The sequence below is a fragment of the Diabrotica undecimpunctata genome, chromosome 5 (genome assembly GCF_040954645.1).
Source record: "Diabrotica undecimpunctata isolate CICGRU chromosome 5, icDiaUnde3, whole genome shotgun sequence".
NCBI classification, from domain to species: Eukaryota; Metazoa; Arthropoda; class Insecta; order Coleoptera; family Chrysomelidae; genus Diabrotica; species Diabrotica undecimpunctata.
The window spans coordinates 124,161,483-124,233,571 of NC_092807.1; the positions used below are offsets into that span (position 1 = coordinate 124,161,483).

A 72,089-nucleotide genomic window follows, 5' to 3' on the forward strand; every position below is an offset into this window, starting at 1 on the left:
AGCATTATAATAAATTAATAAAAAATTTGTAATTTTTTATTTTGTTTAACCGTTTTTGTTGTTTTTTTGTTCCATTTTGTACCTTGGAATATGGAGAATTGTATTACTTTTGTTTAATCGTTTATGTACTTCTAATGTATTTTATAAATTTTTTTATATATATCAAATAAACGTATTTTTCACTAAAATCTATTTTGAGTTTGGTTATTTAGTTTACAATAATTGTCTGTTTTGTACATTAAAGTAAGTTTTCGATATAAAATAGCGGTAAAATTAGAATGATGTCGTATCCAACGTCACGGTACTAGATATGTCCCAATCATCACCGTGTGGTTCTAGGGTTAAAAAAGAAAAGTTTATTAAATACTGCTTATACTTGATTGTAAAGGACATTGTAGTAGCGCAAAAAGCATTAATGGGAACAAATAAAATAAAACAAAAATATAAAAATTAAATAATTATATTACAATGAACACAGCGGTTTACACATTATATAACAAATGATTTTTACAAAATTAGAACAAATTCTCAGAATTTATATGTTATAAATATAAAAATTTTCTCTCTTATTTACAATAAAGCTTTCCCGGAATCTAATACAATCCCATTTTTAAGACAATTCCAAAGACTGCGTATGCATGACAAATAGTCATTAAAAAATAATTTTAATGAGCTAAGTTTAATAATCAAGTAGATTAGAATATTTTGAACTACAAGAAAAGTGACAAAGCCAGACATCTATTTTTTTTTAATTGTGTACACCCTCTGAAATTGCCTTTGTATTATTTACATCACAGACTTACGCTGTCATAAAATACTTTTGTAAGTATACTTTTACAAATAATAATAAAACTCTTATTATTTAGTACTGGTTAATTTTGCAGGCATTACTACTTTAAAAATAAGTAGCCCTTCAATGTTATTGCTGTCTGTCTATTTATTATTATTATCTTCAATCATCATTCACATCGATAAAGAAATTATTACGTAGGAAATTATTTTTATAATGCTCTATTATTGTCATAATCTCAACGTTTTTTTCAACGTAGTAATTTTCAACCAAGTAGTTTTCAACGGTTCATTGAAAAGAATACATCAATATGAAATGAAAATTAGGTCAAAAGAAATATAAAACAACTAAAGAGTACAAGAATGATTAGAATACCGCAAAAGAAAACTATCGCTGATTCGATGGCTTAGTGGCTTGGCAGACATACTTGAGTAATGAGATGGGTAGTTAACCACCTTATTGGTTGAAATCCTACGGTATCAAGAAATATATTTAAACCTATCATTATAACATCCAAATGAATTGATGTTTGGACTGTTAGTCTCTGGTAAAATCGAGTTGGCCGATAGATGAGTAGTACGACAAAAGATAAAGTATCACGGCTTGGTGAATCTTAATTTATTGGTCACTACTGGAAGACGTTCAGATTCTAGAGAACCGAAATAGAGTAGCACAAAGATTGCCACAAAATATGAGCACCACTGTTTAACATATTTTGCTTTATCTGTGTGTAATAAATAATTATGTCAAAAAATTCATACAAACAACTGAAGAAATTGAAAAGAATGCAAAGCATTCAAACTAGTACTGCTTTAAAACAATAAAAATAAAGTGGAATAAGAACAGGTACATAAAGGTATATAGGGATGCACACACTACCTAACAAAATATATTTGTAGCCTAAATTCACGTTAATCAAAGATCTATCATATGATTTTTTATACATATTGCGGCTTCTTTGTGAACAAAAGAACAAAAATTGACATTTAAAATCATAAAAAAATGGCGTAACATTGATTAAACTGCATTCCAGCTAAAAATGAGAACAACGAAACCCAAAAGGGTATCAAGACATACGGAAAGAACTATTTTAACTATAGCGCTTCGGATCTATAAGGATAGACCAGCGAGTAATGTTTTCAACATATTTAATGTCTTTGATTAATTTGATTGATATGTGTGATAATAAAAAATAATGAAATAATAATAAATAGACAGTTTTTGTTAAACATATGCTATTTTGGTAGAACAGTAAAGTACGTATTGATTGCAGAAATACTAATAAATAAATGGAAAATCATAAACTGGCTTGTGATTTATACATATCACTAATTATCCTTACAATCGGAATATTGCCAATGGTTTTCCTAAAGAAAAGTTCTTCTATTGTTTCACCAGGAACTTTTTTGAGAGTTGGAAGAAGAAGTAAGAGCTTTCCGAATCTTAAAGGTTGTCCAGGATGAGTTGTACTTATATATTTATTTAACGTAAGTTGTGTTTCATCTTGAATAGCCGCTATTTTTGCAGGATTGCTAAGTACTTTTTCATGTTGAGTAGATGCCGGCAAACTGGCTTTATCAAAATTTGTTTTAAAAAGAATAGTCGCCCTCAAACACGAATATTCATGAGGATCAACGTGAAATTGTCTAATATTAACTAAGATATCTTGAAATTCTTGTACACTTTGTAAGAAGGTGCTACTTGTTTCTAAGGAACTGCAATTTGGAATTAAATGCGGCAAATACGTTAACGGTAGAAATTGAGCTGCTCCAAGTACAAAGAGTTCCCTCCAGCTCTCTTCTAGAAGAAGTAGTTGATCAGAAAATGAAAGCGAGGTAAAGGCAGGAAGAGTTCTAGTCCATTGAACGTTCATAAATAACAATCTTGCCGCTGCCTCACACACAACTGCTGGATTTGGTATTGGTGGAGGTGATATTGGTTGTAGCGGTAACGGAAACTGTAACAAAAAAATATAAAATTATTTACTGCTAGTGCTGCTCAATAATGATTAATAATATTACTTATTATACAATATATTTTTTGTATTATGGTTTATAACATAAAATTAAAATTTTTACTAGCATGGTTTAATAAGAGAGGTTTTAATGGGGTAGTGATGCGTTTCAAATAGCCCCTTTAACTCTAAAGTCAACGTCACCTTCACTTTGGTGAACCCTGTTATCACAAAATGAGACTGCAATGACCTAATATCAGCGGAATAACTGTAACACCTCGAATTAAGGAAATGTAATTCCATTAAAAGTGAGTGGTGTCGACTCGTCTTTCCGAGGGGTGTTGGCTTAACTGAGTAGGCCGCTTAATCTTGATTGTAATGGTCGATACTACACGTTCTTCTACCCCACCAACCAATCTAGACAGCATGGTGAGATATGGCCAAAACCTCTAAAAGCAAAAAAAGGTCCCAGGTAAGTAGGAATTTTATTTTACAATCTCACAACAAAGATTCTAGGGGGGAGGTGCAAAACGATATTACAGAAAAAGAGGAACAACAAACAACTCCACATAACAACATACGTTCTATGACAAAAGATGAAAAACTCTACGAAATGGAAGAGAAATTGGGGAATGTAAATCGGGACATAATGGGGCCATCAGAAAATAAAAAGGGGTTAAGAGCATGTGGATATTATTTAGGCAAAGCCTACTACAATGGCAAGGTCGACAAAGAAGACTATATATATGGTAGAGTAGGTTTCTTAATCAACAAAAAGAGAAAATCACAAATTCCAATATTTCATAGCGTTTTGGACAGGGTTACATACATACATACATAGTTCAAGATTATGCGGGTTTATTCTCCAATTTAAAAAGCAACTAATGACAAAATTATTACTTTTTATGAAGACAACAACAAAAAATCTAAAATAATAATAATGGGAGGTTTTAACGCCAAATTTGGAAAAAATACTGAAGACTCTGAAAACAAGATTGAAAATTTCGGATTGAAATCAAGCAAGACAGTAACAATTTCTATACTAACAAAGCTATTTAATTTATGGCTTCATAAGAACAAAATCCCTAAATATTGGAATGAGAGTCTAGTAATACTCTTACACAAAAAAGGATACAAATGTGACTTAAGAGTTTATAGTTGTACATCGTTGCTCAGTTAAGTATACAGACTATTTAGGGTTGACTTACAACATGGATTATTACCAACCAGTTGAACAGGCTGGCTCTCGTGAAGGATAAAGTACATCAAACCATCTGCTGACAACGAGAGCACTGATAAAGAAGGCAAATGAGTATGAAACTATCCGTATTTGTTGTGTTTAGAGAATATGAAAAGGTATTTAATAGTATCGAGATAAGGGCCATAGAAAAAGCTATTAGTAATTTATTGTAGAATAGATTTGAGATATAGGCAACTAAGTAATACATAATATACTTGTATGAAAACGCAACTATGATAGTACAAATAGATAAAAATACAAATTCATTCCCCATTAAGAGAGGAGTAAGACAATGCGATGTAATATCTGATAAGCTTTTTAATCTAACTATAGAAGACGTCTTCATAACTACAAATTGGTCTACATATGGCATTAAAGTTAATGGCAACAAGTTAAACCACCTTAGATTCTCTGACGACTGCGTGATTATAGGGCGCATATGAAGAATTGATACAGACATCTCCCAGCACGTTGGCCTAAAAATGAATATGACAAAAACAAAAACAATGACAAGCATAAACGATCCCATACGTATAACTATAAATGGCAGTGAGATAGAACAGGTCCAGAAATATATTTATCTAGGCCAAATTGTGAGAGGCCTACTAATATGAGAACCTTGCTAAGCAACAGCAGCCTTAACTTAACGCTTCGATATCGCTTTGTAAAATGTTACATTTACTCCATACTGCTATATGGTGTAGAAACCTGGACCATAAAGGCCAATGTGATGAACCGATTGAAGGCCTTTGAAATGTGAGTATTTAGAAGACTACTTAAAATTTCCTGGACAGATCACACAACAAATGTCGAAGTATTAAATCGAATGGGCAGAGAACGAGAATTCCTGCCAATAATAAAAATAAGAAAAACTGCTACTACTTATATGGGTCATATATTTTGAAATTCCAAGTACCAGTTCTTTAAGCTGATTATGGAAAGAAAGATAGAAGGAAAACAAGGCATCGGAAGAAAGAAATACTCATGGCTTAAAAACATAAGGGATTGGACAAACCTCGATGCCCATGCACTCTTTAAAGCCACACAAGATTCAGAGGAGTATGCCAAAATTGTCACCAACATCCACTAATTGGATAAGGCACCATAAAAATAAGGTCAAATTCTAAAACTTGACAAAGGGAACCAAAAGCAGAAATCACTAGAAGAGCAAGATTGGCGTAGGCAGAATTTGGTAATCTCTGTTGGATACTTAAAAACCGCAAAATACCTCCATACTTGAGGAGCAAAGTGTACAAACAGTGCATTTGTCTTATTATGACATATGGATGTCAAACTTAGACCCTAACCAAAGCAAATCAAATATAAATAAGTTATCCACAACAAACAGGGCAACGAAACGAGCAATGGTAGGTATACCACTGTCAGATAAAAACAGAAAGGACTGGGTAAGATCAAAAATAAAAGTCGAGAATATAACAACAAAAATTGCCAAACTCAAACAAAGCTTTGCGGTTCACACTGCTAGACAAAAGACCAACTTTGGAACGTCACGACATAAAAAAAATAGCCCGAATAAATTGAAAGTATCTTGCTTAGAGTAAAGATCGATAAAAGAAGTTAGGAGAGGCCTATTTTTAAAAATGGATGATAGAAGGCTAAGAAGTTTAATAAGAACCACTTCGGTATGGTGGAGGATCCGTCAGGTTGGTATTCGCTCGAAGCGCCTCAGTCGTTCGAACTTAATATGGATTATTTGTAAAAGCGATAAAACTGGCTTTACATGATAATAAGAAATTTACATGATAATAAGATATTGTGGAAGGTATTTTGGTATTTTGATTAACGGAAATAGCATTAATAATATTAGATATGCGGACGATACGGTCATATTTACAAGTGACATGGAAAATCTACAGTACATAATCATTGATTTCGTTTTCTTGAGATTCATTTGCAGTCCGTATACAACATGTATACAATGCATGTAAAAGGTACGGGCTGCAAATGAATCTCAAGAAAACGAAATCAATGATATTCTCAAAAAAACCACAAAATGTAGATAACCTGATCATCAGTAATACAACAATCGAAAGAGTAACAACATATAAATATTTAGGAACGTGGCTAACCGAAGATGGAGATCAAACAAAAGAAATCAGATCTAGAATAGAAATGGCAAGAAATACGTTCATAAAATTGAAGAACTTACTTTGCAACCGTAACCTTATTCTAGAGATCCGCACAAGAATGCTACGTTGTTACGTTTTTTTCTACTTTACTATACGGCATGGAAACGTGGACAATAAAACAGTCTAAAATCAAAAAATTAAACTCCTTTGACATGTGGTGCTACAGGAGAATCCACAGAATATCCTGGACTGAAAAAGTAACTAATATAGAAGTGTTACAAAGAATGAAGAAAGAATGTGAAGTCATAAAAACTGTTAAAATTAGAAAGATTCAATATCTGGGTCATATAATGAGGGGCGAGAAGTACGTATTACTTAGATTAATTATGCAAGGGAAGATACAAGGGAAGACAAACCCAGGACGACGCAAAATATCCTGGCTAAGAAATTTGAGAGAGTGGTTCGGTTGCAGCTTATTAGAATTATTCAGAAGCGCCAATAAAATTAAAATAGCGATGATGATTTCCAACCTCCGATAGGAGAAGGAACCTGAAGAAAAAGAAGAAATTTACTCACCACACATTACACAAAAGATACAAAAAATTAAAAATAAAAAAGATGCATTAAAAATGCAAACAAAAGAAGCAGACGATAATTTAATAAAATACAAGTATTTAATAAATTATTATTTATACAAGACTAGCTGTTCAACTTTTAAAAATTTGATATAAACTTTATTAAAATAAAATACGTACAAATCGTACAAATACCCTGTAGCATGTACCACAGAAGATAGTGATCAAACAAAAAAAATAAGATGCCGCATTGAAATTTTACGGTCAACTTTTAACAGAATGGAAAATTTTTCTGTAATCTCAATATCAATATAACGCACCGGATAAAAATGCTTTGATATTATATTTTCTCCACCCTTTTGTATGGGATTTAGGCATGGACATTGAAACTATTCAACATTATGTAAACACCTGGAAGCATTCGAAATGTGGCATTACCGACGTATTCTAAAAATATCCAGGATGGATCGCAAAATCAGGAAGTTGAAATACTTGGGGCACAGGATGAGAGGTAAAAAATACGAACTATTAAGAATGATGCCAAAATGATTTCCAATCTCCGATAGGAGCGGAACATGAAGAAGAATATTAAAACCAAAAAGAAACAAAAACGAGAAGCTTGGTTCGTGAACAAAAGTGAAAAAGAAAAGAGTCAAATAATAACTTTTTTATAGACACAGGTTTACTAGACGTTACGCCTTTTCGGTAGGGATCTATGGAGGAGTATCAAAAAACCGTAAGCCATTATGTCTTGCCGTACCTCTCCCCTATACGCCGATAAGACACCAGCCTATTCTAGTCTAAACGTAGCGAATTAATTTAAAGTTTTAAATTACTATATTAGCCTTTTTGTTTTTCTATTCAAGCTAAGATCCGAACAAACTTCCGCTAAAGCATTTCGATAGTGAGACGAATGCGAGTCGACCGCCTGCCTCGCTTGGCTATTTGACCGAGTAAGATAAAAATATGAAAAAGAAATTAAATAGTAAATTCTAATTGTTTTAAAAAATACGTACCCGAGGAAAATTCAGTATTGAATTGCATAAAAATCCAGCAGCGGCTGGTCCCACAAATCCGAAAGGACCTTCTATAACAGGCGATGACGTCGGTTTTGGCATGGCCAGATTCAATGCCCCGACAGGTGGTGACGCCATCATCCTCTCCCTAGCCTCACTGAAGAAATTTGACATTTGTTGTCTTCGCAAAGTCGAGTTCCTTGGTCCCCTCTCGTGCTGAACGGCTGTAACAACAAAATTAAATTCAGTAAAAGGTCCTTTAAGGATAATAGAGAGACGAAAACAAATCGTGGCATCTGTGCTACGCTTAAAAAGAGGGCTACTAGGAAAAGATGAGTTTAAAAATATTATTGTTGGGTTTAAATATTCTTTCAGATAATATTTATAACGATTTTGGACAGTACATCTTATTATATAAAGTTTTGAAGTTTAAAGAGTACATGAAAATTTAAATATTGTAATTAATGTGTGCAAATAAAATGGTAATTTTCTTAAAATATTTCTCGTAAAATATAATTAACTCTGGACCTATCTAAATTGTCTGTTAATTTGTTAATTAAACCTACACTTACTTAGAATAACAACCATTTGATATCAATCTTATACAAGTAAATCAAAATGATTTCAAATGTGTCTCAGATCAATTTAATTTAAATTCCTAAGAACTTCGACTTTAAAATAAAAAAAAAATTAAGTTTTCTTTCTTTAACAGCTGTAGAATGTTTAAATTGGCTATGAGTTTATTGCAGGGGAGCGACATTTAATAATTTTAAACAATTCAGTGAGTTACTGAATGGGCAAAATAAAGATGAGTATGAAAATTCCCTTACAGAGGATGATGGCATAATAATACCACTGCTTAGTGACTGAGAGATTAAAAGTATAATCAATGGCCTTCATCATCATTGTCATCAATCAGCCCCGAGTTGTCCATTGTTGAACATAGGCCTCCTCTAGACTTTTCCATCTGCTTCTGTTCTGCTCCTCTGCTATCCAATTGGTCAAGATTCTTTTGAGGTCGTCGGTCCATCGCGTTGGGGGTCTTCCTTGGCTTCGCTTGTCAGTCCGTGGTCTCCACTCAAGCAATTTTCTGTCCAACTGTCGTCTTTCATTCTTGCAACATGTCCTGCCCATCTCCATTTTTGCCTTGTAATATGTTCGATAATGTCTTCCACTCCGGTTCGTCTACGAATTTCCTCGTTTCTTATTCTATTTCTTAAGCTTATTCCAAGCATTGATCTCTCCATCTTTCATTGTTTCCTTCTCAATTTTTCGGCTGATGTTTTTTGGGAGAGTTAAGGTTTCTGCTCCGTATGTGAGGACTGGTAGAACGCACTGGTTAAAAGCTTCTCTTTTTAAATGGATCGGTATATTTGTTTTAAATACGTCTCTCATTTTCCGAATGCAGCCCAACCCAGACTTATTCTTCTGAGTAGCTCGCATGTTTAATTATCTCGCGTTAACCTTATTTCGTGACCCAAATACACATATTTTTCCACAAGTTCTATAGGCGACTTTTCGATTTCTATTAGCTCATTGGGGACGAGATTGGTCATCATTTTTGTTTTTCCATAGTTTATTTTTAAACCAACTTTCTGGGTTACGAAGGAACAAAATATAAATAACAAAGTTAAACACCTACAGATTATACAAAATGTTTATGGATCTGAGATAATTCACTATATTGTCACAGGAACAGTTTTGACCTAGAGCCTGTGGTAGAGCGTTTGGGATCTTGTAGCGCTGTCTTTCTTGGTCATATTTACTACAAATTGTTAAAAAGTGTTAGACTGTTAATCGGACGTTACACTGATCACATATAGGTGGATTTTTCTTTGTGAAAAGGTAGGAGTGCGTTAATCTGGTATGTCCTAGACGTAAACGCGAAACCGCAATTTGTTCTCGTCTATTGCGCGACGATGGAAACCACTGAGACACATTATTTTTGATTTTATTTAAATTGGAATTAGTTTGAGACCACTCATTTCGCCACAAACACAACACTTTATTTTTAAAATAAGCTTTTAAGTCACTGGAAACACACTTGTCTATCGGCTCCGACAAATCACTTAAAATTGCCTCTCGTGCAATCCTGTCAGATTCTTCATTTCCTGTTATTCCGACGTATGAGGGAACCCATAAAAATTGGACGCTTCTTCAATGTTCATGATCTTGGGAAAGCTGGTATTTTAGCAACTTTTCAAAAGAATGTTTCGGAAAAATGTGTTTTAATGAATATAGAGAGCTAAGGGAATCTGTTATGATTAGGGCTTTTGTGAGTGTAAGCTCGTTAAGAAGTTTCACAGCACGGTATATGGCATAGAGTTCAGCTGAATATGTGCTGCATGCTGGGGGTAAAAGGAAAAGAAGATTGTTTTCTGAAGAAACGATTGATGCCCCCACTCCGTCTTTCGGATTTAGATGCATCTGTGTAGATTTTATGGTAGTCGGGGTACTTATTTATAAGGGCCTCAAACTTGGACCGAATTAGAGAATGATGTGTATTAGATTTATCTAAATACTCTAGAGATGCCTTCTCCTAAGTTGTCTGTTATGAGAACAATATCATCGGCATATCTAAGATGATTGAATATCTTTCCGTCGATGCTTATACCCTTTGATTCCCGCTCTAGCCGTTTAAATGCGTACTCCATAACTGTTATAAATAGTTTTGGCGACAAGGTATCTCCCTGCCGCACCCCTCTGCCAATTTTTATCTTCTCAGTCATGCAATGGAGGTTAACGGTTGTTGTCGCATTTTCGTATATATTTCGTATATATATATATATATATATATATATATATATATATATATATATATATATATATATATATATATCAATGGCCTTAAAAATAGCAAAAGACATGGAGAAAACGAAAAAGCTGAGGAAATGCTAAATAATCAAGGGGAAGAACTGCAAAAAACGATGTATTGCCTTGCCAAGATGATATAGGAAGAGAAAAATATACCCAAAGATTGGACCAAAGCTGTATTATGTCTCATATATAAAAAGGGGATGGATTGTGACGAGACAATTACAGAGGTAAATTAATATAAGGTTGAATGCTCGATTAAATGAACTTTGATAAAATAAAGGCAGATATCGAGCACAGTTTTATTAATTAAATCTTGCCCAAGTATTTTCGCTTCCTAGAGCATGTTCAGGGGCCTATCGTCATTTTTGGGCTATCCAACTATCGCAGAATGTCATAAATACATGTCATAAACATCAATTTTTACATTCTGCGATTGTTGGATAGCTCAAAATTGACGAAATGTCCCTGAAGATGCTCTAGGAAGCGAAAGTACCTGGGCAAGATTTAATTACATATTAACACTGTGTTCGATATCTGCCTTTATTTTACCAAAGTTAATTACAGAGGTGTTGGTTGCTCCGTCAGATACTTGTTACAAGGTATTGGCCAGGATGCTAAAAGAGAGACTCAGAGAACAGATTGGCTGAAGATAAATTTGGTGTATATCACGCTTGTTTTAGACTTAGTAGATCACTGACAGATCAGATTTTTATACTTAAAAAATCCAGACTTCCTGCTATGAACATAAGGTAACCACTCATGTATTGTTCATAGATTTTAAACAAGCGTATGGTAGGTTATGAAGAAATAAAATGTATAAAGTACTGAGCTTCTTGCGCATAATAGTAAAACTGGTTCGATAAATAAGAATGACTCTGAATAGCACACAAAATCATGTTGTAAGGAGAGGTTTCTCATCGGATAAATTTTTAAGGTAAACAAAGGTCATAAACAAGATTCGTTATCCTTACTGGTTTTTAATTTGGTATTGGAAATAATAATCAGAAAAAGCCGAGTTAAAATGGCCGGGTCCATCTTCTATAATGAACATCAATGTCTGGACTTCGCTGATGATCTTACGCATTTTGCCGATTTGTAGCTTCTATAGCACATCAGCATGCTATCGGGGGATGGAGGATGGTCTGGAGCATTGGAGCGAAGTGGAGTGGTTCCTGATCTGCTAGGATCAATCACCCTCACCCCAATGAATTATAACACCTACATGTCATTTTCTAAAGGGTAAGCATGCCTCATACGCCGGGTTTGATTCTATTGCTTGCAGAAAAAGTAGTTTGTTGTGTGATAAAAAGATTTTAAGGAAACTATGAGAAAATTTTAATAAAACTACAATAAAAGCAGTTGTGATGTACGGAACTGCATGTTGGGCAGCTTTATTAATTGTCTGTCAAAGGAATTGCTGACTTAAGCAACTTACGGGAAATTTAGATGGAAGTTACTTAAACAAGATATGTTTTATTTTTATCTTTAAAAAATTCCCAGACTAAAATAGATAATAGAATACATTTTTAGAGGAAAAAAGACTACAATAGCAATGGCAAGAATTAAAAAGTTGAGAAAATGTATTCATGATTAATATTAATTCAGTTTTAAACCTAACGGTATAAGTTTATTTTTGTAATTTAATTTTTGGCATTTTATTATGCACCCTTCAAAAGCTACAGTACATTTTGTCAATAGCAGAGTTAAGAATTGGCTACAACGTTTTAATTTTACTTTCATACCTTCGTGCAGTCTTTGTTTCTGTTTTTACCCTAATAAGAAATTGTTACTCCTTAAGACGTCTACTTTCGCAAGGACATATGAGTGCCACTTAATTTTGAAGTCATTTAAATTCAAGTAGTGGAAAATCGTTAAAATAAACAAGGGGTATAAGAGATTCTTGTGTGTCGAAGGGTTTGATTGTATGACGAAGTCACTAGCAGTTACGATTAACTTATTTGGAAAGGTAGTGGAATGACGTCACTGGCTTGATGCATTAATAATTGCTGACTATGTTCCAACGTAGTAGCGAATATTGATTTGTGTGAACAGTATTGAAAGGGTTCTTCATTTTAGGCAATATATACGAAATATTTTTATTTGTTTTATTAAAAATAAACGAATACTGGAAATTGAATAGTACAAAACGTTCTGGTGAAAGATTGTATAAAAGAATTAAATTATACAAAAATTAAATGACCAGCTACATAAAGCGTAAAATATGAACAAAAAAAATCTTACCATCCTTATTCATGCCAGCCTCTTGGCATTTCTGCAACCGACAGGCTCTGCATTGATTTCGATGTGTTTTGTCTATAATACAGCTTCCTTCTTCTTTTGCTTTGCATACATATTGTCTGTTTCTTCTTATCGATCGCTTAAAGAATCCTGCACAACCGTCACAGGCGAATATGTTATAATGTTTACCCGAGGAGAAATCACCACATACCTTACAAGGAATGTCCAAAATCCTACCTGTAACAAGAAACATGTTTTTAAGTCTTAGAGAATTATACGAAGTATAAGATTTTTATATAATATGACTCAATAATTATGAAAATTATGCCATGGCTAATGCGTTTATGATTAAGAAAAAATATGAATAAAATTCTTTAAAGATGATGTATGAATGCAAATTATAAATTTAAACTATAATAGTAGAGTTGCGGGGATGTTGGCGACCAAAGTTAAGTGGAAAAAAAAGTAGGCGGTATAGTAGAGTAGCGCAAAGCTTCATACCATGTTTTTTTTATATTTTTAAAACTTAAATAGTATTTTTAAAATTAAATAAAATAATTTGATTATTTATTTACTATTTTTATTTAAAACAATTACATTATATTAAAATAATTCAATAAATTATTATGTTTCTTCTAACTTTATCTGCTAAGGTATTAACAGAGCATACGTTGTTAACTTTTGACATATCTGTCAAATTTGGACGAAAGAATAAATTATTATTAAAATATAAATAAATATCATCTGACAGTAAATTAAATTATTATATTATAAACTCAAGAAGACGTTTACATAGATTTAAAAGAAATTAAAGCAGAAGTCCCTCAAGGACTTAGGACAAGTGTATTAGGTCCGGTCCTCTACCTGTTATACATATGCGAACATGCGACATACCTGAACTAAAAAATGATGCTATAGCTACCTTTGCAGAGGATACTGCCATTCTAGCAGTAGGTGATACCAGTGAAGAAGCAGAAGAAAAATTACAGTTGTCAATAGATAAAATCCATAACTGGACAAAAAAATGGAAAATCAAAGTAAACAAGTCTAAATCAATTCACGTTAATTTTACAAACGAAAAAATCGAAAACATTCCAATTAGAATAAATGATGCCCAAATACCGCACGCATCTACTGCAAAATTCAATAAACAACTGATATACAAGCAAATACTGAGACCAGTATGGATGTATGGTTCAGATCATCCAGAGATTTAAGAATAAAGTACTAAGGAACATCGTTGATGCTCCTTGGTACATCAGAAATGTCGACCTCCACAAGGACCTTGAGATGGAAGATGTAAATAAAATTATCAAGAAGATGGCAGGTAGTCACGAACAACGGCTCCATAAACACGTAAACATCGAGACCATCCAGCTCCTCGATAATACTGGGTTAGAAAGAAGACCCAACCGAACAAAACCATTTGAGTTAGTGTAAAGTGTAATAAGTGTAAAAGGAGAGGATAGTGCTGTGTTGTGAAATTGCATGTTAGGTATTAGTGCATAGCTGTTAGATAAAATAAGATGACGCCATAGGATAAGCTCTTAGAATGCATCCTTTAGTAAATTAGGACAGATAAAAATTGATAATTGGTCAGCGTTGACCAGATTCCAATGGTATAAACACAGTAGGTGTTTAATAAAAAAATATTATAAACTAAATAAGATATTTAAAAATAATAATTGTAGTATTAGTATTAATCTGCAGGTTTTCAATTAGTTATATGCGTTTTACTTGAAAGGACAATATTTTTAATTAATAAATACGATAATCCTAAAATGTGTTCTGCTAAGTTAGCCTTTTCTCAATGGGTGTCCTATATAATTTACGTTGATAATAAAAGAATCAGGGGAATGCGTTGAGTGCCATTGTGAAGCATAATAGCAAAACGGAAGTTGATAGTGTTAAAAGAATTAGGAACTGCCTACTTATTTGTAAGAGCAACCAAAAGTGCAATTTCCTGTTGCTTGTATATTAATATCACTGACATAATACTGGTTAGTATATACAATACAAGTACGTACTTGTTTCTGGGCTTTTGATTTGAATGATTAAAATACTCTACAATCAATACCAGAAATGATGATTGAAAGTTAGCTACAGAAAAATAGAATCCTTTTGATAATAAACAGTTACTCTAAATTTTATATAGAAATTTGTGATCTTATATTAGTTGCCCAGGTAAACGAATTTTTAGCTGTAATAGAGTCAAGACCGAAACAGAAGAAAACAATAAAACACGGGATTCAAAAAGTCACAAACATTGTATTTTTTTAATTAAAGGCAAATATCGAGCACAATTTTAGTAATCAAATCTTGCCCGGGCATTTATTCAAACATTCAACCTTATATCAATTGTATTTTTTATCTGAACTATATTATACTTGAGTTGCATACAAAGCATTTCAAATCTTAAAACCTTCGTATTGAGCATATCTTCTTTTTCTTCAATTGCCCTCTCCGCTATGGAGTTTAGCAATCATGATTGCTATTCGTATCTTTGAAGCTGTTGCTCAAATTAGCAACAGTTTAAAGGAAACAATTAATGTAGATTAGGGGACTTAGGTCATTGGACCATCTTTTACGAATTGCCGTAAAAATATACCATTATACTCCACAAGGTCGCAAGAAGCGAGGTACACGGAGTCAATCTTAAAACAAGAGTATCAGATGTGCAATGCAGAACATAAACCTTCGAGGGAAAATGACAGATGACAGAGTGGTATAGAGACGAGAATTAGGAAGACAAAGTTAAATTCAACTTTACTGCTACGGTTTTAACACCTAAATATTAAAACGCAAAAGGCATAAGATAACAGAAACAATTAAGTTTTGTATATGTTTAATATAACATCTATTCACCTCACCTAAACTTGAACTCATAAGTAGAATAAATATTATTCTGAAGCTATTGTCTTGTGGCATTTTAAAGTAATTACTATTTAAATGGGAATACGCCACAATTAAAGGTTAAAGTACGTTTATTGACGTTTCAATTTCCACTTCGGAAATCGTTCTCAAAATACAAACGTTACTAATATTTGTATAAACATTACTTAATATTTTACAGATTATCTTAGGCTTTATATTTTTACTTCATGCATTTTTTTAAAAACAAAAAACGTGTAATTTTATTTACAATTCATTCATTCATTAATTGTGAATTGTGATTTATTTTTAAATGTATAAAATGTAGAACATGCCTACCACAAAAAATAGGTTCAGAATGAGGCAGTTACGGCAATAAACCGACAAAAACAAACACTGAAACAAACAAGTTTTACGCATTTATTTTATCAAAACATAGGCGTAGTGTTAATATTTATTCAAAAGATATTTATATGTATTAAATTGTCGAAATTAGCTTTCAGCAAAGTAATGTGGAATGCGGCACAATGTTTCTTTCCACAAGAAAGCGCCATAACAAAAAGTTGCGTCACGAAGAACACGTATCTACTTAAATCCTTTTATTTTGTGTTTTTACTTTCATTTTATCAAAAATATGTCTTGAAAATATTCGACCTATTGCATTATCGACTTTAGTGATTATTTTTCAGAAAAAAACCAATGTTGAAAGAATGGGGTTCGATTAAATCACTAGTATTCATCTACTATTTAATATTTAACTATTTATGTAGGTTAAATCTTAATTTTATATCTTTATGTTGAAAATACATTATTGACATTAACTACATGACACGAAAATATTAATGACATTAACTACATAACTATATTGACATTAATAAATTAATTATATAACATTAATTAAATTAAGATCTAATCAGCTGATTAAACCCATAAGTATTTATTTTTTTAAATTTCTGCTTATTCACTAGAAGGGAAATCAACCTTCAAAGTTCAAAGAGCAAAACATAATATGAGTAATTACCTGTATTACAATGATTTACCAGTACTGATACTAGTAAAAATAAGCATAGAAACTAAACAAAAGAATAAGATATTTAAAAAAAAAGTGTATAAAATAAATCTTACCAATCAAATAGGCACAAAACAAGTAGCCTCTCTGATGTCTATTATTTTTACTCCGATTGCGAGTGAATCACAACCAAAGTTCTTCTATCCCCTTCTTTTTCTGCATAGACATAGTTTTTGGATATTACTCGAAATATTTTTCATTTTCAAAGATTATTTGACAATATGATGGTTTACTATTCTGCTTTCTGTCATGCGATACAAGTGTTAGTTACATTTTTTTACGTGGTTTATTTCTTAATTAGCTAAATTTTGCATGTGTGTTTTGAATCTTCATTTTATACCGTATTCTTTAATATATTGGTAATTATTCTGCAAGGAGAATATACTAGTTTGCTCCAGCAGATTTTAATACCTTACAGAAAAGGGTGAAAGGTAAATTCGCTCTGGCCATATATTTCTTAAAAAAGATAGTTTAAGAATGCCTTAAGTAGGTACACAATGAATAATAATAACTAGTCAGGGTCAGCGTAAATTGAGAATGTTACCTTCATAAAGCAGGTATTTTGATACATTTTATTATTACAATTTTTAATAAGTATTTCGTAAACTAAATACAAAATTACGTCCGTCTTGCTTACAATTTTATAACGATAATATCACTATAAAGTATTATGATATTAGAGCTCATATTCCTTTGTTTAATATTATTTAATTGTGGTTTTCCGTATCAAAAATTGCTAGTGATATATTTTTAGAAAATATTTGTAATTAGTATTCTACCTGAAATAAGTGAAGTTTTAGCGAAAAGGGCAAGTATATGCTAGTTATTGACAATTACATGTATTACTTCCATAAAATGCTTGCTAATAATATCAAACGTTGGCATTATGTAGAAAGAAGTTACAAAGCATTTGTTAAAATTCTGAATGTTTGCAACAGTGTAGTTGAATGTAGTGATAATTACAATAATGAAACTTTATCAAAAACATTGTTAAACCGGCAAAAATTAAGTAATGGTGTTAAGCGGAAGGCAATGGACGATTTGTGTAAGAAACCATTGAAGTTGATACACAGCGAAATTAAACGAACTGGCACTGAAAGCGGTTAATGTATATAAGATGTATTTGTAATTAGAAAAATATTTAGATATAATGGCAGAAAAAATGTTATTCCTAAAATTTCGAAGTTCGAGCAGGAAGTACATGATTATTTCTGATTTTCCAATAGCCTTTGTGTTACGTTTGTATCCGGTTATTTATATTCTAGTTTTTACTACTATTGATAAAAACTTCTTGCTCCTTCTTCTGTAAGTTCCATCTTTTTTCGAAAGTTGGAAACCATCGTGGTTATTCGAACCTTGTTGATCGCCGCTCTAAATAGTTCTGCACTAATGAACTCAAACCGTTTCCTTAGATTCTTATGCCAGGATATTCTTCGTCTTCATAATAAGTAGTGCCTTGCATAATAAGTTGTATAATTAATATTTTTGCCCTCTCATTATATATCTTATCAGGGTTTCCTCTTTTGATAGTTAATATTATTTTCATTTCAATTACTATTCTTGTAGGTACTTCTACGTTTGACACTCTTTGAATACAAGATATTCGTAGTACTCTTCTGTAAGACTAATATTCAAAGGCGGTCGACGTATTTAAATGCACTTGATTGAGTGTCCACGCCTCCAAGCTATAAAGAAGAGTAGAGAACACGTAACGCTAAAGAATCCTTAGGCGTAGCTCTAACTTCTGACAATATATCCTGACAACATAGAAATTTTTTAACTTTAAATAAAATGCTATTTCAATACGTGTCATTTCTTTGGTTTGGTCTACATTTAATGTTATACAGATTTCCAAGTATTTGTAGTTATCCACGTTTTCAATTACAGTATCTTTAATAATAAATTGGATTATTTATTTAGTTTTCACGCATTTAGTTTTCTTCAAATTTATATTCAGACTGTATTCATATCAGCTTACGTTAAAATTTCTCGATTGATAGATAAACTCTCTATTAAATATCAGAGTGCTTCTTTAATTTAGATAGACAGACAGCACATTACCTTGACGGGCTCCTCTCTGTATATTGATAGCTCGGTTGTTGCTTGTCAGCTCTTACTTTGACAGTTTTACTCCAGTATAGATTAGATATAATTTCCATATCACTACAATTTTTTTGCTTTTTAATAAATCTACAAGGTTTTAATATTGACTCCTATTAAATGCTACATGTATTGTATTTCTCCAGTTGGAGTTATTTATGTATTTCTCCAGTTAAAGTTTTAGGCACCCCCATATTCTGTTCATTTTATTTTTTCTATTTTGCCATCGTTAGATTATTTTATTTTTGTATCGTCTACCTCCATAACTGTTCAATTGTTTTGTTTAGATACTTTGCATTGAATAGACTCTTTTGAGATTACTGTATTTTACTACATACGTTAGTGCAGTTTATTATCATTTCAAAATTATCAACTCATTTTTAAAATAAAATTAGCTCTTTCATTTCATCTCCTATCATAGCATACATGTATGTTTTTATCATGTCTACAGGTAAGTTTATGTCCTATATAAGTTTATCACAGCTTGTATTTCACTTTGTTAAATTCTTTTTGTTATATCTCCTTTATTCGTATTACAATGAATACTATAACTATGCACGATTGTACTGTTCTAAATCATTGCTGCTCTTCCAATGTTGGTTTTTCGTTATTTTTTATATCACTTTTCCTTTTATCCTTTTTCGGCAATTTTCCATTATGAGTTCGCCGTTTTTTTTTTCGCCGTCACTTTATCTGAGGTATCTATCTATCATAGCATATCATCTCCGGCTTCTTTCCTGCGTGTTCCAGTCCAATATTATTATCGGCCACCTGTGCTCTGGCACTTCTTCGTTCATGTCCTTACCACTGCAGGCTCTGTTTTTCAACTTTTCCGCTATTGAGCATTTTACTTGCATATTACTTTTCTTATTGGTATTTTCCGATTAGTGTTTAATTAAGTTATTCCTCGGGAGCTATTACGGCCTCTGTTATGTTCTTTTTTAAAAACATAAAGGTACTGTTCTTCTCAATTCGTCAGGAATTCTGTTATAAGTAGATATCTTAGTCCTGTTTATTGTTTAAAAAGCGTTTCATATTTAGACTCATATTTTACTCTAGCTCTATATTGTAGCATATTTTGCTGTTTTCATCTAGTAATTGTTAATATTTTAGTTTTTAATGCCTTTTTAATGTCTTATTCCAATATCTCTTTTCTTTCACCTCTTGTTACGTTTAGCGTTTCTGATAAGACCATTTATAATTCTGTTTTGAACACATTTATAAGAATAGAGGTCCCAATTGTGACTTCTACCGGTTGTTTCATCTCATTTAGCTCTTATAATTCTGGTATTTTTCAAATTAGTGGGTTTTGGTTCATATTCCGTATAAGCTTCTCTTACAGTCCTGTAGTCCTCATAGATCCAGTTTTTCTTCAGATCGCCGAAAGAAAGGAAAACCAAGGCTAAGTCGAATGTGAAATATACAGGAGAAATAAGGAATCGAAAAGTTTTGACAGTCTTAGGTGAACCATATTTTTTTAACATTTCTGTTTTTTCTTTTAGTTCCTTATGTTTCTTGAGTTGCTTTAAGTGTTTTTTGTTTTATTGTTTACTACCTGGTTTCTCTATCGTCTTCATCTTGATGAGATTTAGTTTAACAGTATCTTTCAGCTTCAGCCCTCTCCGGTATACTATTTTTACTGGTTATTTCTGAGTATTTTCTACTTTTAAAAAGTTCAAAACTTCTATCATATAGCATGATTAACTACTTATCAATCAAACACAAGAAAAGTATGTAATGATTAAATGGTAACAGCCAAAACACATTTAGTTAATAACGCTTCAGGCGTTATAAATATTTATATTTAATACAAAGAATCACAAAATTATGACGAAATTTAAAATAAGAAATTTTTTTTAGAAAGTTTAGAAACGTTTGGAAAGTGGTCAAAAATATCGAATATTTTGGAAGTTCCTAATTTTTTTGAATATAAATGCTGGCCAATCTAGTCGTTTGTTGTGAAGCATAGTTTAATTTAACAATGTTTAATGAAAAATTTAAAGTTTTTATGCTGGGAAAATTGAGAAAAAAATAATGCCTAATGTTATTTAAATAAGGTTATGTTAATCTAAACTTCAAATGCTAAATTAAATTGTTTAAACAAGTCTTTTTAAATAAAACAAGTGCATCATCAGTAACGATTATTTCTCCCTCTAGCTCTTATTACTGCTTGCAACCTCCTCGGCATGCTTGCAAGTAAATTTTGGACATATCCTTGGGTAATTGCATTTCATTCATTCTGTGAAGCAAGCTGCTCTATCGTATTTGGAACGGATTTCTTTGTCGTATGCACAGTTTTAGCTGATTCCACATGTACTGTATTGGATTTAAATCCGGGCTAAATGGTGGCCACTTCAATCTTCAAATTTGGACCTCATCAAGATAATTGCTCACTACGGCAGCGGAATGTGGTCGAGCATTTTCATGCATTAACATGAATCTGTCATTCCCAATGTAACCACCACATGGCAAAACATGATCTTGCAGGATGTTTTGAACGTAAGAGTCATCAGTCATCCATCCAATCACTTCCACAAGTGCGGTGCATCCCTTCCAACTAATACCTCTCTAAAGCATTATGCCATCACTCCCAAAGTCGTTCGACGGCAAATCGTTCTCCAACTCTTTTATAGACGTGGTTTTAACCATCTGGCTTTCATAATATGATTCTAGTCTCATCAGTGAAAAGAACATTTTTCCAGTAGTCGATATTTCACTGAATATGTGTTCTTACAAATACTAAGGGACATACTTTATGATTTTCGAGAAGACGGGGAACTTTGGCAAAGCTTTTGGGCTTTAAGTTTGCTTCTTTTACTCTTTGTCTAACTGATTTTGAAATCACGTTAACTTGTATCACATTTAGTAGCTCATTTCTGAGATGAATCGATGGCAATGAGCGATTCCGTGTAGAATTAGGAACCAAAAAACGGTCATCAATTGCGACTGCCGACTGGGCACCTTGGACGTCCTTGGCCAGGCCTTCGTACAAAATTTCCTGTCCCGTGGTACCTTTTTAAAGTATTCAAAGCTGTAGATTAACTTCTCCTGAAAAGTGTATTTTTGTGTATATCCTTTCTCGAATAAAATTACAATCTGTGCTGCTTGGGCTTCATCGCAGTGTTGAATTGGTGGCATATTTGTTTTTAACTTAGTTAAATAACAATAATTAATTAAACTTAATAAACTAAACTAAAAATAACCGAATTACTGTAGTTTTTCTTTTACGCGAATAAGGTTTTTTATGATAAAATGCACGAATGACACTAGACGATGAATAACGTCAAAATATTTCAAACTAATTGAATAGATCAGCCTACTATATGCTATATGAGTAATATCAGTAACATAAAATTATTTTTAATTAATAGTGACCAAAAAAAATTGAAAAATTCCAAACTATTCGATATTTTTGTCCTTGAGGGTATAACAATGGAGATGTTGGCAAAAATGAGGTTTACAGATGAAGACTAACGAAAGAGCCAGTAAAGCATAGTGAAAAATACAATTATTTCAATTTTCAATGAAAAAACGAAAAAAATTATAAATGTGGTATAAAACGATGCCTAATGCAAATATTTTTTATAGAGATACACAGTTAAATTAATATCGTTTATACTGGGAAGTAGTAAATTTTAAACTTTATTTACCAAAATTGTAGATAGTAAAATAAATCGTATAAATCTGAACATATTATAGACTTTTATTAGTAATAGCTGCGTATTAAATTCACATTTTGAAACACTTAAACTATACAGATAGGTTATTATTTGTCAATTAAAAATTTGAACAGAGTTAAATTTACAGTAAAAAGTAACGTCACAAAAAGTAATTATAGAAGTCAAAAAGTGTTGTTATATCTAGATCCATTTATTATATCTATTCGAATGGAAATAGAACCTATTAGCAGTAAATTATACATAAAAAACGAATTTAGGATAGATTTGAAAGAGAAATTAAGATACCATAGAATATAAAATGCAAACGATGAATCTTATTATCTTCAGAAAAATATGCAGGGAGAATTAAAAAGCATAATCCACCATCCTATTATTTTGTCAATCGTAAATACAATATCTCAATTTCACAATAAGTAATCACATTAACAAATTAGCTGTTTAAGAGCATCAAATAATAAAACCAATAAGTTAATTCGGATTACATATTTATTTAAAAAAATGGTAAAACCCAATTTGATCTTCAAATTTGTTTAACCTTTCTACGGAAAATAATCTTACAATAAGCACATCATAATCAGTAATTATAAAGAATTAGATGTTGAGCATGTAGTAGGTAATGTTTACTACTTTTTATTGAGTAGGAATAATATATAATCTTTGATATATAAAAACATAATGACTAAGGGATTACTTACTAGAAGAACTAGGCGACTGAGGTTTCATATGCATATGCGAATCTAAATTCATCAACTCACAACTTTGTCCGCTAGAACTGATCATCTTCTTTAATATATTTTTTTAAAACTCATACACCTACACACCACTCTACGAAAACTAACTTCTAACTCCACAACCAACCACTGTTTGAAGTCCATGCTAATCCCTAGAAGACTTTAAAGCTTAGGGGATCGTTTGCAGTTCCTGCATGAATGAACCCCTTTTGACTTAGTCGGAAACTCGACATTTCATTGGACGACATATGCGAAGGGTGTGCGGAAGCCACACCCTCCCGCGTTTTTTGTATTTGCGAACATTATGGGGTGGGGTTTGACGGTCCGAAAGTCGGTGATGTGGGTTCGGAAATTTAATTGTTTGTATATTAGTGGCTGGCTTAAGGTCAATTGGGGAATTTTTATAAAATTGGTTATTACTTGTTATCAACTGGATAATCTGTATTTAAAAAAAATATACTATATTCTTTTATTAAAACTGTTATACCTATAGATTAAAATTGGTGTTCTCCATTTACCAATTTTTATGTTTTTGGTCAGCTAAAAACTTCTTTATATGTTTTTTTTTTCGTTATCTTTTTTTCCTTATTTTCATATTTGTTTTATCTTGTTATATTTTGATAATTTTCTTTATCCGAGGTTAATTTTTTTTGTTAAGAAGTATGTTAATAACCTATGGAAAATAAGTTTAAGAAAATTTCATTTTTCTGCTGCCGTCCCGAAAATAAAACTTTTGGTATGATTTATTAAATCTAAAGTACCATTTTACACAAATCGTACCGAAAGGAGCTACTTTCAGGACTATTTTTTTCACTTTTGGCACTAATTTTTTCACTTTCGGAACGATTTTTGGTAGCTAGGTAACGGCTTTGACAATAACATCAACTTTGTATTGTATTATGACAACGCTTGTCATTTAAGATTCGTGTGTTTTCGCTCAGTTTTTCGTTTTTCAATTCCAAAAAATGGAAATCAGCAGTGAAAGTGAAGCCGAAATGATTCCAGATGAGATTAGAGAAACTGCTAAAGCTGCTAAACATTAAAAATAATAAAGATATAAGCCGCTATCCAAAAGTTATTGTTTCCCTTAAAAGAAAATTTATCGGCTACAAACCAAAAAAATCGAAAGTATTGAATAAAGAAGAAATATATACATTTTTACCAGAAGCTGAACATAAGATCTAATTAATGACAAAGATTATATAATTAAATCTAATTTCTCTTTTTTTTATTAGTTTTTTTTTGTAAATTTTAGGTTGCTTTTTTTTATTATTTTTTTTTTGTAGATTTTAGGTTGCAATAATAATTGGTTTAGTAGGCGCTTATCGTCGTGATGAGCTTTGCAAAATAAGTTTAGATGATATAGAAGATAAGATAACCATGTTAGTGAATAAAATTACTAATTCTAAAACGAACCTGGAAAGAACCTTTGTGGTTATTGGAAAAAATAACATTTCTTTATATAGAAAATATTTTTCATTACGTCAAGCCAACACACCGCATCGTAGATTATTTGTGTATAACAAAAATGGAAGATGTACTATATATACAACCTATTGATATTCACACTTTTGGAAAAATCACCTGCACTACTGCTAAATTTCTTAAATTACCGCATCCCAAAGAGCTCATCCGCAAAGAACTGTCTACAAAGGAGCTCTGACACTTTACTGGCTGATAGTGGTGGTACTATAACCAACTTGAAAAGACACGAAGAATGGAAATCAACTATTGTAGCAGATTGATACGTAGAAAATTCTTTAAGAAATAAAATTTATATTTTATTTCTTACAATAAAAACAGTCCCTACGAACTTTGAGAGCCAAGATAATACCTACCTCTTTTAGCAAAATAACTGTTACGTTAATTAACAACATTAAGGGCTGAAAATAACCTATCTTTTATGGGAAAAGTTTTTGACAAAATTTTTAGAAAATAAGATTATTGATATTAGGGCCTGCGTAGCGCAAGCGGTAGGATACTTGCCTTGCAAGCCGGTGGTCCGGAGTTCGAATCCTACCGCCGGCAAAAACATCTAGACATTTTTAAAAATATCTATAGGCCCCAGGTCGACTCAGCCTGAATAAAATGAGTACCTTGGGTAAAACCAGGGGTAATAATAGACGGTTGAAGCGTAGCACTGGACATGTTACCTTCCTTGTATACCGTAGGCCCTAGATATAGCAGACTACCCTGCTATACTCCCAAAGCCGCGAAGCGGTATAAAACGGGAGACTATTATATATATAAGATTATTGAAAATTGTTTAAACAGACATGTTGTAAACAAAGAATACTTTTCGTTTCGACCAGAGTCGGTTTCGGCTAGCTGAATGAAGGCCAGTCGCGCTCTTCAAAAAATCCAACACAGTTTCAAGATACAGTGAAATTCTCCATAATTCACACCAAAGGGAGAAAATAATTGTACGTTGTGTAGAGTATTCCGTTGTATACAGTTATCGCTTAATCAATTGAAATAAAAAACAGATTTCGATTTGCTTGATCTTTCATTATACATTTTCGTACATATTTGCATAAGCATATACACAAATAAAATATTGATGTAAAAAGCTCATTACTTCTAAAAAAAATGTTTTTGTTTTGAACATTTTTCTTCTTCTTCTTCAGCCTTAAGTAATCCAACTTTGGACATAGGCCTTCCCCAAATCAATCCAGTGTCTTCTATTTTGCGCCACTTGCTTCCAGTTGTGTCCTCCGATCTTCTTAATATCATCAGCCTATCTCATTTGTGGTCTTTCTCTGCTTCTCTTTCCTAAGCAAGTCCTCCACTGTTATATTTCGTGGTTCCATCTCTTATCCTTCAGTCGGGCATTGTGTCCTGCGAAGCTCCATTTTAATTTGGCAGCATGTTCTCCTGCGTCTTTTACTTTCGTTTTGCTTCTAATCCATTTGTTTGTTTTTTTTGTCTATAAGTCTCACCCCGTGCATTGATCTTTCCATCGGTCTTTGTGCTTTTACTATTTTATCCATATTAGACTTGGTGAGACTTTTCTTCTTCTTCTGTGAACCATACGTGAGTATAGGGAGGATACACTGATCGTAAATTCTGGTTTTCAAATGCTGTTCTATTTTAGTGCTTTTCAAGATCCAACTCAGTTTTCCTAATCCTGCCTACGCTAACCTTATTCTTCTGGTAATTTCGGCAGTTTGATTTTCTTTGTTAATTTTCATTATCTGTCCCAGGTAGATGTATTAGCTTACTGTTTCTAAATTTATGTCGTTCAATGTTATTTCTGGAATGTTCGGTGTATTTGTCATTATTTTTGTTTTTTCCAAGTTTATCTTAAGACCTACTTTTTTCGAAGCTTAAAATAGTTGCGTCATCATGGTCTGTAGTTTTTCGAAACTTGTAGAAAATATTACAATGTCATCAACGTATCTTAAATGACTCAGTTTTCTTCCATTAACATTTACTCCCTTATCTGCCCAGTTAATGTCTTTGAACACGTTTTCAAGTCCAAGTGTGAATAGCTTTGGTGAGATAACATCTCCCTGGCGAACTCGTCTGTTGATTGGTATAGCTTTGGTTTTGAATAAACAAAAAAAAAACCATGTTGTGAACATTACTGTTCACAATTTCATACTCAACATTTGGAATTACATCGGATATTTTTTGACTTAATCCTGCATGACCATTACCTATGTATAAAAAATAAGTCTCTTAATTTTAGGTAAGCAATATTTAAATGACTTACAGTTGTAATAAGTTCTAGTTTATCTTCACTCGCATTGTCCAAATTATTGGACACCTGTTGACAATGGCATATCATCTACCAGGTCTTGCAGCTCAAGATTTTACACAATTTCTTCTCCATTACTATTGTTTTTTTAGAAATACCGCGTCCAATGAAACACTTTTCAATTGTTTTGGTTGAAACGTCTCTCCATGCTGCCATAATCCAAATTAAGACATTAGAAATCGTTATTGACTTCTTCAGTTTAGCCGTTGATAAAGAACATTCTGTAGATGATAACAGTCTTCTCATCAAAAAGTCTCTATACAGGGATTTAAAGTTTTTCATTATTCCTTGGTCTAACGGTTGACAATTTGCTGTAATATTAGGTGGCAAAAATATTGTCGATACGTTAGATAACTAAATATCCGTATTGGATGTTGCGTTGTCCAAGAATATGAGAATTTTTCATTTTTGACGTTGCATTTTTCTGTCAAATTTGTGCACCCAATATGTCATGATATATCTCGTCATCCAGGTGTTCTTGTTGTAGTAACAGTCGAAATTTTTAAAACATTTTTTATTTTTACCAATCACCAAAGTGTTTTCGTTTTCCCCATTTAAATTTGCATACAATAATAGGGTCAGCCTTTCCGTAGCAGATTTACCTCCGTATTTAGCAGTGCACTTTTTATTATGAAATGTAAAAGTTTTACATGGTAAGGCTCGATAATACAAACCAGTCTCGTCAGCATTATAAATAATATCTTCAGTTAAATAGCCACGTTTAGTTTTCTTTGCCACTCTGAAACACTGTCAAGTTTAACATTTGAAGTTTCTCCAGAAATTGCTCCAAATTTAACGTTGAGTCTTAAGCAAAAAATTGTCAAGCCAACCATTGGAAGATTTACAATTCAAATTGAGTTCTTTCGCCGCCTCTTTCAACTAAGCTTCTAAGGTATTAAAAATAACCTTTACCCTATTAACTCCTACCGGTTTTATATCTAATACATCTTTTTTTTTTAAGTTTCATCTTTAAGAAGAAAGTGCCCTATTTTAATTGGAAAAGTCTCCCTAAATTTTTATTTTTGTGTTCAACAAACACATAAAATGGTCCATTATTACTTGGTCTATAACTGTTATTAAAATCTATTAGTTGTACATACCTGTTATCATTATGACTATTATTATACGTGTTTTCTTCATCCGGCGGCTTATCGCCGCCCGTTTCTTCTGACATTATTTACACCTTAAAAAACTCAACTATGCTTTCCGTAAATACAAATATCAAAACGAACAACTAATTATACTTATATTTTACAAAAGTTCAATCACCAGCTAATTAACAAAACTCGAATACGCCCACCCACCTTGACTAACCAATTCGAACTGTAGCTAAATTGTAAATATAATAAAATTTTTTGTCTAATTTCGAAATCCTAAAATTTTCTAAATCCTAACAAGGAAATCGTTGTATAAGAACAGACTTTACAGAAAAATTAATTCATTATGATCTATAATTATTAAGACATTGCCAATAATTAGGTCAATTTTGTGAATAAATGTGTTGATCTAGCAGAATATTATATTGAAAAATAAAAATATTGCTCTGGAGCTATTTTCTTGAGGCATGTTAAAATAATTACTATTTAAATGGGAATAAGCCACAATGAAAGGTTAAAGTACGTTTATTGACGTATCAACTTCCACTTCGGAAATCGTTCTCAAAATACACATTAGTGAAATTAATACAAAATACAAACTAATGTTTGTATTTTGAGAACGATTTCCGAAGTGCAAGTTGAAACGTCAATAAACGTACTTTAACCTTTAATTGTGGCTTATTCCCATTTAAATAGTAATTATTGAAAAATAAAATGTTTTATCTGGAAAATTTGCGTTTTCTATGTTAGACTAGTTATCTTTCTCAGTTGCAGGGAAATCTTTTTAAAGAATCATAAAATACAAAATATTTACCATAATCTGGATTGCACATGCTCTTGTTTTAAACCAATTTACCTATTAAATTCACTTAAACTGTCACAAAATCAGAAACTAACAATAGAAGTTCACTTTTATTTTAACTGTATAGATTATTAAAGTAATTCCCCACTTTTAGACCCACCTGTACACCTTGGCATAAACATTAAGTAATGTAAGTACTCACGTCTCAATTGAAAATATATCATTGTTTATCTATTTAAATTCGTTAAATCCACCACTATAAAAATTTTTTAAAATTAAATTATTAACTTCTTATCTTATTTACGATAATTTTGATAGTAATATACTGTTGACTTAAAAAAGTTGATCTCGATATAAACGATTACAGATTTGACTCACGATTAAATATCTTATTTAATGTGAATTAGATTATATTATTACTACAGTTAGAAGTGCTGGATTCAAAAACAAACTACATATTTTAAATATTAATGGGAAGCAAATAAATCAATTTAAAAACAAAATATATTTTTTTAAATATTGTATCAACAACATTTATTTGATTAACATTTATTATTTTTACAAATAACAGGATATCAGGTTTTTTAACTCCAAACATGCAAAATGGTAAAGCATTCACCATAATTCTTTAATTTGTTTAGAATTCTACTTTATTTTTATCTTCCTGAGCACGTCTGATCAAAAAGATCTCCGTTATTACTGAAGCTAAAGCTTATTGTGTTTGCTGTCCATTGTTTTTTCCTATATCCAGTCTAGAATTTTTGTACCCTGTAGAAGTTTATACAAGTCTTCTGTTTGGTGTATCCTATATATACCAGGATTTTCTCTTGATTGCCCATACAATTTTTGTCATTTACGGTCCAGCGCTTCGCAGTAGCATAACACATGTTTTACAGTTTCTAGTTCCTTATCACAGATTCTGCAGTTAAGATCTCTATTGTAAATATCTATTTAAGTCAGGAATTCTCTTACTAATGCATGCCCAGTCAACATTCCTGTTACTGCTCTCAGTTTGTTCCTGCTCATGTGAAGCAATTCCTCTGTTCTTCTTCTATATGGTCTACTAATAAATGTTTTTTAATGTGTTTTGACACATTAAAAGAAAGAAAGACACAAGATGGACCAGAAAACTAATTGACTGGTGCCAACGAGAAGACAAATGCAGCAGAGGACGACCACCAACACGCTGGATGGACGACATTAGACGAATATCCAGAAATGGCAACAAGAAGCACAGAACCGTAGAGAGTGAAAGAAGAGGTTGCATGATGATGATGATGATCGCTCATGACTCTCTTTAATTCAATCCCCTACAGCAATATAAACTGCAACCTTTGGTATTTCCATAGTTACAGTCGGTTCGTTTGATTCGTTCGATCTTCTTTCTTCTTTCTTTCTGCAAATTGATCTGATTTTTCGGTGCCTTGGATGCCCGGATATCCTGGTACCCAGACAAGCTCAATTTTGTTCTGATCTTTCAGTTCATTCAATTCTTTGACGCTGTCCTACACCAGCCTTGACATCACTTCCTGACACATCAGTGCTTTCAGTGCCGCTTGACTTTTAAAAAATATATGGATCTGCTCTTTTTCAGACTCAGCTACATCGAAGAAAAACGTTTATTTTGGTATGGGCATGTGAGAAGAATAGATCATACAAGGTGGATAGCAAAGATTTCGGATTGGAGCCCAATAGGAAGGAGGAGAAGGGTAGACACCGAAGATCATGGAGAAATGAAGTAGACGAGGCCATGGAAAGACGAGACCTTAGAGATGGAGAATGGCAGAATTGAAAGGACTGGAGACGTTGGCTGAAAGAAGGAAGGCGGCGACAGCTGTAAAAATCCTTGTATAGATAGATAGATAGGTCTTTTTCAAGAGCTCTCTTATTTCCTTTTATAGAAAAGGAAAATTCCTTTTTCCATCCACTAGAAAAACGATGCAGTTCCTGACAAAAAGGCAAAGTTTTTGCTAATTATTGGATTATTGGAGTATATTCCTTCTCCCACACCTTCTGTAATTTTGGATCCATCTGTATCCCAGATCTTACCCTGCTGGTTATAGTATTACTTGTTTCTCCATACATTCTTGTCTGGAATAGATACCCTATATGAATTCTTTAAATTGTATTTTTTTGTCATATGATCTATTTTCTCGTTAAAAATGTTTTTCATCACAGTCCGTATGATAGTCATATAACCTGTTCCTTCACTGCAAAGCTTTAGTGATTGTGTTATTCTGTAGTCTCCCAATCTTGCTTCTCCTTGTATTATCAAATGCAAGGGAGGCAGGTCTGGTATAGCCTCCGTACCTTGCTGAGTTTGGCTTTTGAAGCTGTTTGAAGTGTCTCAGCCCACCACATTGTCGCTGCATAGGTAACTGAGCCTGTCAATATGGACTTATTACTATGAACGTATTAATTAGTTTGCAGTTAAGAAACAACCAAACTCTTAAGATAATCTCTTACTTTTTCTTCAGCTACCATATTTGCTGCGAGGATTGGCTATCGTCATGGCTATTTTAACTTAAGAAACAGTCGCACTAAAGAGTTGGTCTAAACTGCATCCAAATCACTTTCTTAAATTTCTAAGCCAGGATATACGTCTTGTCCCGATATTTCTTTTGCGCATTATTTTCCTTGCAGGTCGAATATATATATATATATATATATATATATATATATATATATATATATATATATATATATAAAACTCAAGTCCTCACCTGTTGATTGAAAAATAACTGGTAATTTAAAAAAAAAAGCAAAATTTTCCTAAAATTCGCACCAAATGAACATCCTAGTTCTCCCTGACCTAATAACATCAGCCGTAGATGTCTAAAACAATTTCCAGAGAATATAATGCCACTTTTGACTAAAATTTATTAATGCATGTCTAAAACTCAGCCATCTTCCTACCCAATAAAAAATGGCTAACACAGTTATAATATCCATAACGGGTAAACCCTGTAAAAATATGTATCAGTACATGGTTTACCATTTCTCTAATTTCAACATGATATGGAAATTCCTTGAGTCTACCTTGAAGGAGAGAACTCACCAGATTTCTCGAAGCGCACAGTATCATCACAAACTATCAATATGGATTTCAGTTAAGTAGATCTAATTCAAATGCATTAATGGACCTCACAACACAAGTCACGAAATTCATAAACAACAATAACAATTTAATAGCCACGTTTCTTGATAATTAAAGGGCTTTTGATCAAGTCTAGCACGACGGACTGATCGACGAATTGATATTAGACTGCCGTTACAATTTATAAAAATTGTATAATCCTAGCTGAGTAGCAGAACTGTTAGAGTAAAAATATATGATCAAATCTCATCACCTTTCATTTAAGCTGGAATCCCACAAGATTCTATATTAGCTTCCCTTGTGTATTTCATATATTACAGTAGCCTCATAACTCAAAGCATCCCAGGTACCCAACTATCTACGGAGATGATACAGTACTGGTAATAACAACGGTACAATCCATTGAAAGCATTTCAGAAACTACAATCTGTATTAAAGGTGTTTAAACTATAGTGGTTAGTTATAGTAAACACATATAAAACGCAAGCATTATCTTCCGATGCCCAATATTATCGGGCGAAATCGTACATAGGATGAAAAACCAGTATTTCCTGTAATTAATTGGGAAAAGACTCTGCTTTAACCTATAGTTTATTTTTATGAACGAGAGAGTAATTAGCATAATTTTAACTGGTAGCTTCGACCACTCCATGGGCGTGCTCAAGATTAATTGAAAAATTACTTTGAATAATTGTAAAAAATAAATGAATTATTTCAGTGTTATAAAGTGTTATGTGTATGTAAACAAAAGTGACCTCTTTTATCACACACTATATTAGAACTGACTGGCCTACATTAAAAAGGGTTTTAAAAAATTCACATTTTTTTTAATTTTTAAAAATTACAAAAGAGAAAAAGAGTTTTTAAAACCGTCTAAGGTATGTTAAATAGATGAATAAAAATATTAATATAAAACTTACAGCTACTTGTTACAAATCCAAATCAGATTCAGAAGATGAACTTTCAGAACCAAGATTTATAATAACTGGCTCGATCATTTTATCAGTAATATTGTCCAGCTTCCACATTTTTTCCTCTTCTTTAATAGTGTGATTTACTGCCTTTTCCCAGTTTTCAGGTTTTACATTATTTACGGCCTCCAAAAACAACTGTTTAACATCATGAATTTTAAAAGTGGTATTTTTTCTTGAAACTTCACTCTTTATCTGTGCCCATACCAGTTCAATCGGGTTTAATTCACAATGATATGGTGGGGATCTAAGTACTGTCATTCCACGATTTTTGGCAATTTCATCAATTTCGTATTTTTTAAATTTTTCTTTATGAAGGGCACACAACGAATAAAGTTCCTTTCTTATAGATCCGGGATGGTACCTAATATTTTTTGAACTCAGCCAATTCTGCAAGTCTTTTTTTAACCACTTGGTTGTGAGCAGTCCTTCTATAAGTCTGGAGTGATAACTTGCATTATCCATTACTATTACACAGTTCTTAGGAAGAAGATCTATCATTTGTTCGAACCATTCTTGAAAGACATCAGCGTTCATGTCTTCATGGTAGTCACCGGTACGAGTTGATTCAAAAGTTAATAAACCACCTTCAACAAAACCGTCTGAACTGCCAATGTGTACTATTATCAGCCTGCGTTCCTTTCCTGATGGTGGGTTTAAACCAGTAGATAAGTTATTTACAAAAGCGTGCCTTTGACTTGTAACAGTTTCATCCTGCCAAAATTTATTTGGTGTATGACCCTCGTTGATCCATGTTTCATCAAGATAAAATATTTTTCTTTTTTAGTTTCTCATTTCCTTTATGGTTCTTAGAAAATGTCTTCTCCATATGACAATATCGCTTCTTTCTAATAAAATAGACTTTCTGGGATTCTTTTTCCAGCGGAAGCCTATTTCTTTTAAAAGTTTCCATAACGTACTTCGACTCATTTCTGGGTAATCCTTATCATCTCGAACTGAGACAAGAACTTTATCCAATGTTGGAAATTCTTGTCTAAAGAAGAATTCATGCACTTTCCGTCGAAGTCCTTCTTTAAAATGATATTCTATTTGAAATTTTGGTTTTCCTGGAGCATTACGTGGCATTTGAAAACTACCACATTTCTCTTCTTTAATAACTCTGTAAATCGTAGATTTCCCAACACCAAGTGTACTGCTAACTAACTCAACGGTCTCATCAACACTTTCACATAAACGTTTGTCTGTAAATGATTTAAAACAATTAAATATTAATGTTTTTTCATTAACTGTTAGAGGACCAATTTTTCGGCGTTTACACGGCACTTCCAAATTGTCCATAACACTAGTATACACAATAAACTGCAGCTTGCAACTGAAGTACCTACTTTTAGTGAACTGTTAAGAATTTTGAATACGCCACTTGGACCTTCCTATATACAAAATGGAAAAACCCACTATCACATTTTCTGTGGAATAAGTTTAGACGGTAATTATCTAGTCAATTACTGTCGTAGATTCCTGGAATTAAAGAATTAAATGTTTGATTGTTGAAACTCTTACTTCGTGGAATGCACTCATTTCAGATAAAATAAAACGTTTTATTTTATCTAAAGAATTAAACTTTATTTTGCAAATAGGCAAAGAATTAAACTTTATTTTGCAAATAGATAAAATAAAACGTTTTATTTTATCTAGAGAATTAAACTTTATTTTGCAAATAGGTAGGTACTTATTAAACTTTTATTGGTTATATATAACCAATAAAATAAACATCTTACATTTCTTGCAAATTCATTAGTACCTGTTAACCTCCATCACTCCGACACTGGCAACCTTATTTAGGGATTAGTAAGCCTCACAACTATTGTATTCTATTCTGCTCCAACCTTTATACCTGGTGGTCATACTCAATTTAAAATTGTTTTCCTATATACTTCTGTAAACTTGTTGACAAATATCTGTTTTTCATTGAGTCACCCGTATCAACGGTTTAGGGATTTGCATACATAATTTATTGTTTTATTACTTTCTCATACATAAAAATACACTATAACAGGGACCTATCTGGGAGTCCTGTTTACCAGTAATCTCAACAGCATGCTTTTTAAAAAGACTTAAGACAAGGTAAGAAACAGATCACATCTACTAGGCCCACTTGAGAGAAATATTAGCAAAACAGATGTCAAAACTCTCATTCTCATTCACACTTTGACTGCCTACCTGGCCAAGTCAGGTAGACAGTCATGCTGAGTCAAGCTGAGATTTGACATACGACAAAAATTTTGGGTACAGTGAAATGAGATATTTATGTAACAAGGCAGATATGTTTATTGAAAAATTAAACGGGAAATTAAAATTTGCGTGAAAAACGTAATGAAAATGTGAATTATTAGCAAAATATGAAACTATATTAGTCCAGTCGTCAGAAATTTGATCTCTAAAACGAGACGAACAAGCTGAATTTTGCTGAGAATGTCAATTTTCGGATTTAAAAAAAAAATGCAAAATGTTTGCTACTTCTTCCCCGGACTCTCTTCTGACTGACTTTATTTGCAGCAATATGCAAAAATTGCATACGAAAGCTGCACTCTGTATTTCCTTTAAAACCCACATACCTACGCATTTTGATTTTAGTTCATAGAATACTTTGTACAAAAGACATCAAATTTTTACCGTGGATTTGATACAATACTATTTAAAAAATTGATTTTGCGCGCGTAACTGATAATCAAAATCTCTTATTCTCAGGTTCGATAGGGAAATTCAAACGCACTCTAGTTGCTTGCGTACGCAGATGCATTTTTGATGAATAACTAACATTTCAGACAGCTAACGCCAGGGAATGCTTTCGTTTTTAGGAATTCTAAGAGCAAATGTTAGAGTTAATCCCAACAGATTGTGTAATTATTTTTGACAGTGCTTCGTGCCATTCTAGTTTTGAAAAATTGCCGACAACTGCGTAGAATAAAAAAACAAATAATGTAATCGCTTTTAGAAAAAAAAAATTGTTCGAAAAATTGCAATTTTGAATATACATAAATAGACTACAAGTCCATATGAGCTTTTTAATAGGTCTTTTGACCCGGCATGAATCAGATATAAAACAATACTACAATATTTAATAACAACTTTAGAAACTATCGCGTCAATGTTTATCGGTACAGGTGAGTCACATATAAGATAAACTTACCATTCAAGGGGGTAAGTTTTTTTAGCCAAACAGATTTGTATGGCATTTATAACTTAAGTAGGTAATACAAAAATAATGACCTGCTACCTAATGTTGGTAATAGGAGCAGGAAAAAATTTTTATTTTCGGAAAACTTTTTCCCCGTAAACCAGTATAGCATTTATACAAAAACTTTCGGATCAGTATATAGATTAATTTTTTTGCAATGCCGTACATTTCCGCTGGAATAGAGGTGAGAAATCTAAGGCAAAACACATAATTTGAATCCTCATGCTTTTAGTATCGATAAGAATTGGCGGCATAGTTTCTAAAGTTGTTATTACATATTGAAGTATTGTTTTACATGCGATTAATGTTGGGTCAAATGATCCTCTAAAAATGTCCCATGAGCTTGTAGTCAGAGTACACAGAGACACAGTCCACAACACATTATCAGATCAATACTATGTTATGGATGTAACACATTGGTGATGACAGAAACTACAAAAGGAGAGCTGCCTTTGAAATAAAAATCCTAAGGAAGATATTTGGACCTAATTTTGAAAACTGAGTATAGAGATCCAAGTACAACCATAAACTCTACTAAGTAACTGTTCAAAGAGACACCGGTCTCAAAGCTTCAAAATGTACTAAGAATGGAGGCCTTTGCCAAAAAAGCTCCAGATTGTAAAATGCAAGGTGCAAAACCAAAAGGAATGTCACGGAAAAGGGTAAGATGATAAAGTGATAGCGGACTCGCAAAATTTGCTATAATCGGTTCACAATTTGTCGATAGCTCACTACAAGTTTAACCCTAATTAGAGAACTGAAATACAGGGAGGATAGGTAATACAATATAATAGTAAAATCCAACCTGAAACTGACGGTTTAAGATGTTTTCGACTAACCCACCTTGTTTCTGAAGAAATACAATACCTTATAATCCTATTACGAGGGTATTTTGAATGGTTAGAGATGACCGACCAGTGTCGTAGAGTATATGATTGAAACATTTATTTGAACTAAATAAATATATTTTTTAAATTGTACTTATGTAAATTGTATTTTTTAATAAAACTTATTTATTTTATTCAAAAATAAAAAGTTTTTTGCCATTTGTAAAAGATACATTTATTTAATTAAGGGGAAAGGCGCCAAATGTCGCCTGGCAAAATTTCCAATGTTTTCGAATCCGGAGAAAACTAATAAATAATTTTGAAAAATTTTAACACAGAATGAAAGATTACAATATTACTGAGGGCAGAAAGTCCCTGAAAACTTCTACAATGTTTATTTTAATATGTTAAGTAACAGGGGTAAAAATAAAAGAGAAAATATAGTATAATGTATAATTGAAAATATTGCATGCAAAAAAACTTTTTATTTATTCTAATAAATATTTCATTCTGCCTTCAAATTTTTCAAAAATGCTTTTTAGTTTTCTCAGGATTTGAAAAAAAATGGATACATTTAAAACACATTGAACATTTTGACAGGTGACATTTTGCGCCTTTATACTTACCTTACCTTACTTTATACTTACCTTATATAATTACGATTAGAAAACTATTCAAATTCAAAATAAATAGGATCAACTTCGGAATCCGAGTCGTCTTGAGGGTTAATAATTAGCGGTTGTGTCTCTACGGTCGCATCAATTATGTTATCAAGATCCCACATTTTTTGTTCTGCTTCTATTACATGTCTTACTGCATATTTCCAGTTTTGTTCTGTAATATGTTGTAAAGACTCGTATAACAATTCACGTACAGCTTGTATTTTATATGACGTATTCATTCTAGCCACATAACTTTTCATTTGTGTCCAAATGAGTTCAATTGGATTTATTTCGCAGTAGTAGGGTGAAAGTTTAAGGACTGTGATGTTTCGCCTTTCCGCCATTTTGTCAACTACGTATTTCTTGAACTTAGATTTGTGTTGCCGGGCAATTTTTAAAAGTTCTGCTTTTACCATTCCATTTTCGTAAGGCAGATACTTATTCCGCAGCCAGTCAAGAATATCCTGTTTCTTCCACGCAGTCGTTGGAAGTCTTTCTACTAGTCGTGAATGATAAGGTGCATTATCTAATACTATAATTGAATTTGGTGGTATGTGTTCAATCATCTGCTCAAAATACTCAAAGCTGTTGAAACATCAGCTGTCATCTCCTCGTGATAGTCTTTTGTGCTTTTGGACTAAAATTCCAACAAACCATGCTTAACAAATCCTTTTTCACTGCCAATGTGAGAAATTATTAATCTACTGCCTTTACCAGAAGGTGGGGAGATACCAGTAGACCAACCTTCAATAAAGGCTTGCCTGGAGCTTAATATATTTTTGTCTGAGTATGACCTGAGTTTACCCACGTTTCATCCTAGTAGAATATTGGCCTTCTTTCAGCCCGTAATTTTTGTATGGATCTTAGATAATTTCTTCTCCAACATATTATCTTATCCCGGTCAATCAAAAGTGATTTTCCAAAAACTTGCCACAATTTAACTAACGTCTCTAACTTCTTGTAAAATTTTGTTTAGGTTTCGTATTTCTTTTTTGAAAAAAAAATCCATGAATTTTCCTTCGAATACCATCTTTGGCAAATTCATCAATTTTAATAGGCTTTTCCCTCTCTTTAAGTGTTCGTTTGTGTTTGGGTTAGCTATACCGTGTTTTTTTCTTTCTGATTGGAACCTATATATAGTTGACTCTCCTTCGCCAGTCATGTTGGCACAACTTTCGACTATGTTGCGAACAGTGTTTGTGGGATTCTGAGAAACCAGAGCATCGTGAACATTCAGGACAATAGTCTTCTCTCTTGGTGAATAGACAGACTTACTGACTGTACGCAACAGTACCGATGTAAAACTTAATGATGTTGATGATGAAGCCATCACAAACAATCCAACAAAATGAGCACGAGCGAAAGGTACGTATATGTTCGTTCAGACTGATAATTTAATTTAAATTATACATCAAATCAGAATCTTGTTGTTACCGTCATTGTAAACAAAAAATTAGAATAACAACTTGAGAGAAACAATTCGACATTTCAAGTATGTTTACTGTGAATTTAGAGAATAGAAATAAACATTTTGAAGTAGAACAAGTCAAATGCGTTTTATGTTGTATTGGTTGACTTTCTAATTGATAATACAAATACTGTAGATATTTTATTTTTTAAGTATTATTTTTTAGCTAAGATCATTTACAAGCAGAATCATTTTATTATTTTGTAGTTTTGGTAAGTATAAAGAGATTAAAGAGAAAATACCTAAAGCCTCGTACTCACTTGGAGATCATGTTGTACAACGGTATAGGGACGGTCGTTTATAGATTTTAAGAATTCTATCAAGTCAGCTACGTATTTAGATTCTCCTAGAAGTTCTTTTAATGTTTTGGGAAAGTGATGATATAGCATTTCAACTGAGTATTTTGGACAGTCAATCAATAGGTACTTCACTGTCACTTTACATTCACAAACAAAACGGACGTGTACAAACTCATCAATTTATAGCCTCCCATAAAATTATTAGACCCTACAAAATATAGTAAACTGATCACCGGCATCCTTTGGAGATAGGTAAACTCATCACCGCAGATAGGTAAACTCATCACCAGCATTTTTGCCCTGAGGGCTGGTTTCTAATGCGAAAGATTGCCTGTTACCTGTTACACTTCTCGTTTATGTGGTAATTTATTAAATTAAGAAATTGTTTTCAGCAAATTATTGCTTTAAAATAGATATTAATATCGGATTTCTTACGGTGTGGCCTGTTAGACGTATCTGCCAATCTAAACGGTTTTGAGATCTGAAAATTCAGTTGCATAGGTTTTCGATAGTGAACTTTATAATGAAAATATTTATTAGCATGTGCTGTTTCCGTTAACACTTAAGTACAGTTTCCTGGCTTTTATAATCGGTCAAAGCCTACTTGAAGAATAATTATCCTGTGAAAACATCAAAAAAAAATTAAATATGCCTTAAATAAGCAGGGTATTTCACTCTACCACCAAAAAAATAGCGAAGTTCTCTAGAATGAAGTGGTCTATAAACTAAAAATTATTTTCAGCTATACAAGATGTTGCATGTGGCACGATTTAGGCTGTTTTTTAATAGAAAACCATCATCAATATTACACCGATTTGCCTTATTATTACCGTACTATTCTCAAACGGATAATGCATAAACAACATACATATTTTATATACATACTTTGGTTTGTATCTAACAGTTTTTTAAATATTAATTTTCGTATTCTTATTGCAATTAAACCTGTCTTAATAAAAAAAACCAAAAATTTATTAAGTCACATCCATAAATCCATAGATGAAAAATCAATTATGTCAAACACATAACTCTGAATCGATATAACTAAGGCTATATCACGGTTGGTTAAAAAATATGTGAATTTTATTAACAGTTGACAATGTCAAATTGTACAAGTCAGCGTATACAACTACTGTAACAACCTAGTGACAATGTGACAACAATTTAATCAGAAATCTAAAAATTTAATATCAGAATTGGTAATCTATTTAAAGCAACAAAATAGTATTATGCCTTGTCCACAAGAAACATCTTGTACAGTTACCTATAATTTTTTTCTGTTTTTATTAGAATGATCCGCCACCAGTGCAAAACAATTAATAAAACGGTATAAAGTCTACTCACCAGTTATATGACATTTAGCCTTTCATCCCTTTCATCCACCCTTTCATCGCACAAGTTCACAAAAGGCAATTCAATTTTAAAGTCTTTCGCAATTAAAATTTAAATTTATTAATAACTATCATTTTCGTCCGCGTTGGCTCAAAATTTTAGCGATTTGCAAGGGGTTCATTGTCTATACCTGCAACGGGGTGCAGGTAGGCCAGTGATGAGTTTACCAATCTCTCGGGGTCTATTTTAAAATCCCTATTTTTATGGCAGTGATGAGTTTACGTGTACCCAACAAAATAAACTGGTTCCTCTTCTCCCTTCAACAAGTATTCTTGCATTGTAAAAGTATTTCCTAATTTGAGACGTGTTATTAGGACTTAATGTTGTCGCTTTAAAGGCCAGAAGTTCCATGGAACGACGGAAGATTTTATTTCTATCAATTTAGTGGTGATTCTATTTCATTCGTTTTGCCAAACATCGTGCAATTTTGCTTTTAAGTAAGGTTTTAAATCTAAATGCACCGTTAGATTTTTCACTGATGCGGCTGTACTGGTTACTGCGGACCTAGCTAGACTATCTGCCTTTTCGTTACCATCTATTTCAACGTGTGACGGTACCCACAGGAACTCTACTGTCAAATTGTTTTGGTATATACGGTATGCAATTAACATTCGTCATTAACAGCGGTCTGCTGCAATGTTGGATGAGAGGGATAAATCTGAGAAATTGACGTCAGTAAGTGAATCAAATATATTATCAAATAATTATGGCAAAAAGTTCTGCTGTAAAAATACTTGTCTCAGGAGATAATTTATAGATAGAATATTCATGTGATATCACAAAGCATGCGCCTACTCCATTTATGGTCTTAGATGCGTCCGTGTATATAAGATGGTAATTTTTGTACTGTGTGAGAACATGGAGAAAGTGAGTTTAAAAAAAATTGAGTATCACGTTATTTTTGTTATATGCCGTAAGTTTAAGGTTACAAAGCGGAGAGGGAACAACCCAAGGAAAACCTAAATTTATTTCACAGGTAGGATAAATAGGAGGTAGTTTAATATTAAAATCTAATAAGTATCTATTAGCTCGTTCATAGAAGTTATAGAATGTTGTTGTAGATTAGAACGGTTGAATCTTTTCAACTTTACAGCCACTTCAATTGGATAAAATAGTACCTAAACCTTCTCTTCCACACATAAATAGTTCTGTTATATATATCTGGTTCTAATATGGAATTCATTAAAGAAATTTTCTTCGTAGATGGTTTAATGGACTTCTTAAATATGGCTTTACTCTATAATCAGAAACTCCAAGTAACAATCCATTTCTCTTATCTCCATTTAAATTTTTTTTTAATTACTAAGATTATAAAAACTTTAAATGCCTAAGATAAGTGATAAAAGAGAGGTAGAATACCTACTTTTATAATCTTTTTAATAACTATTTACAATATATTCTCAGAATATAGTTAACCGTCGGTTTACTTAATCTAAACTTCTTAAAAAAGTCTGTATCATCATAAAAATTAAAATGGTCGACTCTGCCTCAAATATTATATTCTCATACTTAAAGTTTATAAACATTAAATCTAAAACTATTTAATTTTATTGAATCTTCTTATACCGGATCCATATCTCTCACTTAAAATAAACAACAGTATACGAGTATAGCTTATATTTTTGATTTTGCGATAACCTACAAACATAATCACAGACTACAATTAACACAATTTATCTTTTAGATAACTTCTTATTTGGTACTTTATTTGGCAAATAAATATTTTATATTTTATTTGTCACATAAGTTTTTTCATGCCAGTTGGAAGTCCAGATTTATTTTCTAGGTGGCGCTAGGTATTTAAATCTAAACTAACATAAAGCTTTCAATTATTTTGTTTATTATATATTATCTTAAAATTACACAAACCAATATTTTTGTCAATTTTGCTAAAAATTTAATCGTATTCTCAATTAATTTAATATGTAATTCATTTTATTAGTATGATTTCAAGAATAAAATATGATTAACTCAGTAGATTGGAATATCAGTTGGTAATTTAGATTGCTCTTCCGGTGGCGTAGTTACCTTACTGGACAAACAGTGTGACTTATCGTCCTAGCCTTTTATCTAGATAGATAGGCTCAACAAAATCATTGACTTCAATATTTTCTATTTATTAAACGATTTGAAAATGTGAATACCTACAATTTTAACATCACGTCATAATAAAATAATCTCAAGTAGATTTAATAGATTTTGTTTATCAATAAAATATTTTTTCTCTATTATGTTAATTAAAGGTATTTTACATGGTGTGAAGTGTATTATCTAAAGTGGCGCACAATTCCGATCTTGCATGACTTGGCGAATATAATATGATTACTAAGTTTGTAGAATGTGATAAAAAATCTATATTGACGTTAAAAGTTAAAAGTTAATAGAAGATTTATTTTACATGTTAAAAAAATATATAATAAAATGTGTGTATAAGATAGAAGGCAACCGTATATACGTATTTCTGACTATTGGTCGTCTTAAGTACGGTCTTCAGTTTATTTTTAAAGGTTAAGATCTATCATATTATATATTGTTAAGTATCTTGCAGTAGATATTACTTAAATGGTTGGTGTCTGTCTTATTTATAATTAATAGATTCAGGAGTTTTATTAATGTGTACCATTTCAAGGAAAAAGTCGATTTTTATAATTATCAACTTGTTCCAAGATTTTTACATTGTTAAAGTCAAAGTTATGTCCTGTCTTCAAGTGGTGGTCCACTAAGACACAAGAGTTTTTTCTTATGTTACAGTTACTTTTCTGTTGAGTGCTTAAGCCATTGTTGACTTTGACCAATATAACAATTTTGAAATTTACTGCAATTTATTCGGTAAATTATATTACTCATTAGTGAATTTGGAGTTTTAACTTTTATTTTTGAGAATAACCATGAATTTAGATGTGGATTGTATTTAATTAATTTAATGTTTGGAAATGTTTTGAACAGTGGGACAATATGGTCTGTTAAATTTTTTATGTAAGGTATTTTTTTGTAGGAAACTGGTTGTGGATTATTTAATAAAGCTCTATTGATAAGTGTTATAAATAAGTTTTTTTAATATATGTTTTGGGTAGCCATTGTTTAAAAACATATCAAAAAGTTTTTTTAAATTGACATCTAGGAAACTTCGATCACAGATTGTCGTTACACGATTTTTCATAGATATAATTGTGTTGAATTTTTAATTTCTAGGATGATAAGAATAATAATTTATAAATCTGCCAGATGCAGTACCTTTTTGATACCAATCTAATATGATTCTGTTGTCATTTGATCTTATGACTTTGGTATCTAAAAAAGGTATACTAAAAACGGCAGTTTTGAGATTCCAAGGTCTAATAAATGGTCTAGGATAATCATTGTTGCTAAAATAGGGCTAATAGGACTGTCCGTTGGTGTTCCAATTATTTATTTATAGAATTTATCACAACAACAAAAATTTGTGCTGTCAAATAAGAATGTTATTAATGACAAGAAGTCTCTTCTTTATAAGGATGTGAATTGTTCTATTTTAGACCATTTTTTTATGATTTCAATGATTAACTTTATTGGGATGTTAGTAAACAACGACACTACATCTAATGAGATGAAAACATAGTTATTGACAAAAGAAAATGTACCTTTTGTATTAAAATTGGCTCATTTTCAAAATGTCTGTGTAAGTATATTTTCCAAGAATTTGGATAGGTTGTAAGTTATGGAGTTTATAGGACTATCAATTGGACGTATGGTATATTCGCTTTATGTATTTTTAGTAGACCATATAATTTGGGTATGTCAGAATTGTAAATTTTTAGTTCTTTAGCTTGTCGTTCTGTAAGCTTATTTTCGTTCTTTAAAGTTTTTATTAATTTATTATGTAGTCTGTAATTTATTATGTAATCTTTAGATGTGTTAGGTATACCTTCGATGATATTCTCGATGTCAGCTAAAAAATGTTGTATATTTATATCATTGTTATTACTTGAGACACCAAATTTTGAACCGAGTGTACATTTGTGTCTAAATTGTTTATTAACGCATTAAATTTGTCAATGTGTCGTTGTTTAGTTTTTTTTAACGTCTATTCAAAACTGGATTTTAATCGATTACTGAAAATTGTAATGGGAGCAAGATTTTTTAGTTCAATTTTTATGTTTGTTATGGTACGACTTAAATATGAAATTTTATTGCATCTCCAAAGATAAAGTTTTGCGATTTAATGTTAATACAAAGTTTTCAATTTTGTTGTTTAAAAATCGGTTTGCATTGGTAGTTAGAAGATTTTTAATGTTCTATTTGCTGTCTTTGATATGTCTGGGTGATATGTTTCTTTTTCTGCATCGTAATAAAAATATTCCTCATTTTGCAAACTGCTGGTTTGATATTGACCACTTCTTCATTAACTCTACAGTGTGAATTCCGTAGGTGTTACGAATATTCTGATAAAAGCCCATCGTTATTTATTTTTCAAATTATTTTCGAATGTACTGTGTTAAATATTGATTAGTTACTATATTATTAGCTGAGACGATAAATCAATATTATGCTTACAAAATCCAACTCATGCAAGAATTGAAGGTACGTCATCAACAAGCAAGGCGTATATTCGATGAGTAGGTCCAAAACGAGATTGCTGTTGATTCCGATTTTCATAAGCGAATTTTGTTTAGCGATGAAGCTCACTTTTGGTTGAATGTCTACGTCAATAAACAAAACTGCTATATTTGGAGTTAAGATAATCCTCAAATGTTTGTTGAGAAACCATTACATCAAAAAAACTGACTGGTATGTTTTATGGTCTGGTGGAATCATTGGACCGTACTTCTTCAAAAACGATGCTGGTCAGAACAAAATTCCTTTATGAAATTGTATTTCCAAATACTGCTCAAGGCTTTGTTTTCTCAGGATAAACTTCGAATTAAAACTCAAACTAGATTTTTTGTAAAATTTAAAAAAATTGATAAAAATATTTTAGATTAGATGTCGCCTTTTTATCAACACGTTTATAGTCGTCAAATTTCTAAGCAACTAAAAATTTTCCTAAAAAGATGGTTAAACAATTTATCCGTTGAAATAATTTATGATACCTCTGACTTTTTTTAATACAGCGGAATATTCGTTTTGATCTACCTTTTAAAATAACCCATAAAATGGAAAAAACATTTATTAAAGTATTTAAAACCATTCTATGAATCATCCTATTAGCTATCTAAAATATTCCCTTACCTATTCCCACGATGTTGTCGATTATTAAAAACAAATGTCGCTGTCGCTAAATAGCGCACTCGCATCATCCCTTGTTAGAGATGTGCCGGAATTTTACCATATGGCACAAAAATACCGTGAGATACATGTTCAATTCATCTGTCATTGAGGGTGTGTATGTAGGTATCGATTTAAATGGACAGTCGATTAGTTACGTGATATCGCTAGTTATCTAATAATTAGTTAGCAATCTGTTGATGAGCGCGGAATGCGTGGGAATTTGTCGGGATGGGGGATGATACAGTATGATTTATTGCGTGAGATAGATTTGAGGGTTGTAATATAAAATTAGCTAGTTTCATATTGGTTGTATTAAAAGTTATAAAATATTAGTTTTTTATTTTCGTTTTTATTTTGTTAGTATTACGTCAATGCTAATTTGTTGAACTGTGTAGTTGTGCCAGATTATCTTATATGGCTTGTTACGGTTATTCTTTTAATAAACTGAATCCAGTTTTCAGATCATTTTTGAAACATATTTAAAACATATTTGAACGCTGGTTTTTTAATATCTATATCCATATTTTCCCATTAATTAGGCAGAATTTTCTGTCTAACGAGACAGTGAATAATTAATTAAGTTCTATCTGAAACTTCAAGTAAATTAACAACATAGAAGTACAACAATATGGTATATAAAAGACAGTCGAAGAACTAACTCTACCTATTAGATTCTACACTAGATTAAAGAATATTCTTGTAAATGGTAAATATTATATATAACGTAATTTACATCAGCAACCGCGTCATGGTGTGTCAGTTACGGTCATTTATTCCATTCCATTGGAAAATTACTAAGATGGATTGCGAATACTGATCGCTTACCGCATTTACTGACGAAGTCCAATTTACAACGGTTGAAATAAATAATTCGCACACATTTGGACAAACGAAAATCCCCATAGGAATAATAGACAGAAAACTAATAAGCTTTCATTTATTTAATGTTCCGTTGACAGGTACTGAAAACTTATAATTCTAATAACATTTTGCCAAATCTGCTAGCCAATGTAGCTGCCATATGTACGTACTTTATGCAAGATAGGGCATCGCCACATTTCTCAGTTGCTGTTAGTCAACATCCTCATGCATCTTATTGATATGGTTGGATATAACCCGGGGATGCTTGGTCACCTAGATCACCTGATTTGAACAGTGTCGACTATTCCATATATGTCCTCCAATATAGCCGCCAGATGTACGTACTTTATGCAAGATAGGGCATCGCCACATTTCTCAGTTGCTGTTCGTCAACATCCTCATGTATCTTATTGATATGGGTGAATATAACCCGGGGATGCTTGGTCACCTAGATTACCTGATTTAAACAGTGTTGACTATTCCATATGGGTTCGAACCCATATGAGAACTAATTGAATAAATGATTGATTCTTGTAACCTTAATACAAACGATTCCATAACTCTTAAAAGGTTAATTAGAATGAAATTAACAAATTTAAGGGTTTGACAAAGACGTTGTATAGAAACAGGTGGATTTCTTATTGAAAATTTAGTATAAAGCTCAACAATTTAACCTTTAGTTTACGTTACGTACTGTTCGTTTTATTTGTTAACTTCTTAAGCTATTTTATGAAATTGCATAAAATTCTTAAATATTCTGAAATTTGAGTCAAATTTCACAACTCGCCTTTACAATGGGAGCAGACACTTTTTAAAGGTAATCTGTTATTCCCCATAGCAGCCTCCATACTAGGTAGAAGTCTGTGTAATTTCTCATGACTCACTCTGTATAGTATTTAATGATTTAAATAGTAAACGTACTTTAATGTACAATTAAACGTGTTGATTAAATTGTAAATCATATTTTAAATATGATCATATTACACAAAATCATAATAATTGATGTAATATTTGTAATATTTTTGATTACAAAAGTCATATAAAAAAGCGATTAGCGACAGGTACATTGCTCATTTGTCACTACTTTTTAATGCAAGCCATATGTATTCAAATAGCGTGACTTCCCTTCTCTAGTCCGGTTGATATCGGCTGTAATATGCGATGAGACGAATATCCCCCTTGCTTATACACTAGTTACATATTAGCGGCTATCGGAATTATTTTCACATATGAAGTTATTATCATATTTTATATATATGCAGTATATTTAATTTTAAATTTCAGGTGTTTAACAATAATTAATTTTTTAACATTAAATTGTCAATCCTGAAGAACATCCAGCTTTCATTTTGTTTGTAAATCAATTTTTAAGTATTCTACCCATTTATTTTATTTATTTACCATATAGAATCTTCGTATACATGATAATACAAGCGTATATAATTATATAGACAGAGATAAAAACATATATTGATATCTTCGGTAATACGATAGTACGTCCTGTGTCAAAAAGAAGATTTTTTTAAGAGAAACAAAATATGCAACGTTGTTAGATTCTTTTATTGGATTAAGATAATTCTATTGGGATTTGTACTAAGTGGCAGAAAAACAAACACCCAGTAAGTAATACTGAATTCATTACAACAATGTTTTGTACACATATCTCTCCAAACTATGCTTCTAACCTTGCCGGTCCCGCGCCGATCTTCACCAGGTTCTCATGTCTAGCAAATTTTGCGCTTCCGCTACCACTTCATGCTTTTACCTTTTCCGTGGTCTTCCGTTTGGTCTTACGCCCTGCATTTTACTATCAAGGGATCTTTTTGTCAATCTTCCAGTCTCATTCTCACTATATGACTAGCCAATCGAGGTCTCTGAAGTTTAACGAATTCTGAGATCGGTATCTCTTTGAACAGTTGGTAGAGTTCATGGTTGTTGCTGGATCTTCATATTCTGTTTTCGTTAATAGGTCCAAATATCTTCCTTAGGACTTTTCGTTAGAAGACTTCCATCTTTCGTTGTGTCTTCTATCGTCACCCATGTCTCGCATCCATAATATACTATTAGTCTGATAATAGTCACGTAAACCCTGATTTTCGATCTCCAGTCTGTGCTGTAAAGCGGAACACATGGGCCAGTTAAAAGTAAGTTTTGTTTCCCTTTTACTATTCTTTTTTAAATTTCTGGTTCTTCTGTTCCATCCGTGTTTAATATTACTCTTAGATATGTAAAGTTCTTTTCGTCGTTGCCCCCAAAAGTTCGTCAGAACCATGGACGTATAAATAAAGATTATAAAAATATAAATAAAAATCTTTATTTATACGTCCATGGTCAGAACATGGTGAAATTACATTGTCATCTTCCAAGTTTAACTCATCGGTTTCAGCTCCTTGTATGCACATATATTTCGTTTTTGATGAGTTAAAATTTAGTCTCCATTCCTATTTTTTCTGTATTAATAGCTTTGTCATGAATTGCAGATCTTCCTGGTACTGTGCGATGGCTACTTGATCGTCCACAAAATGAAGGGTATTGGTGAAATTCCATTCCACTTGATATTAATTTTTAACCATGACGATATTGAAATTCTTAGAAGGAATAAAGAAAGATATCTAACGGTACTTTTAGGGGTAGGAGCCCTGCGCTACCTGCCTACATAATTTGGATATTATCAGTCAGTTCATAACAAGCTATTACAAAAGTCGGTCGCAAAATCACGTAAGCTAAACTCGCTATATATAGCACGCAAATACTCTCTTCGCTTATTAACATATCATATGTATTTGTAACTAAGTAGTTACACTCGCATCGCATTATTCATAAAAATTATCAAGCCAATCATTTATAGTAACCAGTGTTTTCTAAAACCGCAATTATAGTTTTCATATATACTGTTAATCTATTCAAACCAGCAGTGTTGCTGCCAGTAGTTCGCTTTAAACATAGAAACGACATTCCGCTAAGCAATTCTTCTTGTAATTATATATAATAGTGAAAATAACGTTAGTAAAAAGTGTAGTGAAGTATCCCATATCACAGTGTTTTCTTACAGATATCAGAAATTGCTATTTAATCTTAGCATTAAATATAAGTTAGTGTTTAATCTGTTTTTTATTCCAGTCCCTGGCTGGTGGTCCTTCGTCCTTTAATTCTTTAAACGAGCCTGTTTTCCATTCCAGGTATATAGGATCGTTTCGTCGTTTAATGGTATACCCATTTCAGAACATGATCTCCATTTCTTCAGTGCCTCACTCAGGTAGATTTTGTAGAGATAGACTGCAGCCTTGTGTCTGTCCCTTATTTATCCTAAAATTCTCAGAAAGTTAGTTGTTAATAATTTTTGTTGTAGAATCAGTATATTGCTTTCACAAGTGTAATATTAATAGATGAGCTTTCCCGTACTTGCCATAGTCTATATATGACTACTGTATCATAAGCTTTCCTGAAGTCCACAAATAATAGAGGAGTTGGTCTATACCTAGCCATTCGTTTTTCATTTAGCTGGATTAAAGTGTAGATGTGGTCGATGCAAGATCGCCCAACTCGAAATCCTGCTTATTCTTAGAAAGTAATGTTCATTTTCGACTAGGGTTTTCATAACTTTTCCGTACAATCTACTGAAAGTACCGGTAACTGAGGTGCAGCGGTAGTTTTTGCAATCTGTTTTATTCCCGGTTTTATTAATAGATGTAATCCATCGTTCTTTCCAGCTTTTAGATATATTATCTCCGTTTAGGTATCTAGTAAAAAGTTTTATCAGCATATTAACAAGCATTAGTGTTGCATTTTTTAAAAGTTCAGCTGGGATTCCTTCTGGTCTATAGGCTCTTTTATTTTTCATGGTTTTAATAGGCTTGGCAGTTAGATCGTATCCTATGTTTATTTCTGGTCCATGGATTTCTTATCTTCTAGATGTTTGTTGGAGATATTTAGGTCTGGACTCTTGTAGTTCTTCTGCGTAGTGACTTTTAAATACATTGATGTTAGTGGTTTGTATGTTTGTTGTATTTATGTCCTCTCTCCTTAGATTTCGTATGGATCTCCAACAACCCTAAGACGTGCTTCCACTTAGACATGATTCCACTTCCTTTCTTTTTTTGTTCCCATGTTTGTTTTTTTTTGGTATTTATTCATTAACAAGTAATAATGTAAAATCTATAAAAGTTAAAAAATTACTATTATCCTATTTTATAAAAGGTCACTATTAGCTGTTTTTTTTATCTAAAAACTAGAGTTGATATGAAAAAAAGAAGGGGACATTTTGGGAATAAAAAACATCATAAATATTTGAATTATTGCTTGTCCGACACCAAAATGAATGTTGTGCTGTGTTTTTTGTTATATTTATTTTTTAAGGAGTAATATGTAAGAAATTCTCAAGTTTGTTGTAAATATTCACTGGATGATTATGTGCGTAATCCAATTTGATAAAGTAATATTAAAAAACCGGAACGTTTGGATTAATAAGAAAATGGCATTCAAAATATTCGTACATCATAATTTTGATCCACAAATATGCTGTTGTTTGATACAATGGGTGCTCCCCTTTCGAATTATAAGGTGCAGAAAGGCTAATATCAAAATATTTTTAATAAAGGGCAATATTAAGGAGGGATACATATATTGACTGCGTGAGTATATTAGGGAATATTAATAACTGCATTCCGTACGGCGTGTTTTATATATTTTTGTGTATGAATCCAGAGGCGTGTACCATGAGTTATTTGATAGGGCTGTTGTTTCATTATATAAATTTTAAAGCATTTAGGATTCAGTAGTCCAGCAGAATATTGACAAACTTTATGTGAAACATACAAAAAAGATAGTTTTATTTTGGATTTATTGTAAGTACGTGTCGTTTATTTTAAAGTATTTTCTTTTTATAACTAAATTTATGAAGTAATTTGTAGAAAAGAGAACTTTAAAGTTTTATATTGAGAGTCCAGTATTAAGTATGCCATTGGCACTAAATGTTAGTATTGTACTGCATAGTTAAAAAAAGATAGAATTTTATCCGAACAATATAATTAAACTAAAAAAGTATTTTAGTTAAGTTAAGTAAATTAAATTAAAGACAAAAATTAAAATTACAATGATAGGATTACAATACTATAATATCCTATAAATGATTACTGAGGGAGCCTTGTAACTGGCTACCTACATAAGAGGGTTGGAAATCTTTGGATTCCAAGCCTTACTTCAAAGGACTTGTGAATGGATGTATCTCCATAGGTTTGGTTCTTCAGTGACCATTGAAGGAAAAGGATTCTTAATATGAGCAAATATATCTCCAGAGAAATAAAAACACTTTTGAGTTTATCGATTTATAATTAAATCTTTTAAGAGTGGAGAGGCCCAACACGGCCATAGCTTACTATACAATATCAAAAATTCTTTCTTTATAACACGTAAAAGAAAACCGGTATGAGAAAATGCCCGATTTCGGCGGAGAAAAGTATTTAATACGTGAATTGAGAGTTTTTAAATACTCGATGCCTCGATGGCGATGTGTGAACTTGAACTGATAAATAACTACTTGATGCGTGAACGTGAAGATTACTCCTATTTTATTTAAGTGTGAAAAATATTTAAGAGGGTCAGACCAGACGCCAGTCAGTCGGGTGTCGCGAACAAACTTGATGAAGTGACTATTCTAGTTATTCTACACTAAGAAAAGTCTAAAGAATTACATTTTTATTTTATATTTTAAAACAATATGTTCATTTGTGGAACAATTACAATTACAAGGATAGACGTTCTGAGAAAAAAGAAGGAAGTAGTATGTTCTTATTAGTCGATAGAATTATATGATAGAAGAAATAAAGATATATCTAGTAAATCCATTATAGTTTTACAGGAGGAATGGCATGAGATGTGGTGGGTGGCGCAGTAGACGAAGTCGCTGATTCCTAATCTGGAAAGATGGATGGCCTGCGAGCATCGGCATTTGGATTATTTCCTGACGCAGATGCTTACAGAATATGGTTGTTTCAAGGCATATCTTTACCGATTCTGAAAGGCAGAAAATGAGAAATGCTTATACTGCGAAATATCGGACATTGTCTTATACACTCTGTTGGTACACGGATAGCCTAGAGGAGCCTGTCTCAGAGAGAGCTATGAGGTAGGATTTATTTAGTCACACAACTAGTGAAGGAGATGCTAATGTTGTTGGATCGGCAAGGATCAGTTCAAAAATATGTAAAGAAAACGGTGGAGAGAATGGAACAGGGATAAAGTTGACCCGACCAAAGATAGGGTGCCCAGGAGCAAGAAGGAAGATAAGAGATAGTAAAAGGGGACGAAATTGAAGATGCATGCGGTGAGATAGGGATAAAACTACTACTAGAAAGTACGAGAATACATAAGAATTGTGTCCGGCAGGTAATTTATAGTTTAGAAAGGTATTTTTTTAGGTAGTATGTCTCTGGTGTTGACGGAGATGCTGTTCGAATAATCCCTGCGATCTTAAACAACATCGTAATTCTCGCATAACCACCGAGACTATAAGGCAGTTCTGCTTCCCACCTTCTAGGATCGAATATTGTCTTGAATATTTTCAAGAATAATTATAAACAAAGAAAGAAAAAATTACTGGCTTAGAAAGCCGATCAAGCGAGGTTCGATCCATGGCACAGGCACCAGAAATTTTTCAATTTATAATTTAAATGAGCCTCAACCGGCTCAACTTGGTGTCAACTATCTAAGTAGTAGTTAACTCTAAAACCTGAGCCAGAAAGGCGCAACAATGGAAAATGTACAATAAGCCAATTGGCTGCAGTACGACTGGTTATAACAACAAACAGTTTCTGAAAAAAAAAAATAGTAAACTGAATCTTATAAAGGTATAGATAGATTGTGACAAACTCTATGGTATAGCCTTGATTTATAATAAATATTGTAACTACAAGCACACAAAATAAAAACAGACTATATAGAGACTAGATATTTCTCTGGGGGTGGACAAGAACGCTTAAGGAAAACTTAAACTAGACTGACCTAGGATGAGTTATAAATAATTCATACAATTAAAAACAAATCATATAGAGTTAAAAAAAATTAGGAAAGTCAATATGGTAACAAGACTAATAAATTTTAATTACTTATAAGACAATGTAGTTTTATACAAAAAGGAAAAAACATATATCAAAAAAATAACCTTGAAAAGTTTAAATTACGTCTCTAAGAGCTCTTTGCAAAGTAAAAATGAAAACTATAAAACAACTTTGTTAATTTAGAATTATGAATAAAATTTAGGGCCTGCGTAGCGCAAGCGGTAGGATGCTTGCCTCGCATGCTGGTAGTCCGGAGTTCGAATCCTACCACCGGCAAGAACAACTAGACATTTTTAAAAATGTCTGTAGGCCTTAGGTCGACTCAGCCTGAATAAAATGAGTACCTTGGGTAAAACCAGGGGTAATAATAGGCGGTTGAAGCGTAGCACTAGCCATGTTACCTTCCTTGTATACCGTAGGCCCTAGATATAGCAGATTACCCTGCTATACTCCCAAAGCCGCGAGCGGTATAAAACGGAGGCTATTATTAAATAAAATTTAAAAAATAATGTAACTATTTATTATAAAAGTATAATGGAAAGGGAGATATTAAGTGAATCGGTTTATTTTGAAAGGGCGTCAGTAACAACATTCTATCTATGTTAAAAACGAGGACGAATATTTTGAGTTTATTTAAAAGGACGTACGTGACAGCACCAACGCTCTTTTAAAAAAATTCCTGTGAACGCGCTCTCTTCTTTTTCAAGTCATCAGCTGTTTGTGTTACGCGAAATGGCGCCAAGCGGCATAGAACGTAGTTTACAGTATACAGACCACATTGTAAACGACATTCCTCATAGATGTAAACAACATTCATAGAAGACGCCCTAATCAAAAAGGTAATAACAGTTCAAGAGTTTCACCTATCATGTTATATTAGGTATAGAAAAAACACAAGTATGTTTAAAAGCACTAATGTTAGTGAAAAAAGGGTTCGTAGAGTAAAAGAGTTGAAAACAGTAGGGCAGACGCCAGAAGATAAAAGAGGAAAAAGTATAAATAGGTCCCTTCCTCAAAACGTCCATGATATTTTGAGTAACCACATAAGGTCCTTTCCCCTTAAGGAGTCACACTACTCGGGTAAAAGATGTGCAGATTTGAACTTGAAAAAAATGTGGCCTTTGTTCTGTGAACAGTACTCATAATATGTTAAAGTAAGCCAAACAGTATATTGGAGACATTTTAAAACAATTTCAACTATCGTTTTGGGCGTTCTCAGGTAGACACCTGTTGTAAATGAGAGGAACTAAATTTGAAAATTAAATCACCCCATCTTAATGAGGTTGCAAAAGAGTCGCAGTAGCCAAGTTACTTATTCATAAGAGACGGATCCAAAAGTTTTACAAGGTTCTTAAGTATGAGCAATCTAAAGAAGGAAAACGTGATATCAATAGCATTTGAAAACATGAAAACTATTATCCTACCTAAAATACCAGTACAGCAACTGTATTACTTAAGACAGGTTTCTGTTCATGTCTTTTGTATCTACAATTTAAAGACGGGTAAAAGTAATATTTTCCTGTATCATGAAGGCTTAGGCCATAAAGGTCCCAATGAAGTTTGTAGTTTTTTGAACAGCTTCTTAACAAACATTCCAACAACTAAAACCACGCTTCGTTTATTTGCAGACAACTATGGCGGGCAAAATAAGAATCAGGCGTTTTCTAGATTTTGCCTGTTTTTGACAGACAGTGGCATATTCAACAAAGTTGAACAGTTTTTCGCTATAAGGAGCCACAGCTTTCTTCCCTGTGACAGGAACTTTGGCACGATTGCCAAAATTTTGCGTCAGCATGACCGCATTTTTACATTACACCAAGTTACTGAGCTTATAATACAAAGTTCAAAAACTAATAAATTTACTGTAGTGGAAGTGAACTTATCAGATATACTAGATTTTAAAAGTTGGCACTCAGAGCACTACAAAAAATCGTGTATTTCTCTGAAACTAAAGGAAAGCATATCCCAAAAGAGAGAAAAGTACATTTCAGCATAGGTACTTTGTTCCATTTTGTTTATGACAAAGAGAAAAAAGGCTATATTAAAGCTCACAACACAATACAAGGCTTAGTCAGCGCCACACTTTTTTTATGGCAAAACACTCAAACTGTTTAACGCTTACCAACCAACTAGCATACCAGACTGATAAGATCCCAATAAAGAAGGCCAAGATCGAAGACCTCAAGAAACTGAGAGAATTTATTCCACATGAATACTTTGAATACTTCTTCTTCACGTGCCATCTCCGCGACGGAGGTTGGCAATCATCATGGCTATTCTGATCTTAGATGCTGCTGCTCTGAATAGTTCAATTGATGTGCATCCGTACCATTCCCTCAAGTTACGCAACCATGAGATTCCTCTTCTTCCTACACTTCTCTTGCCCTGGATTTTCCCTTGTATAATCAAATGAAGTAGGTTGTATCTCTCATTACGCATAACATGCCTCAGGTATTGCAGCTTTCGTGTCTTGATGGTTTCCAATACTTCAATTACTTTGAATACTATGAAGCTTTATTTGACTAGCCAACAACCAGGGAAGCCTTTAATGAAAGTGATTTCAGTAAAGAGGAAGACGATGAAGGATAAGTTTTAAGGACATGCTCCTGAAGGGAAAAATTTAAAAAAAATTTTTAGTATTTTTTATTGTTGTAATTCTCTTTTATAAAGTGACAATTTGTATAAAATAATAAAACCATATCTTTTAAACTTTTTTTTTTACTTATTACCATTAAAATTTAAATTTTTTTTAAATTGGCGTATGTGAGCAAAGTTTTTTAATTATTAACTAATAAACAAAAATTACTATTGATTTTTTAAAAGTGTAATCTAATCGTGTTAGGTATATATTTAAGAAAATACAGTTAAAATTGGAATAAAAAATTTATTTCAGTCTAAAAGTAGTTTTTTTTTAGTTTTCCAAAAGTTTGGATTTTGTCACGCCCTTTCAAAAAAAAACTGATTCAAATTGTATCTCAAAAAAAAATAAATTGAAGAAGATGAAAAAACAATATTGGAGCCTATTCCATATAAATAGAACTACCTCGAACTAACCTGTATCCAAATGCGAGGGCTGATATGGTTAAAACTTTCGGCTACAAACAGCTATTACAAATTATAAGATACCATCTTATACCATCTGATTAAGTAACACGTGATCCATACTCTATTAAAAAGAAAAAATAACAACTGCAGTATACAAAAGCTCCTACTGTTCCATACTATATTTTATTGCTCTATTTACAAGTAATCGAATAAAATTTAAAATAGTCCAAAAAATGAAAATGTTTTTAAAAGAATCCAAAAATTTATTACTCAGAAAAATATGGTCGATTGACAAAGGATGGTCCGTATTCTTCAAACACCGACGAAAGACAAGCCCGAAAAATGGACTTCTCTTAACAACGACCTCTGTGAGACTAACTACAGGAACGTAGATTCCTTGTGGATTTTAACAACTGTCAATATATAGAATTAAATATGTACCATTCTTCTTCTTATTGTGTGTCGTCTTCTAACGAAGGTTGGCGATCACTTCTTTAAACGGTTCCCTATCTTTTGCAACATAAGATATCTGTTCAACATTGAGGTTAGTCCAATCTCTGATATTCCTCAGCCAAAAGTTTTCTTTCTTCCCAATTCTTTTCTTCCCTCTACTCCTCGTTGTATAATGACGTGTAGAAAAGAGTATTTATCGTTTCGAAGTATGTGGCCCACATACGATGTTTTTCTTATTTTAATTGTGTTCGTACGCTTTTGACATGTCAAATTCATCTTAATACTTCTTTATGACTTTTGTAGTCCAAGGAATTTTAAGAATACGTACATATAGATACATTTTGAATGATTCCACTTTTTTTACGAATACATAACAATCGACAAACCTCAATCTGATAATCATATTCAATTTTTTATTTGTAAACATTGACTTGTATTTTATAAATCCTTTTCGAGCTATTTTAATTCTGATCTTTATCTCGTCATCTTGATCTAACTGTGAGTTTATAATTGCTCCGAGAAATTTATACTTATCGACTCTCTCTAACGGTTTACCTTCCAATGTCAGATGTATGTTGTCAACATGGGTTTTCGAGATCACGATGTATTTTATTTCATCTATATTCATTGTTAGTCCCATATTTTTTACTTTTCTATTAATTATTTCTATGAAAAATACTAAATATTCTACATTTTCTGCCATGATTGTGACATTCTCTGCAAATCTTATGTTATTAATGATGCTCCCTCCAATATTTACATCTTTAGTTCTTTCCCATAGTGCCTTCTGAAATGTTAGTTGGAAGTACAGCTTAAATAATTGTGGCGACTGCACACATCCCTGTCTGACTCATCTGTAAATTTTTTATTTGGTCCGTCTGACTATTTTCCACCCTTATGATCGCTATTTGATTGCAGTATAGATTTTTGATTAAATTAATATCCATGGGATCTAGGTGTATGTGTATCAATGCATATATAAGTTTACTATGTTGAATTCTGTTAACACTTTTTAAAAATCTATATAATATATAAATACGTTTCTATTATATTCCATGCATTTTCGTATTAGTACCATCATTGCGCACAATGCCTCTCTTGTTCCCATTCCACCTCTAAATTCATCTGTGTGTTGTCTAATTGCTCTTCACATTTTTTATTAATACGCTGTTGAATAACTTTGTGTAGTATTTTTAAAGTGTGGCTCATGAGGCTAATTAATCTTTATTCATCGCAAGATTTAAGATTATTTTGGTAATTCTTTATTTGAAAATCATATCGACTATTACTGCAGTCCTCATAGACCAAAATACCACTCAACACCTAAAAATCCACCAACACATAAAACGTTTAAATTTAATTGGTTTTTTAAATTAACTAGTCCTTTTTTCAAAGAACCAAACTGCTATAAACTACACCAAAAACCGTCTTCTTGAAGGCATTTCCCGTGACGTGCGATCGTTTGAAATGTAAAGCAATAAATTCTGCGTTTGTTATTCATATTTCAAATGCCTCATATTTGTTGCCACAACTCAAAATTAAAATTTCATTTCATGTGTTTTAAATATTGATTTCTAAAAATGGAAATTTTACTACGATTGATCAATGAAAGTTATCAATTTTATTGATCTCACAAGAAATGTAAAAAGTGGCAAAAATCGCGCCTCATTTATTTATTTAATACCTTTATAAAAACTAAGTTTATTCGCTGCAAAATACAAAAATTACATACGAAAGCTGCACTCTTTATCTTGAAAACGCATCTTGATTCTTGTCGATAGGACACTTGGATCAAAAGATATCGAATTTTTACCGTCGAGCTGATACAAATTTGATTGAATACTGATTTCGCGCACGTGACTGACATTAAAAATTGACGGTCGCTTCAAGCGTTATTTTTGAGAGAACGGTTCATTCTACACAAAAAATGCTACATTTTTTATAATCGATTTTTTTGCGTTTTACCCCTCGGGGGAGGGGGGGTTTAGGGGTCAACTCTCTGACGACTGGACTATATTGTTAATTTTTTTTTAATTATTATACAATTACTTTTCCTCAAAAACAACATATTACAATTTACATACTTATTTTATTTTACTATTTGTATTTATAATTTCACAAAATTTATAACAATTCATTTGTTTAAAACATATTTGTGATATTTTTCAGCCAAGAAAAGTAATTGTAAAATAATTAGCATAATTCAAGCAAAATTAACACTTGTAAATTTGATTTACAGATAAAAAATTAATTTTTTTTGTAAAATTTATTTTCAAAAAATTGTATTTATAACTATAATGCATAAATATTTAAGTTACTTATCTTTTCATAACCTTTTCTACTACTAATAATAAGAGAAAAGTAAAATTGTGCAAAATAAATATTTACTTTAAATTGGTTAAACAAATTACTCGGTTAAATAAATAACTGACAAATTAACCAATTAATTTTTTATAATCTATGCAAAAAAGTACCCCACATTAAGAAAAATCAGAATCAGAGATATTGCGACTTTTGTTTTGAATTTATGAATTCAGATTTTGAAGTAGTAAAATCGAAAAATAAAAAAAAATGCTGTGTTGTAAGCGTCGTTGTAGGGCATTGATTTTTTTAAAATTCGATTAAAAAGGTCAACATTTCGATTAAAAAAAACTAACTTAATATATATTGATGCGTCTGTGTTATTTTAAATGTTTATTAGCTTAAAATCACAGTACTGTGTAAACCTATTATTGTTCTGAGGCTATTCCCATTTAAATATTAATTACTGTGTAAACCTATTTTACAATATTTAACATTAAGTTTTTTAATCATTATGATTTATTTTGATAAAGGAAGCCTTTTTATTTAAATTTGTGGTTTCAGAGTTTCTTTAGACCTACTAGTTTAGTCATAAGAACGTTATAGATACGAGCTTTCTGGGATAAACACTTTGATTTTTGCAATAACTCTTAAGTAAAACTTATTAACATTTTTTAGCTAAATACATGTACCTAATATAGTCCCTACCATTATTTGAAATTAAAGTTTTTGTGCATTTTTAGAGGAGTTATTCATAATTTTCAAATAATCGACATTTAAATCTACTTTGACAACAATTAAGTAACACATTAACAAAAATAACTTTGCAAACCTCCATTTTAAAGGTTTTTCTATGATTTTCAGTAAAATTGTGTCACTTTTCCATATAGTTTACCGATCCTCAACTTTAGTATTTAAAATCAAATAGCAATTTTTACATTGTTTATAAAGTAATAAATGACGTTAAGTCTTTTATATATTTCGTTTATTATATATTGTTATCAGTTAATTTATCAAAAACAATTGCTAGATAACTTTATCAAAGACTGTCGCGAAACAAGCTTTTTCTTTGCTAATTTCTCTAGTCTACGTAGACAACAATATCCATATATTTGTGTTAAAAACCCGAATTTTACAAGATAAAGAAATGAAAGTAAAATGGTAAAATACCGTTTTCTATTAGCTTAGAACACAATTTGGTTTGTGAGTTGTAATTCTATAGCCATTTTTAGATGCAATACAGTAGTCGATATGTCGTTTTTCATAAGATAATAACATCTTGGAATTTGTCACTTTTTTTCTTAAAAGCGGATTATTTTTGTAGTTGTAGGTAAATGCATTTATCTATTATTATGTAGGTATAATAAAAAAATCGCAAAGACCAAAGATTTGCGTTTAAAGTGATGAGATCTGACATGCCGGCTGCTACCGCAAACAAAAGTCTATCTTGCTTTGGCGATCTCTGGACTATGGTGAAGATTATCCTGACAGGCTTGTATTGAGGCCGTGTTTCAAATATCCAATTAGTTATTCAACAATGCTTTATAAAAAACTTCATTTTATATTACGATAAAATGTGTTTATATATTAATATATAATACAAAATTTGAACGATTATTAGTTTATTGTTAGTTGGGATAAAGGTTTTAAGTTTTAAGTCACATTGCTTAAAACTTTCATCAAAAAATTGTAGATTATTAAAATATCTTTAAAACTACCTAATCTCAAAAGTATCACTTAAGATTATAAAATTCATATTAGTTCCACTTGAAAAAACTACGTTGCAAAAAGTCTGATTGTTGATAATTAAGAAAGTTATGTTATTTATTTACTATTACAGGTCCTATCTCTCTAATTTTATCCCTCCTTGTGGAGTATTAGGCGCTTATAGTTTCATGGCCAAAAGTGTAAGATTGCTGACTGACCAAGTCGGCGCATCTTCTTTCCTATTTATTCCCTGGATAAACTGTGTATTAGTTCCTTTCATTTTCTTCTATTTCTTGCTCTGTTTTTAATTTTACTCTATTTTACTCCAATTTTTTTATGTTCTCTCGTTGAAGTTCTTTTTCAGCTGTTACCTAGTCTTCCTCTCTTTTTCCCCCCTGGTTGGTATTCAAGTGCTTTTCCGGGTATGTTGCTTTCATCCATTTCCTTTTTTTATGCACCTCACGTTTCTTTCCATGACTGATCCCAAATATGTGAACTTGTCTATCTCTTCTACTTCCTTACCCTTTATTATTATTTTATTATTTGGGTGTTTATAATTTTTTAAAGTTTGGTTTTCTTTGTGTTTATTCGGAGTCCAATCGTGTCAGAGTGCTGCAACTTGTCAATTTTTGTTTGCATATTACTTCTTTGTTCAGTTAGTAGGCAGATGTCATCCGCAAATTCGAGATCATCTAACTGTTTGAATAGGTTCCATCTGATGCCTGTTAGATCGTCAGTTAATTTTCTCATTACCCAATCTATCATTATAAGGAATAGGGTAGGGAATAGTATACAACCCTGTTTGACTCCACTTAATGTGGCTATTTCTTCGGTTACTTTACCTGAGTGGACCAGTTTGGCTTTGTATCCTTCGTAGAAGAGTTTAATATAGTTTATAATTTTCAGTTGTATCCCATCTAGTCTTAGACTTTTTTACATATGTACCCTAGTTACACGATCAACGGCCTTTTCAAATTCGATAAACCTCACATTAATGTTTTTATTCCGACACTGTTAATTCTCATTCATAGCTGTGAAACTTGGGCACGTAAAGTGAATACTTTAAGATGCTTTTAGTCACGAAAACAAAAAATTAAATAACTTATCCAAAATCACGAGTCGTAACTGTTATAAAATAGCCAAAATCACGCGTCAATCATGAATTCTCGGAAGTATAGATTTCTATCATTGGCGACGCGTAAGGAAATGTTTCCTTGCTTATCACTTTACATTGTAATAATAGAATAGTATATTTCTGCTTATAATAATAAAAATAATGCATTAGACCTAGTCTATAATATAAGTTTTCACTCACAATATACATGGCTTTTGTAGTGTCGCGGACAATCCGCTCACAGATGAGCGGGTGTCGACTATATACCTAAAGATGTAAAATACTCAATTGAGTAGGTTCTTTTTATTTCAGAAGGATATTGAATTATTTGGTCTATCAATGAAAAGAGTAATGGCAATCGCAATGCTCAACAACGCTTGCTTGGTTTTTGTGTACCTAATGTCTTCTAAAATATGCCAAAACGTGCTATTTGGAAGAAGTTATACATCGAGTTATGCATTACATAAATGATATTATTACAAAAATAATCCTTTCCGCAATTGATCTTATGTATTATGTATTTGGCAGTTAATAAAACGAAAGACAATTATTAAGATTCCAAGTTTATTTGTAAGAAAAATGTAATTGTCTTAAGTGCCAAAATAACCAATTTGGTCTATTTAATAGCGAAAATAATCAATTTTCTGATATTACGTCAAAATGTGTTTACACAGCAAAATAAAGAGAGAGCAGATAAATCAACAGCCGAATCAGCAGCTAAATCGACGATTGCTGCAACTACGTATCGAAACAAATATTTTTATTTGACACGCTTCAATAAAAACTTAAAATTTCGCCAGCTGAAGAACTGGAATAGGAATGATAACATATACCAAAAAAATGAAAAAAATTTGTGCTTGAAAAATAATGAATTTAAAATACTTTTGATGCTCTGATTTTAAAAATGTCTTCTTTTTTCATAGTAGTTTTTTTTTTAATCTATTATATAATTCTAACTTCGCTCAAGAAGATATTCACAAAGGCATCTGGAAATCACCAGATGGACTTACTGCAAGAATTACTAGGCATAGAAGGTAAACAAAGAAGAACAAGAAAGAATGACTGGTTTGACGAAGAATATCAGATTATAACAGAAAAAAAAAACAGAAAAAATTTGCTGGTGCAACAGAGGCACAGAATCCGACACCACAGGAAGAATATTAATAACTACGTAAAGATGAAAAGAAAATTTACCAAAAAACAAAAAAAAAACAAGGAAATAAAGAATTAAGTAAGCTAACAGAGACAAAAAATAGGACCAGAAAGTGAACAAAAGCAGAAAAGGATTTAAATAAAAGATATGAAAAGATAAGAAGGATAATATATTGACAATGATAAAGACCTAACAGCCACTCTTAATGACAGTAATATTTTTATTAATGTGATGTTTCTCAAAAACTATCAGTTATACTGCGTAATATAGGTAGATATTATTCTTATCATTGTAATTATTTTTAAATATACTCTAATCCTTTTTTTTTGTAACCGAGTCAATGGTATTTGTTGCTAAGACTCGTTAATTAAAATAAAATTAAAAAACCCCATGATTTGAAATGAAAATCTAATAATAATACAATATAATAAATTTAAATGGTGAAAACATTCATAATTTAAAAAACTCCATTTTAAAACTTATTAAAAACAATTAAACCTTAATGAGATGACTTCTCGACGATGACTGAAACTGGGAATTGCCTTTTACAGTTTAGACATTTCTAAAAACAAATTTAACGTCTTATAGAAAAATTATTATTTTTACCGACATTTTTTTAGTATGTTAAAATGAAAATGGTAAGTTTGAGACACTAAGTTAAACATTTTGTGGGAGATTCAATCCAAAATATAAAATTTTTCAAAGGAATGAAAAATTCTTGAAATTTTAGAATCTCAAATCGGGTTAAAAGGTCTCAAAGTACCCTTTTAACGTATTTAAACAACACAAACCCATATACCAAAACAAGGACGATTCTGGAGTTTTCTTTAAATAAATTTTTGTTATAATAATGTTCAAGTGGATGAAATTAGTTATTGGTAACGTCATCTATAAATCAATGGAATTTTTCGTATGACATATTTTGAATTACTATAAATTTTCAAGGGTTTGGCAAATAATACTAGATAAATATTATTACTCTACAAATAAGAATCGAAGTCCGACCCTGTACTAAATATACTCCTACTACTGTCAACAGTTGTTCACTCGTTTATCTTTTGTGATTTGAACTTCCCCTTTTGCCGCAAGTAGCCTTCTAGATAATTTGATAAAATATAGATGTTATCTGATTTCACTGACGTTCTCTTCTCTTTTATGAAGTGCCATATATTTAAAATGATAATATAGGGATTTACATGCAATTTGCTTAAACGATAATGAAGTATAACATACGTGCGTAGAAAGCTTAATTTTCATAAAATCTGTAAAAATATTTAGGATCTAAATTTCGTCGTTACAATATTTTGCGTGTAATTTTTAATTGCATTTAAGTACATTTTTTCTAAAATTAGAACTTTTCTTACAATAGTTTCTTATAATGCTTTTCCAATTTAAATTATAATTATAAATACTTTTCTTCCTGGAAGCCGTTAGTTCAAACCTGTCGTACTTCAACTCATTGGATTATTATACTTATTACCACAAAAAGATAAACTTACTTAAAAATTATTAAAGCAAATTTAATAACAGAATGTGAACTATTGCCTTTTCCATATTTAGAAATCTGGTAGAGAAATTCTGGAATATTTTCATAAATTTTGCCTTTCTGTATATATCGACACCGCCATCAAACAAGGTTGTAACTTAAGTTGGATCTATTTTTAGATTTCAACACAGGCGAATTCAGCAAAAAATTGCGCATACGTCAATATAAACAGCATAGTTTAATTCTCCATAGTTTTGCTAATATTCCGTTGAAAAAAGTTGTACTTTAACTCATGTGTGTCATTTTAACGTAAAAAAGGCAGTAACACTGTTACTCAAAATGTCAAATATTTAGTTTCTATTTATTAGACGATTAATAAGGTTTTTAAATGAGTTCCAGCTTTATTGTAGTAAATTATATGGATATCGTATCGCATTGATGTAAAAGAGTTTAATCATTTCGCTACAAATTATTAGACAATACATGTTTTCGCTTTTTGCCTCTTCTGTAAAATCGCTAAAACTGAGTTACAACCTTTTTCGATGGAGGTGTCGATATCTGCTAGAGTCTCTGTGTACGGTTTGTCAATTTCTTTTTGTTCAAAGCTTCTATTACTGCCATGGGATATATGGAATCAAAAGCATTCTCAAAGTCTATGAAGGTTAAGGCTAGCGGTGTTTCATATTCTTCAGCTTTACTCAGTAGTTCTCGAAGCGTATGTATGTGATCCACGATACTGAACCCGCTTTTGAAGCCAGCTTGGTCTTTCGGTTGTGCAGGATTTAATGCGTTTGTTAATCTGTTATTAATGATCTATGTAAATATCTTGTATATGATTGGTAGTAGAGTTATGGGTAAATAATATACAAAAAGGAATATTCACATCCCATCAAACTTGTCATTCTATGAGTTGTTTCGCTATTTCTAACTCTTCAGACAGACCTGCTGGTAAGAAGGAATAATTAACATTTCCTATTATATATCGGTAAAAACCTATTGCCCTATAACCTTTTAGTCATTAACTGACTGGTGCAATCTAGTTTAACTTAAAGTAAACCTACTACAAAGAGGTAAAGAGCAGTTAGGCACTAGACAATTACTCTAAAATATTCTAAATACTAACCCCTTTTTAAAGATGCCGCTTTACCGTCCTTAAAGTTTACTATTATATTCTCACCATCTCGGTCTAAATACAACCTTTGTTAAATGCAATTCCCAAAACCTTTATTTCAAGCTACGTAGTATTCTCACTAATATAAATATACCTTAATTTTTAAATGCAGTCATTTCCCGATTGCAGCTGAAGAAGATGTAATATTATAATTAATGCAATTCTCGTTTTTCAAGGTTCTAATTTCGACTGGTGCTCCTCAAATTTTGCAAAAATGTTCCTAATTTCGATCGGTGCTATTCAAATTTTCGTAACAATCTTCTTAATTTCTACCGTTGCTCCACGAATTTCAACCTGCCAAATTCTCATTAAACTTCAGACTATGCTAACCCAATTACCGAGAGAGCCGTTTGTGAACTTTCTTTTGATTTGAGGCCGAATATTATTTAAGCAGTAAATAGGAATGATTCACCTTCTTTATTATTGTTTAAAGATTTTTGATTGCCGACTACGAAACTGGACACAATAATTACTTACAATATTATACTCAATAGATGTATTTAACATATTGTAAGTTAAACATTGAAAAATAAAAAGATGATATCAAGGAAAATAGGCACTAACTTAATGTTGTAAAAAATGTTCAAAATTTTTCCCATCAACTTCCAAACATTTATGTACTCTGTTAATAATATTTTCATTTGTGGCTCATGATATTGAGTCTTCATATCTTTTGATAAACACTTTAAAGACTTTATTTATCAAAAGGTAAAAGAAATAATAAGTTAGACTTACTCACAATCAATTTAATTTAACTAATCGGACGACCGGTTTCGCTTTCTATAATATGCAAAGCATCTTCAGGTCACGATACAAAGTTAAAATGCTGAAAATAATAATCCCATATTAGGGTGTTGTCTAATAAAGATAAAACATAGGTAGGTGATATAAATTATATAAATTACAGTAATTATGCCAATATTACATGTCTGTGGTTTTATAAATGAATAAAATGTTTAAGCAGACAAGGTAAGACAAACAAATTGGTAACATAGTCTATTAAACTGTAATTAATTAATAAATAAACAAATAAATAAACATTACTTACATGCCGGTACTCTATTAATTGATGGTTGAAAGAACATGGTTCAAACTATCTTGTATTGTTGATTGGAGAATTCAGGTCAACTATTGTAATTGTTTAACAGTAAACGGGGAAGTTCTTGAGGAGACAGATTTTATCCAATGAAGTAGAGATAGGTGAAATGTATTGTTTATTTGATGAAAGTAATGTTCTGTACCATTAAGTTCTTTAAAGTTATTTATATTTATTCTGGAGATATATTTATGAAATGTGTGTTATTTATTGAGATTTGATGTTTTGTTTTGGAAGGTGACAGTTGTAAGACAATGAATAAGAATGGATGTACAAATTGTGTGGGTGTGCAATTATATAAGCTTGTAGTTATCAAATTTCTTTGATAAAGTTGTTGCAATATCTGGCAAATTTTTGTAAAGTCCAAAAAATTTTATGTTAAAATTAAATTAAGACACTTTTACACACACAGAAACACACAGAAAACACTTAAAAAACGGGGGGCGAAACAGACATTTAATTTAAAAGGGGAGGATTTTTAAAAAGAACTACATATCTTACTAGGAGAAAATGAGTTTTTTATGTGCTATATATCAGATTTTAGAGGTAAACTTGACAAATGTAGGTTAAAGTGTGACAGTTTTTCTTCTATTTTAAATGCTGTAAGTTAAGTTATCTAGTTTATGAAATAAGCTGATATTAATAAATGTCTAAAATTTTTTTAATTTTAGATATCAAAGTTATTTGATGTGTTAATATTGGCATACTTTAACAAACTTTAAAAAATTGATTTCAATGTAACAATATAAATAATTGTGATACTTATTCTATGATAACTAACTCAGCTTAGTCAAAGTTACAGAACAAACTTAAGTGATTATTTGTTAATTAAATTAAATATGTAAATATATTACAAATGTACAACATTTTCCAAACAGCTCAAACATTTTCCCTTCCAAACTTTGAAAATATAAATAAATGCTTCGTTGATGTGAGTAAAAATATATCACTAACTATTTTGCCATAACAATATCCCATTTCCCCAATTAAATTCCCCAATCAAAAGCAAATCTTTTTGTAGTACTGATGTACTATCCATAAAACTTTTCTCAAATCTACCAAAAATGTGTTGAAAGTCCTGGTGACACTAATGAATGAGTCCTTTAAAAAAGGTATTTTTACAGAGTGCCTAAAGACAGCCATTATTATTCCTCTTTATAAAGGTGGTGAAAAATTGAGTGCCTGTATTTATAGACCTATTGCCTTACTAGCGATACTATACAAAATTATTGAGAGACTTAAAGGCCGACTTATGTCCTTTCTCGTTGAAAACAACATTTTATCATAAAATTAGTTCTTCTTTTTATTTACTAAATATACCATTGATGCCATGTTTTCTCTGCTACATGAGGATTACCAAGCACATCAATATTCTTTACACTGCCACTTTTTTTGTAACCATGACAAAGTTTTTGATTGTGTAAATCATAACCTTTTTATTAAAACAACTAAATTTCTACGGAATTCGACCATACAATCATACAAAAATGATACTGATGCTAGTCACAAAAGCATTGTATTTGGAGTAGGTACCACAAGATTCACTATTGGGTCCTTTACTTTCCTTATTTGTATAAACGATATCACTATTTAAAAAATCGATGGAAAATTTTTATTTTTTGCTGATGATACCAGTATCACCTGGAGAAACTCTAATATTGCAATTCTTAATGCAACTAACTACTGATCTACTTAAAATAAACTTCTGGTTCGACTCTAATTTACTCTCTTTTATCTTGGATTAGACAGTAGCATTATCCTATAAAAAAGCTCTTCTCCTCGTGCTTTTTAAAACCAGCCAGATCAGTGTCGTTGATTCTGTAAAATGTCTTAATGTTTTTATAGACATCAACATTAAATGGTCCATTCATATCGATTTGTTAAGTAAAAAATTAGCATCAGCCTGCAATAAGATTTCTTTCGAATGAACACAATTTAGTATCTTCCAAAATAACACATTTTTCTTTGTTCGAGTCTCATCTTTGACAAGGTCTTCTTTTTGGGGTTTTATTACAGCTGCCAAATCTGATGTTATTTATAAATTAAACAAAAGAGCAATACTGTATCTGTTTGGCCTCTGAAAAAAATCCCATTGCAGAAGTTACTTCAAAAATCACGGGATTTTAACGCTCCCCACTTTATACATTTTAGAAACTATTTGTTTAATTCGTAAACACCGACATGTTTTCCCATCAAGACCTAATCATGACTACTTCACCAGAAATTCAATCTTGGATGTTTATTTACCGATACTGTCCACTGAGTTAATAAAGAAATCTATTTATGTATAGTTCAGTAAAAAAACTATACAACCATATCATTTAAAAATTTGACGTTTAAAAATCTGCACCATCATTTCCAAAATTCCGTAAAATGACAAAAGCCTATCTATTTGAATGACCATATTATTCAGTAGAAGAGTTTGTTAAAGAAGAAATAAGAAATTACAGTACCTTTATGTACAAGACCCCAAAGTATTTTTATCTATATTTGGGTATCATATGCAGCAACTTCAACTTCAGTTCGTAAAGTAATTAGTAAATTTATTTAAATTTTGCTATGGATTGTGTATTTTATTATCTTTTACTTTTTGATATTGACGATTTATGTAATTTCAGTAAATTTTAATTGTTATTGTTATTTTCTGATTTTTTTAAGCTTTGTCCATAAAATTGTACAATTTTCAATGACGATAAAGCATATTTCTATTCTATTCTTTTCGCATGTTAATAAAAATTTCGTTCTTTTCGCTTGCAATTACTTGTTTAAGTATTCTTCCTCTTCCTATTTTGAGCAGTTTGTCATTCACAAATGATTTTTTTTTATTCTTCGAAATCACAATATACTGCATGGATTTTAACCCTTAAATTTGTATTACTGAGTTCAACTAAAACCCTAACTACATATCGGTCTAAAGAATCAATTTTAAAAAGGGATTAAATGCATGATTACCGGGGACCTTCCTTTCGGTTAACTGCGTGCTAGGAATGGGGTTTGTAGAAAATAATCCTGTATTTAGTCATAAAGGCATAAAGGCAGAAAGAGATGTAACGAAAGTTTTGCAATTCAACGGCGTTTTGCATTTTTAAAAGGGAATTTTGGGGCTACACCGACACAATTATATCAGATAATAATACATCAGTGATTTTTGTTCGTTAAATTTAATGATTTAGGAAGAAGTATGCCATCGATAATAATATATGCAATGAAACCAAAAACTTTTCTTAAGTTTCATAAAACTATCTTAACTAGAAGACTAAATCTGTAGATAGTTATTGCTTTTTTTAAACTATTTTAAATTGCGTATGTTCGATTCCCACTTCTTCTCCCTAGTGCATCTCTGTCTAATCTCAGTTATTTATCTAGTTATTTTCTCAGTATATTTTAATTCTACTTATTCTACTATTTGTAACATATAATAAATTAGACTACTTTTTAAAGAATTTACTAAGATCTAACAGCAAAACACTAAAAACTTTTGTTTTCAACACGTCCACAAAATTTCTTATCACTACAGCTGTTTCGACAGATATGTTTGTCTCAAGTTGGTCATTCAGAATTATATCTGTATTTTTTAAATTGGTAATTTCCAAAGATTCTAACAAAGATATTTAAGACCTTTAGTTCGAATTTAAAAAATTTGAAATGTTTTAACTGATATTCCTGGGCTAAAAATATTAAGGTTTAACCCAAATCCCTTAGATAAAATATGGCTCTTTACTGAGTTACAGGGTGTTTTACTTAAAAATTAAAAAAATGTATTTCTACCTAGTACTTTAAAACTGTCATACTTGGCAGGAAGTGTAATTACTGTATATCCTACTAAATTATGTTAAATAAACGTTTCTGACTACTACCAGAGCCGTAAGACGGGGAAAGTAAATGGTTGATCCTTCCCAAATTCCGCCACTGGCGGAATTGTTATTTTAGTACAATTTTTCGATTCTCACGTACTTTCTACATAAATAATATAGTTTTTGTTCATATAAAGTCATTATTTTTTGAGATATTTGACGTTAATAGTGAAGCAGCAGAGTAATTTTGATTATTATATTAATTATGTCGGTGTTTTTGGGTAATAGGATTGCATTTATTACGCAAATAAAATTTTAATCGATATTAAAAAAACATTGTGGATGATACAGAAAAAATCGAAATCGTAATTTTATTAAAAAAATCTTTTTGCTGACGAGGCTACATACATTTACACATAGAGAAGTATTTAACTAGAGAAACAGCCACAGTTGGAATATTAAAAATCTCCATCTTTTTCGAGTCACATTTTCAACATGAATTTAAGATTGATGTAGGGTGCAGTATATTTTGATACAGTTTATTAGGTCCTTATGGATTATCAGCAAATTTAAATGGTATTTTGTATTTACAGTTTCTACAAACTACAATTTTCGACGATCTAGAAGATTTGCCACTTAATCAAAAAAGAAATATGTGGTTTATACAGGATGGGGCTCCGTCTTATTTTCATTTATTAGTACGGAAATATATAGATGAGCTGTTCGCTCATCGTTGGATTGGCAGAGGTAGTTGTGTGCCGTGGCCGCCTAGAACACCCGATGTAATCCCTTAGATTTTTATTTCTGTGGGTATATGAAGTCACTGGTACATTCACAAGAATTAAATAATCGTCAATGACT

General features: G+C 31.7%; 1 protein-coding gene across 3 annotated transcripts; it reads right to left on the reverse strand.

Moving 5' to 3' along the window:
• Positions 1 to 444: 444 nt before the first annotated feature.
• On the reverse strand, positions 445 to 29,025 carry tll (nuclear receptor subfamily 2 group E member tailless). 3 transcript variants are annotated; one of them, XM_072532658.1, is made up of 4 exons: positions 28,843 to 29,025; positions 12,724 to 12,957; positions 7,666 to 7,889; positions 445 to 2,747 (listed from the first exon to the last, which is right to left on the reverse strand). In XM_072532658.1, the coding sequence occupies exons 1-4, from the start codon at positions 28,859 to 28,861 to the stop codon at positions 2,088 to 2,090; spliced, it is 1,137 nt and encodes a 378-aa protein (XP_072388759.1). In that variant the 5' UTR covers positions 28,862 to 29,025; the 3' UTR covers positions 445 to 2,087. The 3 variants fall into 3 exon arrangements, with proteins under 3 accessions (XP_072388759.1, XP_072388758.1, XP_072388757.1); XM_072532657.1 differs by lacking the exon at positions 28,843 to 29,025 and adding an exon at positions 28,032 to 28,096; XM_072532656.1 differs by lacking the exon at positions 28,843 to 29,025 and adding an exon at positions 23,136 to 23,285.
• Between the last annotated feature and the right edge of the window lie 43,064 nt (positions 29,026 to 72,089).

Excerpts from the sequence above, each read along its gene's own strand:
- tll (XM_072532656.1), bottom strand. The coding sequence starts at position 23,220 with ATGATCAGTTCTAGCGGACAAAGTTGTGAGTTGATGAATTTAGATTCG. Across the intron at positions 7,890-12,723 it reads GGCTGGCATGAATAAGGATG|CCGTTCAGCACGAGAGGGGA; the intron begins GTAAGATTTTTT and ends TTGTTGTTACAG. Across the intron at positions 2,748-7,665 it reads CAATACTGAATTTTCCTCGG|TTTCCGTTACCGCTACAACC; the intron begins GTACGTATTTTT and ends TTTTTGTTACAG.